We start from the raw sequence: 72089 nt of genomic DNA, 5'->3' as shown, positions 1-72089 counted from the left end.
ATTTATAATTGAACTTTATCCTAGAAATGTGGAAAAATTTATATTTTGTTATTATATTCTCGTTGTTGCAAAAACTGATGTTAAAAATCATCACCAAGCTTACCAGATTATTGTAAATTGGTGTGTTAGTATATTTTAGTAGTATTTTTGAATTATTTAAAATTTAAATTTTTATTTTAAACTTTTTGCAAATATTCCTTTGATACTGTTTTTATTGTTGTACATAATTTTTTTTATGTAATGTCATATCTTATATTAACAACATTTTTGATATGGAATAAGTTTGTTAATACACATTTAACAGTAGGAACAGAAAATCATTTGTTCTGAAAGCAGAAACAGAAAACCAAACGCATGAAAATTATAACAGAAAACAACTTAAATGACAATAAGAACAGAAGACTATGTAAATTCCGTATATTTTTATTACGAATATGTTGCCTTGCTACCACAGCACCTCTTCAAAAAAACCAAATATGTATGTGAACAGAATACGTGAAAACAGAAACAGAAACTCACTTAAATGCCAACAGACAAGAAAACAAGAAAAAAATTACTCCAATTTAAAGCATCGGAATATGTGGTAGCACCAACATTACCGCTATGTGTATGCGTCGCTCTAGAACAGCTGATTTTCAGCATTGTTTGGCGAAATACTTTGACACAAGTTTACAATTTACCGGTGCTCTTCTCTTACGGACAAATTATTTTAATTAATAAATATGGAAGTTGGTGGGGTAGCCCACAGTTTGGATGGCAAAGTACGGACAGAGGATGTTAAACTCAAAGAATTGGCGCCGTTTAGTAAAATGCTGTTATCGGATGCGGTGCGTAAAGGCTTGCAAAAAACGGGATTTGTATACCCAACAGGCATTCAGGCAACCTCCATACCCATGGGTAAATCGGGATTGGGTAAGTGAAAAAAAAAACGAAATTGTTGGTGTTTTTAGTAACGGTATTTTTCGTAGATTTACTTGTACAATCAAAGTCAGGCACGGGAAAAACACTTATATTTTGCACAATAATATTAGAGGCATACCGCATGGATCTCACAGAACCGCAATCGTTGATTGTAGCACCAACACGTGAGATTGCCGTACAAATCGAGTTAGTATTGAATCAAATTGGTAGTTGCTGTAACGGTTTTCGTGCTGTCAGTGTTATTGGTGGATTAGATGTAGCAGACGACAGAAAGCGTTTGCATGGTGCCAAAGCAGTTGTTGGTACGCCCGGTCGATTGCTACATTTAATACAGAACAACGTGCTAAATACATCGAAAATCCGTTTGCTCGTATTGGATGAAGCTGACAAAATGTATACACAATCATTCCGACAAGATTTGCGACGCATACAAAATGCTTTACCGGCAAAGCGTCAGACAATTGCTTGTAGTGCCACATTCTGTGATGGCTTAGACGAAGAGCTGGCAAAAATAATGCGCAATCCCTTGCTGATTTCTACAGAGGAGCGTGCCACCTTACTAGTTGGCATAAAACAGTTTGTCTATGAAGTGGCCGAACAAAAAACCAGCATACTTGAAATGCAAACCAAATTGGCGGCGCTGCGTGTCATATTCGGGCGTATAGCGTTCAAACAGTGTTTAATATTTGCTGGCTCACAGTCTCGCGCCAATTCGTATTGCAATTATTTGGAGAAAGAGGGTTGGCCCTGCGAACTTATATCTGGTGCGCAGGATCAGAAAACACGTCTCGAAATGTTTCACAAATTCCGTGAATTCAAAACGCGCATTATCATAACAACAGATCTAATGGCGCGTGGCGTTGACTCGGAACATGTAAACTTGGTTATAAATCTGGAATTACCAACCGACATGGTCACCTATTTGCATCGCATTGGACGCGCCGGACGCTTTGGTTCACATGGCATTGCCATCAATTTTGTTGCCAATGAAAAGGATCGTTGTACGCTAACACGCCTCATTACACGCATTGGCAATGGCATGAGCGTCTTAAAGTTTCCACAAAAGGAGTTGGCAGCAGAAGAGCAAGAACATGATTTTTGGGATTTCTCGAATTTCGAAAAGGATAAACAACGCTTTGGTCTATTTGGTTGTGAAGCCTTGGCGCCTTTAGCATCACTTGAGCATAGCTCATTTTCCGATACACAAGAGAACAAAGAGAATCTGAATGATAATCAGCTGAATACGAGTTCCTCGATTGACACAAACACATTTCAGGTAGATTCGAAAGACAGCGCCCTAAATATGCAGGATAACCTGCTAGAACGTCCCGAAAATAATAATCAGCACTACTCACCTTCACATAACCTAACAATTGACTCACGCCAAAACTCTTCACAGCAACTACCATCTTCAAATACTATAGACGACGCCAGTAGCATTGCTGCAGATAGTTTGCGTAGCAGTCAGCAAGATATTTCGCGTTACCAATCGGTTCTGATGCAAAAAGCCGCCATACCAACGCTCTTCGAATTCCTAGTCGATCCTAACAGCAGCGAGAGCAAAGCGGATGTTGATGGAGGCGAAACCAAAAAGAAGCCACAAATTGATTTGTTTGAAGACTACAAAAAAGCTGTGCTAACCAACTCGGACAATTCACTGAAAGAGGTAGGTATGAATGATTAGTCTGTCCGTCCGTCAGACTGTCTGTATACACGCACTAGTCCCTTAATTTTTTCTTGTTTGTTAAAATGTTGAGGTTATTAAACACAAACATGAACTTTTATGTAGACTGAAACTGCCTGCGTCCCAGACGCCGCACCCATATCTAAGAAAATTGCTGCTTATAAATCAATGCTAATCGATCAACCCGAGCAGAAGCAAGTAGTTGAATCCAAGCCTGATATATACTCCGACTATGCCAATTTCAACACCGATGAGAACTCCAGCAGCCTAAGTCAAGAGACACTCTCCAATGATATCGACAAGGCAACATTTATATTATCTGTGGCAACACCGCCAAAAATGCACGACTCCATCGAAGAGTACGTTAACACGACGAGCACGAGTGAGCTGAAAAATGGCGCCTCCACAAGTGAGAGTCGTGAAGTGTCGGAAGTGAAGCATTTCACTTCACCAGCGCATAATCAACCAAACAACAACATACCCGATGTCATACCGGCCAATCAGCGACTTCTGGGTTTGGCATACAATCAGCAACAACTACAAAACCTAACTGTTAATGTTGGTGCAAGGGTAAGTCTCTGCCAAAATAAGTGTCAAGCATAATCTTAATATTTACACTACTCCTTTAGATTGAAATACCGCCACAGCAGCCTGGGCAAGCCGATTCGCCAGCACCGAACGATTCCGTTTTAAATTCCCACGATGAAGATCACTCACCGACTATTAGCAATAGCGGCTCCTTACATTCGCATTCGAATTCGGAGCATGGCGGCAGCAGTGGCTTCAACGAGCGCAATACGACCAGCGCTTCGTCGGGCATCGTCACTTCCGACACAGAGGCTGAACGTTATGTAGAAAACGGTTATTACTCATCGTCATTGGAAAGCGGTACAGGCTCTATAAATGAAGGTAATGAGGAAGTAATGCAACCAAATCCGGAACAAGAAGCAGAAGTTGAGTCGTCAACGGATGACGACTTTGATGATGATGAAGAAGATTACTATGAAGATGAAGATGAGGAGGAATGCGCTGATTTTGAGGACGAAGAAGATGAAGATATCGAGGAGAATGATGAAGAGGATTGGTTCGAGGATAAAAGAGATGATGATGATGATGGTTTGGAGGTGGAGGTGGAGGAGGAGGACGCTCACGACTACAGCAACTCAAATGGCGTTCACAATGAATTCGAAAGCGATAATGAAAGTGGCTGCGGCGCACCATTTTATGCGAACTACGAGAGTGGCGCAGAACGTAAAAATGAATGTGAACCGAATGCTGCGGGGCCTGAGGATGAAAAAGTAGTGCTTGCAACTGAAGTTAAAGCAGAAATTGCAACCACATCGAAAGCTAACCTAAAACATGAATTCAATAAAACTAACCTAAAACACGAATTTGATAAAGCAGACTTAAAAGTCGACTCCGATAAGACTAAGCTACAACATGAATCCAACAAAACCAACCTAAATCACAAGTCCAATAAAACTAACCTAAAACATGAGAATGAGCCGATGGAAACCGCGAAAGCAACAAAAGCCCATAAGCGTGACAAGAAGCGTTCTACTCGCAAATCAGCTCCCTCGACACAATATGGCGTATATGCTTCGTATTATAACTGTTATGACAGCAATTATGTGACTGCGCATGCGCTGTGGATGGAAATGTATCGAAAGCAGGTGGAACAAATACAAGACTATGTGCGTTTGACACGTGAAGTTGCACGATCAGAAGACGAAAAGTGAATTTTATAAAGTTATTGAAGCAGTACATACACATACGAAGTCGAATACGATATTGACATACATAAGTATATGTACCCTCTGAATTACATTAAATTTATTACTTAACTTATTGAAGATAATTCCATGAAATGAATTGAACTCGCTAATATAAAATACTGAAATAAATAGAAGTAGTACACTAGTAGAGTATATTTCGTATTTATTTGATATAGTGGTCGGATCCGAAAATGTGGTCGGATCCGAAAATGTTTGGAAATTGTAGCCTTGACTTGGCTAATACTTTGTGTCAAATTTCGTGAAGATATCGTATCAAATAAAAAAGTTTTCATTCAAAAACTTGTTTTTGAACGGTCGGTTTGTATGACAGCTATATGGAATAATGGTCCGATCCGAACAAAATATTCGAAGATTGTAACTCTGCCTTGGATAATACTCTGTGTCAAATTTCGGGAAAATATCTTGTCAAATAAAAAAGTTTTTCATATAAGGACTTGTTTTTGAACGGTCAGTTTGTATGGTAGCTATATGCTGTATTGGACCGATCTGAACAATATGTTCGGATATTATAACTCTGCCTTGGCTAATACTCTGTGTCAAATTACGGGAAAATATCTTGTCAAATAAAAAAGTTTTTCATATAAGGACTTGTTTTTGAACGGTTAGTTTGTATGGCAGCTATATGCTATAGTGGACCGATCTGAACAATATGTTCGGATATTGTAGCCCTGCCTGGGATAATATTCTGAGTCAAATTTCGTGAAGATATCTTGTCGAATAAAAAAGTTTTTCATACAAAAACTTGTTTTTGAACGGTTAGTTTGTATGGTAGCTGTGTGTTATAGTGATCCGATCTGAACAATATGTTAGGAGATTTTAACTCTGTCTTGGATAATACTTTGTGTCAAATTTCGGGAAGATATCTTGTCAACTATAAAGTTTTCCATATAAGATCTTGTTTTTGAACGGTCTGTTTGTATGGCGGCTATATGCTATAGTAGACCGATAGCGGCGATTCCGACAAATGAGCAGCTTTTTGGGGAGAAAAAGACGTGTGCAAAATTTCAGACCGCTATCTCAAAAATGTAGTGTCTATTTCTCACATATACTTGGAAGGTTAACCGTCAAACTCTACTTACTATAAAAGCGGTTCTCACGGTAGTTAGGTATATGAAATTAAAAAAGATTTGACCAAGAATTGTCTACTCAGCAACGGTTCCGAAAAATGTGTGTTACAACTTTTCTGCCTCTACAACAATAACAACAACAACATCGTACAAAAACCGTTCTCATGACAAGTGGCTGAGTGAGTAACCGGAGCTTAACCGAATTTTTATCTAGTCAGGAACTGCCACCTCGGTAGCAGTCGCCAAAATTTATTTCCTACTACCTACAACAACAACGACAACGGCATCAACATTCATTTCTACTTGATTATCGCTGCTATGGACTTCAACTAGCCGCTAGCGCTTATCTCGTACATAAATTTGTATGCAAATTGCCGGCTAAAATCCTAATCAGAGATTTGCATCGATATGTTTCTATAATGTAGATTTAAATCGTTTCGTGATATTAGTGACACCACAAAAGCAACATCGGCTCAACAGCAACAAAAATCAAGCAAACAGAGCACATTAGCACATTAGGGTAGTACTTAATTGTGGTAGGTACAGTTTTATAATAGATTTCGAAAATATCAATCACTTCACCAATGCTGAAACAGTATAAACCGGGAACACTTGAAAACTTGAAGGCGTAGAAGCTTTATAAGGCAGTTGGAAGACTTTAAGACACGTCTTAAGATTCGTCTAACACCAAATTTTATAGCTATTAATACACTTTTCGTCTATTGCAGTCTATATTAATGGAAGATGGAATAATATTTGATATCTAAAAATTTTTAAGGTGCACCTTAATAGTCATTAGGTATTAGAGTATGCTCGTGTCTAGTCAAAACCGAATTTTTGCGACGAAATCGAAATTGGAGAATCAATAATTTTTCACATATAGTTGAAAAAACGGTTGTTGTTGTTGAGCAGAAACCATTTTTCTTCTTTATTAGCGTAGACAACGCTTACGCGGTTATAGAAGACCTTAAAAAGGCACCCCAGGCGTTATTCCTTTCCGCTGTTTGGCGCCAATTGGAGATTCTAAGTGTAGCCAGGTGCTTCTCCACCTGGTCTTTCCAACGGAGTGGAGTCTTGTGTATCAGTTCACGCAAGTGAGGAAAGTTCTTTGAGAGCCATTCATTTCGGAATGGTCAGAAACGATTCCTTTACATATGGCTTAGACCAAGTTTCTTCTGGGTAGCCAAAAAACATCCGTTTGAAGGCGAAACTTCATCGCTAGGGTTTTACGCTGGACTTGCGACCCGCCACCACCCAATGAAAGGTAGAAAACATTCCTGAAGTAATATAGAGGAATGATGCCGAGTTGGCAGTCCTTGTTTGGATAAAAGATCGTGTCCATCTGGACTTAGATCAGACTGATGTGGGGACGTTGAAAGACTATTTTTAGTCGGCTATAAAAACAACCTTCTGAATGATGCTTATAGTTTTTAAGCCTCTGGATCCTGTAAGCTGATAACTTGGTTTACCTGTAAGGACTTTCAAAGAGGTAGGTATTGTAAAATGCGCTAATGGATTTCATGGAAGTTAAGAAACTGGCATGAGCTGGATGTTCCCTTAAATAATCCGAGGCTGAGCTGGCAGTGTTTACTGCGAAAAGTGGTCAAAAAAGGATACTCATCCTCAGCCTCATCCCTCATAAATAAATCTTGTCTTCTGCAGACTCAAGAGGTTTTGTTCGTTTTGAAGTATCTGTTGCGATATCGGAGTTGCGACCCCTTACAGACTTTACAAGTAACCGGAAGAAGAAGCTTCGGATAGCATCAGTTAATTCTATTAAACGACGGAAATTGGAACCTATCGGCGAAGAGTGAAGCTTTCAGAGCTGTTTAAGATGTCTTGGGATTTTTAAGGCTTCCCGAGGAAAATCTTAATGTCTGGTAACCCCACTGTCAATATAAACTTCGGTGATTCTCATAAGTGGATCAGACTGCTTGAGCCCAGTTAATCCAATCGGTCCGCAAGGCTACATAAATTAGTACGAAGCTCGCATCGAACCCTAACATTCGGTCAGACACTATGGCGCACGCAATGCTAGCCGAGGCGACACTTTGCACCTGCTACACACGAGTGGCAAGACACAGTGCGAGTAATTAATTGGCGTTACTAACTCGTTTACTCGTTCATTATACATACTAGTAAATGTAAATAGATTGTCGGAGCTCGTATCGTGATGCCGATTGCCGAAATTTGTATTTGCATTTGCGCTCACACGCGAGCAGTTGGGACGCGTTGGCCGGTGAGCTCGAGGATGGTTATTAATTGTTCACGCTATACATGGTGAGGCAGTTGTCACAGTTAGTGAGATCCGAGTTGGCGATCTTGAAGTCTTGGTTTTAATGTGGGGAAGCTCATTGTATTGGAGGTGCGTAGGATTTGTCCTTTCTTGTGACCAAAAAACGTAGCGAATCATTACGGAGTTACTATGCAGAGAGTTGATTCGTCTCGAGTGTAGACTCGCTGACTAAGTGGTTATAGATTTTTAGTATTTTTGGTTTAAATCCGAGCAACCGCCAATCCAATATTTAGTAAGCGTTTCGCACTCCACCGTTAGGGATCTTGGGACTGTTCTTTGAAAATGTCACAGATGAGACATATTCACATTGGTTTCCTCCCTTTCAACTTACTGGCGACCTTATCGGTTTCTGGCTTAGGATTCTGGTGGGAAATCATCGACCTTTCTGACTTAACTTCAACCGTTCTGACGAGTTAATCAGCGACTTGCTATTCTCTGCAGCAGTAAGAAGCACTTCAAAGGCTGCATTAGAAAGGCTAGCTGCAAGATTGGCGGCCTTAGATGAATTCTCCACAAGGGACTTCGGGTATGACTCAATAAGCGAGGGACAGGTGGAAAAATTCGACTATATACCCTCACTCTTTGGGAGGAAAGGTTCCAGGTCAAACCAAAAGCTGGGGGATGGCGCAGAAGTATGCGACTCACGAGCAGTACATACAACATAGATACAGACGGTTCTAGAATGGCTAACGGAGTGGTAGCCGGATTGCGCGGATGCGGATCTCAGTCAACCCTTGAATCTTGGGAATACCATAGTAACTTTCAGACAGAAGTCTTTACAGTCAGGAAAGCGGCTAAGAGAGCTAACGACGAAAGTAATAGAATAAAGGGGATAAATACATTTATGAGATGATAGCCAGGCGGTATGCAAGGCAATAATTTCATATCGCATTACTTCAGCGAATGTTCTTAGGAACAGGAACTCGGTGGAAGTAGGAAGTCGGAAGTCGGTTGCATAGGTATTGGGATCCCGGCCACACAAGAATACCGGGAGAAGAAATAGTTGATGAGTTTGCCAAAATTTCCATTCGTTTGGTTACTGAACATGTCCGAACATGTACTGGAAATACGAAAGTTCCCCAAGCATACAATGAAATTTTCGAATAGTCTAACAGGTGGAGCAAAGATGAGTTAGAATGCCTTAAGTACATGCAGGATCGCTAAGATAATGTGCCAGAACCTCGAAGGAAAAGTCGCATGCTGTTTACTCAAACGATTTTGAAAGGACTGCAGGACGGTTGGCAGTCTCTTACCAGTTCAAAATATATGCGAGCCGGATGGACATAAGTAACGACGATACATGCAATAAGTTCAGAGAAGTAGTCATTAGAAAAACGCTGAAACACCTCCTATGCCTCTATTCAGCACTATCTAGAACTCTAATATCTTAATATCTAGGAGCTTCGCAGTTCAAAGTACTAGACGAAGTAACAAACTTCGGTATCAAGTCGAGCTTAAGGTTCACAAAAGCATTGATGTTCTGTATGTAGGACCAGTTGGTCTATGTATGGCGTGACAGCCGGCCTATATAACCTAATTGTTTTCTAGTCGGTTTTCTGGGTTCCTCTTCTTTAACTTGCCGCGGACATAATGGATTCCCTTTGATTTCATAGCAGCCGGCCGATACACTTACATGTTGGCTTTGATTAAAGTCGTCGGTCTTCGATACCACATAATTGTCGGTACTTTCATAAAGGGATGAGTAATGATTTTCTATGTTGGCTTAAGTCAAAAGACAAATGATGAAACGAAACTAAAAGAAGATGTCGGAGTTTGTTCGAAAAATATTAAAAATCCTACTGCGAAATTTGTCATGTTGGATTCAGTATCAGTTTGAGTCAGCACTGAGTTTCCTTAAGCTTCTGGCTTCCAACCAAAAAGGGAACGGAATTAAGCGCACTGATCTGATCTGGGAACTCCAGTGATAGGTACCATCTAAGCACTTTCTGGATAGTGCTTCTCCTTCCTCAACATCTTCATTTTCAAATTACTTCCCCACACAATAGCGCCTCTTGAGTTCGTCGAAACGCAGCGTGAATTTCCACAGACGCCGTGGCGATTTGTGCGACGCTGCCGATGGTCATGTGAGGCATCGCAGTGCAACATCTTACATAAGCAAATCGCGTGCACTCACCTAGCCGCGCCGTGTCGTGTACCGCATGCAGCAATGCGGAGCGTGAGAAAATCAATTGCCGCGCATGCGCACTTGCAACCGACCGAAGTAATAAACCAAACAACAGCACAATCCACACAATCCAACAAATGGCTGCAACATGCACGGCCAGCAAGTGGCTGGAAGACAGGCAAGTCGCCGAAAAACCGAAAGGTGCGCGCCAACCGAACACAGATGGTCCATTGTTTTGTGGCGCAGCCGGCGGATGTTAGAAGGCGACTTGTTGGCCATAAATGATGCGAACCAAGTTGCAGGTGTTAATTTTATAATAATATTACAAATTTGTGCACTTGTTATGCATTTCCATTGTTGTTGTTGTAGTTTTGCAATTTTTCTATTTTTGATTTTTTGTTGCTCGCCTGCTTGCCGCTGATAAGATCGCCGGGCGCCAACAAAGCTGAATGCCATGCTTGACAAGTGTGCGACGGAAAGACAGTTTTTTTTACTTAAGAGTTGTTGTTGTTGTATGATGGCGGTAGCAATAACTCCAAGTTAGGCATTTGACACTTTCATCTTGAAAGACCGCTGGCCGCGTCTGCCGTTATGAGCGGCATGTGTCGCCTACAGTTTAGATCGCCTGAGCTCGTTTCGGTTCGGTTCGTTTTTTCTTGCTCGCTTCGCTGGAGTTCACTTGGCGCAGTAACTGCAATTGACAGTTGTTGTCGCCGAAAATGTTCAAAATTTAATAAAACTTCACAAAATTGGTAGTCTTTATTGCCTCAAAGACAAGCGTCATTGGTGGGGTAATGAAGACGTTATTTGGTCGGCCACACAACTGCTTCGGTATAAATTATTGTTAACGAAGTACATAAATTTTATTCGATATGACTTGTGTACTATGGGAGCCAAGTGCATTAATCAAATAAGAGCTCAAGTGAAAGGGAAAATGAGATACTATGTGTTTGTAGGTTATGTCAGCGGCAAAAATGTTCCCGTTATTCACACATAAATCTTTTACTTAGTGGTGCTTGTAGTTCAGTCGAACTCTTAATGGCCACGGAAAGTTATTGATTTGAGTTTAACACGTTTGAGGTTATGTCGAGTTATGACAGGTAAAATTGAGATCTGTCTGATAATGTAATCAAATAAATATTGACTAAGTCATAGGGATCAAGTAGTCGTCCCATAATTCCGACCTTTTTTACGAATTGCTCAGAGAAAATGACGTATAACAGTCAAATAGTGTTCTTTTATGACAGTTTGGCCGGTCAGAAGGAATTCGTAGTGCACCTCAACTCGATAATCGAAGAAAACTGTCAACATAACCTTGATTTTTCATCTGCTTTGATGTGGTTTTGTCGGCTTCGTTCACCTTTGCCACGATATTCGGCCGATTGATCGTCTATATCCGGGTCTTAAGCTTAGATCCAAGACTCATCGCCTTTCACGATGACGTCCTTCTAGTACGAAAGCATTGTTTCACAGATAACCCGGTGCTGTTTTTTGAAAAGAGTATGTGATTTTGGAAACAATCTTATCCAAACTTCAAAATTATCTTTTAAAATGGTTTTCACTTATACTTTCAATATTCCAACGATATCAGTATCATGTTTGACGGTTACTAGTTCATTTTCCAATAGCGATTCTTCTATTTTATTGATGTGATTGATCATCAGTTGTTGTTGATGGCCGTTCTGGACGAGGTTCATCGTCAACACGCTCTCGACCCTCTTTGAATAATTTGCACCCTTCAAGAGAACTTGATCGCGAAAAAAAATTATTACTGAAGGCCTTTCCCAACATTTTGAACGTTTTGACACCAGAAATTTCTCTTACTATTTTTTGCCCCTAGTATATGAGCGCTTTGGAAGATGCAACCAACAAAAGACTTAAGCGACGAACTTTCATACTTTTAAACAGACTTCGAATAAGTTCCAAAGTGAATTTGGGAGGTAATTTAAAATTTTTATTATACATTTCATTATTCCAATATTGTTTATAACTACTGAAAAACTACTACCTTGTGTGTCCTTTTCAGTATACTCGTATGCCATTCATTTGAAGCGTAAATAATAATAATTATTTTCATGCAAAAAAATGTCATATTTTGTGCCTGTAAAGGTCTTTATACAGGGAGTTCTTCTTCATAACTCTAATATGAAGAAAAACGTGGCTGGAAGTCAGCGGATTTTGATGGAAGTTTATGATGGTGAATATGCTCCATCTAAGTGAACGCGCCAAAAGAGGTTTTCATGATTTAAAAGTCGTGATTTTGGTTTGTAGGACGTGGGACGTCTTGCGTGCCCAGAAAAGTTCGAAGATTTGGAACTGGAAGTATTACTCGATGAAGAATGTTGCCAAATACATAAAAAGAAGAGATAGAAAAAGTTGTGATAGTCGCTCAAGCAGCAATTTGAAAACGTTGAAAGCAGCCCGGTATATTCAAATCCAAAGAAAGCGAGCGCCAAGAGACGTTGAAAGACGATTCTGCATGCCAGAAATGCTGCTTACAAAAAGGAGTCAATTTTGCATCAAATTGGAACTGTTGATGAAAAATGGATCCATAGCGCCAATTTTAAATGCAAAACATCATATGTGCAACATGGGCAACCAACCAAATCAACGGCAAAGTTGAATATTCCTAACGCCTAGGTAATGCTCTGTATGTATTAGGTGTGATCAGAAGGAGGTGCTGTGTTATGAGATTGTAGAACAAGGTACACTTCCGACGAAAATTCATCAAATTTAGTTTAATTTTTTTTGTACTTATGATCTGAGTTAATTAATTAACCTATTTTTTTAAATTTATTATTTTTTAAGTTTTATTATTTTTTTTAGATTTTATAAATTTTTTTAATTTTATTAATTTCTTTAATTTCATTAATTTTTTAAGATTTATTAATTTTTTTAATTATTTAGTTTTACTTGTTTTTTTTTTTTAATTTTACTAACTTTTTTATTCTTATTAATTTTTTAATATCTTTACTTTTAAATTAATTTTACATGTTTTATTTAATTTCATTTTATTTCATGATGAATGCCGTTTTACTGCATTTTTTAAATTAATTTATTTACTTGTTTTGTCCTTTAATTTTATAATAGCAAAATAAAATTATTGAATGTAATTTGTTAAAATCTAATTAAATTTAATTTTTTAATCAAAATAAATTAATTTTTCATCTCAATTTAGTGTAGTTGTAGTATTAAAATAGTTAAATATTTTTTTTAATTTTTTTAATTTTATTAATTTTTTTTGGAATTATATTAATTGTTTTAATTTAAGGCATTTTTTTCCTAATTATTTAAATTTTTATTTTATTTAATTTTATCATGACTTTAATGCAGTTTTATTGATTTTTTATGAAGTAATTTAATTTTATAATAATAAAAGAAAAAATTAACAAATAAAATTTATTAACAAATTACGTAATTTGTTAAAAATTATTTTAATTAATTTTTCATCTCGGCTTAGTTCAGTTCTAATTTAAGTTAATTAATATATTTTTTTTTGTTTTATTAATTTTAATAATTTTTGAAATTATTTTGTAATTATTTTATTTTTTTAACATTATGCTTTTTTTGGTTTGATTATTTTCTTTTCTTTTATTTTTTTTAATTTTATAAATATTTTAAAAATTTTTAGTTTAATTTTTTTTTAATTTTTTTAATTCTTGAATTTCATTAATTTTTTTAGATTAATTATTATTTTTTATTTTATTAATTTTTTTTAGACTAATTAATTTTTTTAATTTAATTAATTTTTAATGTTTATTAATTTTTTTTAAATTTTGTTATATTATGTTTCACTCATTTTGATATTATTTTATCATGAACTCAGTGCCGTTTGTCAACATTTTTTAATTTAATTGCTCAATTTGGCTTAAAATTTTGTAATAATAAAATAAAAACAAAATTATTGAATGTAATTTGTAAAAATTTGGCTTAAATTAATTTTTTAATAAATTTCTCATCTCAGTTCAGTTTAGTTCTAGATTAAATAAGTTAATTAATATAATTAATATAATTTTTTTAATTTTCTTAAATTTTTTTAATACTACCACTTTTTTAATTTTATTAATTTTTTAGTTTTATTTGTGTTTTTTTTTCTAATTTTTCTAATTTCTTTAATTTTTTAATTTTATTAATTTTTTTTTAATTATTTTAATTATTTTTATTAATTTTTTGTAATTATTATTATATTTTAGCTTTATGGTATTACAAATTTGGTACCTTTCTTACAGCACTTTTAAATTATATAATTTATTTACTTATTCTGTCGTTTAATTTGCAAATACAAGTATTCCTTTCGCAATATTTCTTGGCCCGCGGCGATTCTCCTTCGTTAGTTAATTTTACAGTTTTACAATCACTTGCGAGTTACCGTCTAAATGCCACCGCAAAGCGCCAGCGGCATTAGTTATACAACTGTATATATAAAATATATGTGTGGGTACTTATCTATGTGTGTGTGTGCACCGTTTGGCGTATTTAATATGCCACCCACTTAAGTTGAGAGCATAAATTACGCGCAGCATTTTAATTTTACTCTTTCCATCCTGGCCAAAGACTAAAATATAGAAATAACATTAAATAATAACAATAATAATGGCGAAAGCAACAAAAACAACAGCAACAACAAATGCCAGCAACAGCTAAGCCAAACAATGCGGAGCGCATGAAGGCTTGCGATGGCAGTGGCGTGGACTAACAATGACACTCGCAGCAAGGCTTGCCAAAGCAGCAGCAGCAATAATAACAGCAACAACAATAACGCCAACCGTAACTAACCGCCAAACGCCAATTGCTAACTGCCGCCCGTTGACTGTCGACTGAAGCCAACAACAACAACAGCGGTGGCAGCAGCAAATGCAAATGACACCAACATGCTGCGAACGAAATTACCAACTTGCAACATTGTGACCACATTGCTCAATGTGGTAATTGCATTTTGTGAATTGTTGAAATTTTTATTCGAATTTCATTTTGACATTTTTATTCTAATTCCTCCATTATAACCAATAAATTTAACATAACTCATTCTATTCTATTTTTCAACACACACACACACACACGTAAATTATAGTAAATGTGGCAAGGCGCTGGCGCTGAGTCGGCTCACTAACCGCCGTTTTGTCTTACACCGAAATGCAAAAGCTTATAATTTGAGCCGAGAACAGCAAAAACAACAACAATTTTTGTGCTCAAATTTATGCCATTTTTCTTGCATTGGTGTAGTTGTAATAATAATTGCTCGCAGTTGTTGTCAACATTGGTGGGTGGTTGTCGCTGTGACTTTGAGCATTGCTTTGCATACATGCCCTGTAGGAAATTTTTTGGCAGTGGTGATAAAATTTTGTCGTTTTTGTTGTTTTTTCGTCCCACCTTTTCGTCGATTTTAAAGCAGTTTTTGACAACAGGAAAAGGAGCTGCCTTTATGCACAAATCTTAATTTCCAGTTGAGTTATACCAAAAGCTCCGTCAGGATCGGGAAGGACCTCTTCGAGCCATTCGATACCTAACGAAATTTAAAGACAGCGGCTACGCTGGCTAGGATAGGTGACGAAAACACTCCAGCTCTGAAACTATTCGATGCAGTACCCGTCGGGGTAAGCAGAGGAAAGGAAGGCCTCCATTCCGTTGGAAAGACCAGGTGGAGAAGGACCTGGCTAAACTTGAAATTTCCAATTGGCGCCATCTTTCGAAAAGAAGAAACGACTGGCGCGCTGTTGTTAACTCGGCTATAACCGCGTAAGAGGTTTCTATGCCAATAAAGAAGAAGAAATGATAAATGGTTTCAGAAGGATGAATTTCTGGGACGAAATCATGGGTACTGCGCCAAGGCAAGAAAATGGGCCTCTCATATGACCACCTAGGTCATGTGATCTGACTTTATTGGAATACTTTTTCAAAAGGCTTTTCAAGTGAATGGTCTATGCTGTTGAACCAATTACCTCGGACCTGTTGGAGACCAACCTTTTATGTGTTACGGAGAAGATAAACCAGCCTATGCAGAAAAAAATTTATAAAAATCGAGCCAATAGTTATTCGACAATGGAATTTTACCTGAAAAAAGTAGACGTTGGAACAGACTAAATTCGTCAAGTTTCTCTTGCGTTTTAGAACTTGAATTATTGATTTCAAGTGAGCTTAACAAACTTGGGCCGGTGATCAGCTTCTCTGCGACTGCGAGATCCTTCTCGCCTAAAATACATAGCAGGAGATCCACTGAGCTATTTGCTCTAAGCAAGGTTCATCGCGGCACAATCATATGAGGTCTTACTGGACATCAGACAATAGACCAGCGTTCTAAACTGTGAAAGTGAGTTTCCTGTTGTCACTTGTAACAGAATCGATTTTTAGCGTAACCTAACCAAGTTATCTAGAGCATAGATTATCAAACGGGATGATCTACTGATATATGTGAAACTCGGTAAATCTGCAACGAGATGTTTGATATGATAAAGCAGGCTTAACCAGATGTTGCTTTAGCAAAAGTGGTGTGTTTCGGTGGAGGGCCGGAAGAGGTCACTAATGAAGACCATGCTGGGAGACCTGCGCAAAGTTTTGAATTCGGACCGTCGACTAAATATTCGTAATTGTCCAGATGTTAAATTTATCCAAATCTGTGGTTCATAACATTGTGACAGAGCGGATAAGATATCGCAGCCGATTGGAAGTTGCAGCACGACAACGCCCTGGCTCACACCGCCTTTCTTGTGTACAGCTACCTAACCAAGGCCTCCATCCCAACGCTTCCGCAGCTGCCCAGATGCGGCCTCCGCACTTTTTTGTTTCCTTGCCTAAAAAGGCCGATGAAAGGCAAACATTTTGAGATGACAGAGGGGATCCAAGCACCATGCACCTAGGCTCTCAAGACTATTCTGGAGAATGCCTTCCGTGACGCCTTCAGTACCTGGAAATCGGACCGATTGGTTCAATAATTTTTTTTTAATCGACTCAGTTTTATTACTTTCCGGATAAACCTTGTATAATTATTTTTGCTCTATACCTATACTCTCCTCCCGCCTAACTGACGAGAGGTGCGCAATGCTCAAACAGGCGGTACTAGCCGAGACTTTTCTGACTTTTTAAAATAAATATCGGTTAGTGATAGTGATAGGAAGATTTGAGTACTGAATACATTCTTGAACCTTTTGACCGCACTATCGAAATTAGTCTGAATATTTGGCTCTGTTATCAGGCTTCATCAAGGGCGTTGTCTCCGACAAACTTTTTCTGACCACAGACTAGGACTACTATTATTTCATGAATTATAGTGGCTCTAGACTCTAACATGGAGTTCAGCAGATGCGATTCTCAAACGGACCTTGAGATAAAAATATTACATTGCCTAGAGGTTACTCTTATGTATATCCGAAGCTTGGTGTTTCATAATGCTATATCTCCCTGCTGGGTGTTTATATAAATATATTAATATTTGCTTAATTATACATAAATGTCCAAGTATATATGTACAACATATGTAAGTATGTATGTATATTTATGCGCCGAAGTTTTGTGTATTTTGCATGAAATGACAATAAATGGCATGTTGAAACAAATCCGAACGGTGAATGTTACATTTTGATTGATGTATTTTGACACGTCCACAGGCAGTCGCTAGCTGAGGTTTAATTCAAATCAATTCCATTTTAAAATGCATATAAATCACGAGGCAAATCAAGAGAACAAAGAACAAAAAGAAAAGCGCAGCTGGTGTTGGCACAGTTGGAGAGTTGGGCTTAAGCGTTGGCTGGCATTCCTTTCAAATCTATGCAAATAATTAAACAGAAATATTTCGTTTCAGAAAACTTAATTACCAAAGAACATGCACCAACTCACAAACATAGATGTAAGTATATACATTTATGGTATATGGAATTACTTGCATAACAATTTATATTGATGAATAATTACATTTTTATTGCTGGTTTGATTGAGCGATTACTCTTCTGGAGATCTTGTGTAATTCTAAAAGGTTCCAACAATTCGAAGAGTGATTTAGCAGAGGAAAACATCTTATAGAAAAACTGTTCTAGATCTTAGACAAAGATCTGGATAAGAACCAGTCAAAGCCTCACGTATATAACTACATGGAGACGAACTTTCCTGAGAGCAAGAAGTTCTAAATCACTATCCGGAATTATTAGATACGAGAAGTATCTCATATAACCCTAGCAGTATGGCAGTGCCGAAAGATTCTGTTAAGATCAGACAACCATAGAAGTCAAGAAATAGCTCAAAGCTATTGATAATGAGTTTGAGGAAGATCTTCTTGCTACTATTGAAATAAAAGAAGGTAAGGTTAATGTGTTATCGAGTTGAAAATTAGATTTCTGAAAGGGTCTTTTTTTTAGAACAAAAGTTCTCATCTGTTCAAAAAGGTGTGGAGAGATCTGATGCTTGAGACAACATCAATTTCATAACAATGGACTCAATGAAAAGGCTCAAAGGCATAGTAACATTAAATAAGGCTTGGCCATATGGTTTGAGTGACACACAATTTTATCGGATCATTTTTTCTATTCGAAACCGACTGATAGATTCTTCTATGAACACATTCTGCCGATCGAGTAGTGTTTAACTTATCTGTCAGGTAATCTGCCAAAGATTCTTATCGGCAAAAATAAGATAGCAAGACTTCCCATATCTTTTTAATTTTCGATGATGAATTATGGAAACCAATTTGTTATAAGACTAACTTCTACGAAACCTGGAACCTCAGAAGTTAGCCAAGTTCTAACGTACGGAAGCTGCTAAATCAAGAACAGATGCTATTCTTTGTAATGGTGGATGAAGTTTCGTCATATAAGGTCTATTACGAGGACTTTTTAATCAACTCTTTATAATAATAAAAGCATGCCCGACGGTGGGAACCGAAGTGTGCTCAATCTGCCCAATCAAAAAAAAAAAAAAATGGGACCCGGCAATCTGCGCCAACTACCGTGGGATAAGCCTTCTTAATATTGCGTATAAGGTCTTATCGAGCATAGTGTGTGAAAGACTGAAGCCCACTGTTAACATACTGATTGGACCTTTTCATTGTGGCCTTAGAACTAGAATAACTACTATCCACCAGATTTTCCCCATGTGTCAAATCTTGGAAAAGACCTGTGAAAGAAAGATCGACACATACCTCATCGTCGATTTTAAAGCCGCTTTTGACAGGACGAACAGGAACTGCCTCTATGCCGCTATGTCTGAACTTGGTATCCCCGCAAAGCTTATACGGCTTTATTAGCTCACTTTAAGCAACGCCAAAAGCTCCAACTGGATCGTGAAGGACCTATCCGTGCCGTTTGATACCAAGCGATGTTTCAAATAGGGACAACTTATTGCTGGAGAAAATAATACGAGCTGCAGAGCTAAATAGAGACTTAGTTTCAACGGCCGCGCCGGTAGTTCTGCTTTTCCAGACTGGATAAGTAAGCGAAAAAATGGGTCTGGTTGTAAACGAAGATAAGACGAAATATCTCTTGGCATCAGACAAACAATCATCGCATTCGCGACTTGGCAACCACGGCACTGTTGACAGTCATAACTTCGAAGTCGTGGATAACTTCGTCTAACCAGTCGAACCAGCATTCAACGCAGAATCACTCTTGCCAACAGGTGCTACTTTGAACTGAATAGGCAATTGAAAAATCTCCCGATGAACAAAGACCAAACTCTACAAGTCCCTCATCATTCCCGTCCTATATGGTGCATAGGTATGGACAATGACATTTGATGAGTCGGTCTTAGGAGTGTTCGAGAGGAAAGTTTTGCCGAAGATTTATGGTCTTTTGCGCGTAGGCCACGGCGAATATCGCATTCGATGGAACGATGAGCTATGAGAGATAAATGGCGACATTGACATTGTTCAACGAATCACTAGACAGCGGCTGAGCTAGCTTGGTCATGTTGTCCGGATGGAAGAGAGCACTCCATATCTGAAGGTTTTCTATTCAGTACCTGCCGATAGAAGTAGAGAAAGAGGAAGACCTCCACTCCGTTGTAAGCGATGTCTACGCCAGTAAAGAAGAAGAAGAAGAAGAATGGAAACGGTCCATGAATGACGATCAGGAAGGTTTTGTTATGGATTCAGTAAGGAATCGCGTATGGCCAAACTCTTCACTTGCACTTACAATGTCAAAAATTGAAGCGATTGGACCATCTAAAGTAAGCAATTGTGCAGAAGCGGCTGCTTCGAGCACTAGGTGAGGTATTGTGTTTCTTTAGGCCAACGAAAGGCTACATACGTCAATAATAACGCAACGGAAGCTTCGGTGTCGAGGTCTGGAAGTTATTATGCATCTTACTTATAGTTCGGACGGAACACAAACGAACGGACTAACTGTTCCTGTCCATGGCAAATGAATCTGTTGGTGAAAACTTCATCTCAAGAGAAACTTGTGAAAATTGTCCGTCTCAGTAAAAACCAGAGTTTCTATGGGAGTGTCTTAATCAAATTATCTACAAAATGGTAACAAGTTTTTGAACTAAACTGCGCTTATTTGTCCTTAGTCAAATCGTTTCAACTACGCTCAATAAAACCTTGAATTTAAAGCAAAAATAATTTGTTTTTTTTTATTAAACTTTACCTTTTAATGCAATCTTAAGCTTTTTTAACCTCTCTTATTTTCCCTATGACATTATCTACAAATGACTAATTATTAACAGTTATCTCGCTGAAGTAACTCAATAAATATTACAACCAAACAAAGACTTTCGGACGCCCTTTCTAATGGCCATTTAAACTACTTCCCTCAACATAATCTCCTTCTATATTTTTTTTTACTTCTAGCACGCTAACATTGCTTTAATATAACGGTTTTTCTCTCGGGCACTTGTCGTTTTTATAACACATTAATCAACTGTAAGATTTCTATCAAATCAATAACCGTTGAAATCATGAAAACGCTGAATATCCAGTAACGAGCGCGACTCTCGTTCATTTTTTATTCGTTACTTGTTTGGCGAGTGGAAAAATGTAGAAAAAAGTAATATAATATTAGTACTAATAAAATTGTTTAAAAAAGAAAATAAGCGACAAACACAAACACACGTGAGCACATATGCATGAGTGCTCCTAGGTAAGCGCTGCGGACCCAGCAGGGTAGGAAGCGCGCGCTCATTTGGAAAGGCGAAGACAAATGTTTTCATATTCTAGAGCTAAATAGAAACAAATTATAAACTGGTGCAGTGGAGGATTTATGGCCGACTTGGCAATCGCTTCGTGCACGACATAAGTTCTTGCAGCTTTCAAGGTGACACACAAGCGCACCACCGCAAGTATAGACACACACACACACACACACATGCGCGCATGCTAATGTAACAAGTTTGTTGTTGCTTTTCTTTTGTTGTTTTTTATATATTATTTTTTCTTTGTTGTTTTTGTCTTCCTATAACACGCTAGCGCTGAAGGCGAGCGCCACACTGCCACTCAGCTGCGTCTTGTGGACCGTCGCCGCCGGGCGGGGAGGTCTTCCGGCACGCCTCGAATGGCAGTGGCATGAACTGCAAAATGATTGATTTATATCGTCGTTGGCGATTGGCAGCGAAGTGCCATGCAATCAGCCCCGCGCCGGCTTTCATGAGCTGGCTGCTTGCTGCCGGCGGTTTGCAGCGCTCAAGTCCAACCGCCGTTGATTTCAGCTAAATTAGATTGGATAGCAGCGTCATTTGATCGAATGCAATTGTGCGGTAGAGAATTAAACAGAACAGTTAACACGAAATGCAAGTAAAGAAAAACTGTGTGTGATTTGCTAATTGCAACAGATCAGCGAACCTCTCTATCCACGGCGGCGGCGGCGACGACGGCGCTTGTCAACCCGGTCTAGAGTAAAGTTCGCCGACGGTGTTTCTCTGAGCTCTGTGCTGCTCTGTGAAGTGAATTCATTTGTATCATTAATTGTTATGCTTTTCAGCGCTGCAAGCAGAATATTGTTATAAATTAGAAGCGATTGCAAGAACACTTCATCATGACTACATACACTTGTATGTTTGTCACTTTTGGCTTTAGTAAACCCCACCCAAGGGGAGTAGATGTCGCAGTAGAGTTAAAGAAGAAGCTGTAAGAGGTTGGGATGGCCTAGGATGAAAAAAAATCGAATTTATTTGACTTAAATTTTACTTTGCTTACGCAGTTATAGCTGAGTTTGCAAAAGTCTTCCTCTTCCTCTACTTCCCATTGGGGATACTGTGCCGAAAACTCTCGGAGCTGTAGTGCTTTCACCCATTCGGACGACATGACCTAGCCAACTTAACCCCCTGTCTCTTAATTCGTTGATATATGTCAATGTCGTCGTATATCTCGTACCATGCAGATACCAGATCATCGTTCCATCGCCCTTTTCATTCACCTTCTTTCGTTAGCTCGCCTTAAAATGAATGTTTTTTGGCTATCGAAAGAATACTTGGTCTAAAACTGGTAGTCGTGAGCTGCTTGAGCCATATGTAAAATAATCGTTTCTGGTCACCTACAAGTGAATGGCACTCAAAGAACTTTCCTCACTTGCGTCAACTTCTACACATGGCTTCGTCATCGTTAATTTTATCGAGACAAGGTTTTACTATTTTGATCGTTTTCACCTTAAGTAAACGAGTTTGTCGACCGTCTAACCAAAGAGGATTTGGAACCCAAGGGAATACGAGGTACAACGGGAGGAGAAAAGTGTTTGTAAAAATCCTTACAAGCAGTAAGTGCCCAGGCTTTGACACGTGAAGCTGTTTCTGGCAGATTTCAATACCAAAAAGCTCCTTCCATTGGACACAATAGCAAAATAGCAGCAAGTTTTATACGGCTGTACACCGTGACGAGGGCAGTTCTCATAACTGAGCTCCAAATGCTCATAGAAAACATCTTTGGTCACATCGTCCTCTTTTCCGTCGGGGCGTGGGCACAAATCTGCGATATGCTGAAGAACTTCGCTTTGATGCGGGTTGTGGCTGGACGTTTATCCACCAGTGTGAATGTGAGTAATCGGCGACGGTGTCTCTTTTCCACCACGAATCCCACAGGTCCACAAGGACCTTCTTTCTTCAGTTTTTGTCCCGTCCATCAGATTTCTTGGACGGCGGTGCTGTCAGCCTTTACTCTTACAAGGATATCAAGCAGCTGGGCAATGGCTCCTTCCCAATTAACGGAACGGAAATTCTAAGTGCATGCTCTTAAATCGTAATCCTTAATACTTTTGCAGTGGTCGTCGTCAAAAGGATGTATCTCATCCCAAGGTGTTTCCTCACTTTCGTGAACTTTATTACATGGCTCCATTCCCTTGGAATTTCAGTACAAATTTTTCCAGGCGGGTTGTAGGATATATGAAAAGAAATTGTGAGTAATGGGTTCGTCGATTTACAGACCGTGCTTTTAAGAATGCCTCTCTCTCTCTCCATCTCTTACTTTTCTCATTCTCGGTATTCACCCGAAAAGGCTGGAAAGAACCCTTATTGCTTGTTGGATTGATTTTACGAATGAAATAATTAATTTTTGTTGATGAAAATGAGCTTTTATTCAGATTCGGTGATTCATTTTGAAAGAGAAACTTTGCTACCACTCATCTCATTTCATAATTTGAATAAAAATGCATTGTCGTGGAGTTCACATTTTACATTAACTTTAACTGCACCTTACTCAGGGTATAAATATACTCTATCATTTTCTATAAAAAAATATCACAAATAAATTGAAACCTTCATTAAAACCGCTACCCACATACATACGAGTATGTTAGAGACACTCGTCGAGCGACCTTAACTCTTCGTGCCCTCGCTGAGGACTTTCAGTTGCTGCAGCCATCAAATTATGGCATTTCATTTACTAACGTTTACGGCGTCACTATATATTTATATATACATCAGAATGTACATATACATAATTATATATATACACATACACATATGCAATGTGAGTACGTGTGTGGCAAATGTAGCACGTTGTAATTCAAAGCCGTCAAATGGCCTTGGCTACGTGTGGCTGTAATGTGCTTTTCATACCATTATTGCTGCTGCTGCTGTTGTTGTTGTGGTTGTTGTTGTTTCAAGTTGTGAGCGTACTGTTTCAATCTAATCGCCTGCTGATTTTGTTTGTTAAAATATTTTCTTATTCCCTTGACGGCTCCACAGCGCAGCGCCGAGTGAATGTGGCTGTTGGCGGTGTTGTTGTCAAGGTTACCCAATTAAAAGTGACATAATGCTTTTTGCGCAAAAATTATATATGACAAATGAACGAACTAAAGTTGAGCGCACAATAAATGCATGCAATCGCAAATTTATATAATATTTTTTACAAGTTTATTTGATTAGAAATCACAGTTTTGGGCAAAATTGGTCTCACCACCCACTAAACTGGAATGCAGGTTTGTTGCTGAAGTCTTTTGTTTGACTTAAATTGAAATTTTATTTTGGGTAGAGAAAAGTAAGAAGAATGAGTGAGTTAGTACTAATTAGACAAAGTACAAGTTCGTACTATTCTTTATGATTGGGGTTATAGAGTCTATAGTTAAAGGATAAAGGAATCAGGACTACCGATGCTAGCTTCCGAACTCGATTCAGTTCCATTGTAGTTCTGCAAATATACCTGAAATTTCTTCATTAAAATCTCGAAAATGGTGCTTAAAAAAGCACTTTACAACATCCACAACCACTTCCAGATCGTGAGACTTTCTTCGTTTTGAACGCTTCAACGCAGATTTCGAGTAATTACCATGCGACACTTCGTCTTACTGCTGTACTTTCGGCAGCCGAATGCACAATACATTCCGACATACTTCGTTGGAATTTTGGCGGCTGGTGAATGGTTGTGGTTGTTGCATGCAAACTATCCCAAATTGGCAAACGCGCCACAGGGGAACGCGACAAATGCCCATAGCCGAATGTTGGTGTCCAATGCCGGCGGTTTCCACTTACTGCGTGTATCGAAAGTACTCGAGTGCTTGGCTTTATGGTCAATTGCCACTATCGGCCGATCGGTAGCAGCGTAGCAATTACAACAACTTCATACATGGCTTACCGACGGCACTACCAGCGTCCGAGTGCAGAGATATGCGAATGTGCGGCAATGTATTAGCGAGCGCATAAATGGCCAACATAATCTTGAAAATTTATTAGCGCTGCTAATCCTTTAGTGATGCTTATCGAAGGCAAATGTAGTTGACTTTGGTTTAGTGGTCACATGCTTACGCGCATGCGCGAAAGATTCGTGTGCAAAGATGCCATCAAGGTTGCCTAAGATAGAATTTTTTCGGTCTCAATGCTACTTTGGATTCATAAAAACGTAAGTTGTTGTTGTTGTAGAGGCAAAAAATATTTCTTGATTATTTCATTTTGATTGCTGCAAAGTTTACAGTCCTTGGTCGGTTAAAAAAGCGGGTTCTTACTGTTTTCATTGAGCTAATTGTCGTTGCTACAGTTTGTATCACCTTCTTCTCACAAAATTAGAATCTTGACAGAGTTCACAATATCAAAATAACTCAACTGGAAAGCTTAAGCAGTTACTCTTGCCAGTTCCACCTATAGAATCACTAGAACTTATCTTGAAAACCGTCTGGTATCCAATAAAACGCTATGAACCCGTCAACATGACCAGAGAATTTGTTTTTTGCCCAAGTTTATATCGTAATAAAGATCGCACAGCTAGCTTTCCTTCGATTCTAAGCTCCGGTTTTAGTTCCTCAAACCATATTTAGAGAAACATGGGAGATTTTACTAAGAGGAAAGCGGAACTAGCTTGAAGAATTATGAATTTTGCTTCACAGACCACCTTTTAGTTTGATTTTCATAAGCCATGGTTTGCTCTCGGAGAGAGAAGTTTCTCAACAAGTTTTACACTAAAATTCAAGTAGGACTTTATGATTACACTGGCTCTAGTTTGGGTCTAGGCCATTACTAATAGTAATGGAAGTCTACCATGTTACTCTCATACAAAGGATCATGGCTCCATTTTTGTTTCAAGCTCTGCACAAAGAATCCTTTTATCCGAAACCTATCCACTTTGTGGAAAACAAGCCATAGAAAAGTTCGAATTTTGAAGCAATCCAATCAAACATCCCATTTTGGACTTCTGCGAAGGAATCGAAGTGCTGCTCAACCAAAGCGTGTTCCAACAATGAAAACAAATGGTAATCGGAAGTTTCTAAGTCTCGTGAATATGGCGGGTGGTATAGCAGATCCCAGCCACGTACTCTGATTGTATCTTGAACAGATTTTGCTTTGTGTGCAGGTGCATTGTTGTGTCGTTTTTCGAGCAATGCATGGTTCGAATCGATCATTCGTTGTCTGTAACGATTAATATTAACTGTCTTATTAGATTTTAGAAGCTTATGATATACTACAGCCTTCTGATTTCACCAAACCCAGTCGCTGTTGATGGTTGTCCCGGTTTAATCACGATTTTCTCTGTTTCTTCTTTCATCTTTATTGGCGTAGGAACCGCTTATGCGGCTATGATGAGTTTACAATCGTCCGTCCTTCCAATCGTTCATCCTTTTCCCTGTTTGGCGTCAAATGGAGATTCCAAGTGTAGTGAAGTCCTTCTCCACGTGGACTTTCCTAAGGAGTGGAGATCTTCCTCTTCCTTTGCTTCCCCCGGCGGGTAATGCGTCGAATACTCTCAGAGCTGGAGTGCTTTCATCCATTCGGACGACATGACTTAGCCAGCGTACCCGTTGTCTCTGAATTCGCTAAACTGTGTCAATGTCGTTCTATATCTCGTAAAGTTCGTCGTTCCATCGACTGCGATATTCGCCGTTGCCAATGCGCAAAGGACCATACATATTCCGCTGAACCTATCTCTCGAAAACTAACATCCCCGACACACCAGAAGTTGCCATCGTCTATGCCTCTGCACCATATAATTGGACCGAAATTATTAATGACTTATAGAATTTGGTCATTAGTCATCAAGAGAGGACTCTACATCTCAAATGCCTACTCCGACCGTAGCAGCACTTGTTGGAAAGGTGCTCAGGTGTTTGGAATGGGTTATTCTGCTTGAGATTTCAAGGCTGACTTTCTTGTTGGTGCTGATGCTGGTTCCACGATAGACGAAATTATCAAAGACTTCGAAGCTACAACTGTCAACATTGACTTGAAAGCCAAATCGCGATTGCGACGACAGTATTTTTAATGACAGGAGATATTTCGTCTTGCCCTCGTTCACTACTAGACCAATTTACTTCACTCCTATGGTTGTTTATATAGTAGAAACTTTTCAAAGGATTTCTTCGTACATTCAAGCTTCGGATTAAGAGAAAATTCAAGATTACAAAATATTAGAGATTATGTCAAGCACCTTCGGGTTTTCAATATTATTCTTTTCTCAAAGAAATCATTCGGTGAAGGTATATATCGCTACTGATTCGCATCAAAATCGATTCATTGCTGAATCGGACGGTAAAGCGAAAATGGTCGTAGTCGAGCTGCGGTTTCCTCGCGCTGGACAGTAATTGTGTAGCATCAGAATAATGTCAGACCACAGAATCGATAGCGAATCGCCAGAAGTGCCGGCAACTTGATTTGGATGTTTTGCATCAACCATATTGTCCAGATCTAGTACTAAGTGATTATTATCTGTTTGTGTCTATAGTGAATACTTTTGCTGGTGAAAAGCTCACTACAAAAGAATCTTGTGAAAATCGACTGTCGCATTTTTTTGTCAATATGGACAAAGTTCACTCTGAGAGTGGAATTATGAAATTACCTTCCAAATGGGAACAATATGGAATTTTCTAATCAGATCATATGGGCTATGCTAACTAATCTAATAATTAATGCTAAAATAATGAAAGTTTTACTGGATCCATTTTGCAGATGCTGTTTGCTTGTAGGAATCTCAGCTTTAATGTCAAATTATAAGATAGTATCGAGAACGTTAACACTAAAGCTTAGAGAAGTTGAGATAAGCAACTGTTAAAGATCCGCTGTCTAGTTATGTTGAGCCACGGCGACAGGGAATAGTTACAGGTTCTCAAAGCAGGAGGATAGGTTGGATCAGAGATGAATCTACTTTAAGTTTTTAACATTTCTTGAAGTAAGTTGGTTCTATAAGAGCCTCATCTTGCAATATGACATTAAGAATTGTATCTACAATTGAATGCACAAATGTGAAATAACAATTTCCATGGCAACCCTGATTTAGCAAGTTGAAATTGCGTACATTTGCATGCACACAATAATAGTTAAAACCCTTCGAGGTCGCACTTAAGCGTTTACTGCCGCCACATTTACGCTTTAACGCCCGACGTCTGACCGCTTGATCGCCTACGATAGCGGTAAATGCTTTTAATTTTTATACACCACTGAAAGCGTTGGCGCATGCGCTGTCACACGCACATAACGCGATAAATATTCATGTTTTTATATGTATTTGTGTGTGTTTATGACCAATTGGTGGTATGTGGCTAGAGTGTTAGCCTGGTGACGGCAATGAAATGCCGGCTATTTTTCACCAATTAAAACCGAATGTTACGCATTTGCAGTAGCCGCCGCTGCCATTGATGTTGCAATGAGGGAAAAATGCAATTTGCCGCTGCTTTTGGTGCCGCAATGCAACAAATAAAAATGAGAATGAAATACTAAAATATTTCGAATGCATTGCTGAATATACATATATACATATATATACCTTGAGCAGGGTATATGCAGTTTGCCACGAAGTTTGTAATACCCAGAAGCCCCGGAGACCTAGTATCAGTGTGACGAGCTTAGTCGATTTAAACATCTTTATAGTTGAGCTATCGATTTGAAATTTTGCATACGCCCTTTGCTTTGTAAGAAGCTGCTTATTTGTCGGAATCTCCGATATCGGACCACTTTAGCATATAGCTGTCATACAAATTGAACAATAAAAACAAGTTCTTATTTGGAAAACCTTTTTATTTGACGAGATATCTTCACGAAATTTGGTATGGGTTACTTTTCAGAGCTGTATCACCATCTCCGAAGAAATTATTTGGATCGCAGCTATATAGCACGTAGCTACCATACAAACGGACCGTTCAAAAACAAGTCCTTGTATGGAAATTTTTTTTATTTGGCGAGATATTTTTACAAAATTTTACATAGCTTACTCTTCAAAACAGTACTATAATCTGCGAAGAAAATGTTTGGATCGGACTTCTATAGCGTATAGCTGCCATACAAACGGACCGTTCAAAAACAAGTTTTTGTATGGAAAACTTTTTTATTTGACGAGATATCTTCACAAAATTTTGCATTGCTTACTCTTCAAGGCAGTACTTTCACTTTCCGACAAATTGTTTGGATCGGAGCTCTATAGCATATAGGTGCCATATAAACTGATCGATAAAAATCAAATCCTTGTATTGAAAACTTTTTTATTTGACAGAATAACTTCACGAAATTTGGCATCGACTATTTTCCAAGGCGGCTCTACAATATCTGAATAAATTGCTGAGATCGAATCACTATAGCATATAGCGGCCATATAAGCTTACCGCTAAAATACAAAACAAGCATGCTTTATATCCCTTCATGCCATAATAAGTGCACCTGTGAAGGGTATTATGGCTTCAGTGCAATTGAAGTTAACGGTTGTTCTTATTTTTGATATTTTTGGCAACGTCTTGTACTTGTTGCGGCCGACACTTGCTTTCAGTGATTTGCTACAGTTGGTGGCTCTTGGAATTTGGTGAACCAAGGAGGCGGCTAATGATTGCATTATAAGCTTGTAAGTATGTATGTGGCTGTGTGAATATGCAGCTCGTAAATTATCTGCAAACGGCTGTTTCAATGTAGTGTCAAAATCACATTCACACGCACGCACACACACACATACAAGTATATATAGAGTGCCTCGACCTGCATATCGGCTGCCAACAATGCTGCTTATTTATCATATTTAAATGGCAATAAAATGTACTTTATGTCGACAGCAACACCACATAAATTTCAGTTTTGAAACGGCCCCAACCTCATAAACGTTTCAAAAATACCAATAATTCATTATAATTGCACACACATCATTTGCTCTTTACCCATTCGCACTCATTTGCGTCACTTGCCGTTACACACCAGCCACACACATGTGTATATGAGCTTGTGTGCGTGTACTTAGCGTTCGCTCGGCTGTTGGTCGGTGAAATTATGCCTCAAATAGTGCAATTCTTCGGCTTGGCATTGTTGGTACTTGTAAGTGAGATAATTAATTAGAATTCCATATAAATTATTTATGTGTTTGGTGTCGTTAAAAGGAGGTCTCCTCGGGAAATATGAGGTGTTACCGGTTCTATTTGACGTGCGAGGGTAGTTGGATATATCTGTGATTATTTTAAATTAATAAACTGTAATTTTAAGCCCATATGGCTCTTGCTATTGTCAGTCACATAGGCTTTACGGGTTAATCTCTTGATTCTGACTATTACACTTTGTCACCATTAAAGGGATTTTCGACACATGACTACGTATATAAGGTGAATTCATCTTCACTATCAATTTAGGCTGCTTTAAAACTATTTAGACAGAAGCACTAACACGAATATTAACTCAGTTGAGGAGATCTCTGATGTAGCAGAGAACAAGTTGAGTTCTTTATCGATCTATCCAAAGAGCTATTGGTGCTTCCAAACGGTTCAACGAGCAGTCACTAATATTTATCTTTTTTATAAATTTTTTTACAATTTTTTTTATTATTCTGAAGTTATCCCTTTTTAAAAACTCTTCTGCAGTACTTTCCTGGGATATCTCAAAGAACTATGAAGATCAGCAGTATAGCTCATAAAGCTCCATATTCCAACCTAATACTGAGTGTGAAACATTTATTGACATCGAAATCCTTTAGATTATAAATAAGTTGGGTAACTTTGAAAGCAAGTGTGGTGAAGCTCTCAGAGATAGCAGGAATTCGTTGAGTAAAACTCTGCACTGGTTGATGAGCAATTGGTAGTAAATAGTCGTAACCAATAACCTCCTGAAAGTGAAAAATTTTTCGCCTGATCCTGTTTGGACTCAGTGGAACTTTGCATAGATCAATGAAAACACAAGGAAGTGATCATCCAAGGGTTAAACCGTCGATTTGAGAACTTAGAGAGTTTGACTAGTTGAGTTTGCTTTGATGTCACATAACTACGCGATGCTTGCTCGAGTCCCATGCCTTTCCTATTAACGTTTTTTCTAGAGAAGCTCTTTTGTGATGACGTCTTCCTGCCAAATCTTGTGAGACTTCTTGAACATAGGAAATTTGGTTCGCATCAAACGGCTATTACTTCAATAAAAATCTATTTTGATGGCATTAATACCTTTATAGAACATTGAAGCATGGAAAGGCTGCCCTGTCTTTCCTCTTCTCTTCGCTAATCGTCATAGGCGATGTCATGACCACGCTTACCGTCACATGGAAAAAAGGCTTCGTATAGAATCCAACATAAAACTCGAAGATTTGTGCTTTGCAGAAGACATTTGCTTACTACCGCACAGACTCTCCGACATAAAGCTCAAAAATCTACAAGCTGTCCGACGCGAGATAAATAGCGCAAAACCAAGGCCATTCTGCAGAAGCCAACTAAATTCGAAATCATGAAATCGACTACGTCAATAATCTAGGGAGTACTATACCAAACGACGGTGGAGTAGAAGTGGATGTCAATTATAGGACGAGCAAGTCAAGAAAGGCGTTTGAAAGGAAATATTCGGAGTGGGCAAGCTGGTAAAGCTCCAGAATGACAAAGATCAAAATATTCACAGCACGCGTGAAGTCAACGCTGTTGGCTGGTCTCGAACTCCATCATTCACAGAATCCAGGTATTCATCAACAAGTCTCTTCATATCATATGCAGAATATGCAGACTGAAAGCTGTAAGAAATCAAGTGGTATGCAGTCGAACAAAGGAGGAACCTATTCTGTACCAAATGGCACTGAGTAGGCTGACGAAAACTCCAGGTGTCATTAGAAGGTTGTTGCTTGACTGTAACTCGTAAGAACCAACCAAAACTAATAGAGAGAAGGTCGGTGCTACGCTAATAAGTTAATGAAAGTATTTCTTTAGGACGCCGCAAACACCATAGCCTTCAATGCGAGACGCCGTAATTTGTAGAGGCTTTATGCTTCAGGAGTGATAGGAAAAAACTTTTGTTTGATGTTGACGATGAGCTCTTTAGCTCTAAACTCGTGCCAAGGATCCAAATTCGTCATGTAGGGGTCACAAAAGGGATATTTTATAACGAACTTGCCTTTTCTTCAATCATCAAGATGACAATTCTCACAAGGATCTCCCGGGTGTAAGATTGCTGAAATGTTTCAACTTTGGTATTGCAAAGGCTGGAAAAGAAGAAAAAGTACTTGGATGTTTCCAGCTCACCCTCCTCCGTAAAACTTTAACAACATGCGTCCGTCAATAGGTTTACCGCATAAATACAATTTTAAGATAGTAAGAACCCCTGCAACAGCGGCAAGATCCACTTTGCTAAGATCTGTCTGTTCAGAAGATATCCTGAGTTCTACTTTAGGCCAAAATGATTATTTAGTCGCACAGGAGCGGGTCGTCGACTAGCGGCTGTTAAGTGTACGCGATGTCCATTGGTCCAGTAAAATGCCAATGGAAATTCAAGTCGGTACTATCGGTGTGAGCGAGGCAAAGGTGCCTCCTCTGCTTTGGTGCTATTTCTAGTGAAGACAGACTCTCCTTGACTAGCTTTCAGCCCACAGTTAACGACAGTTAATAACAACCACTGCCGCCTGAGAATCAACACATCGATCCGGTAGCCTAAAGTCAAGATTGACCGAGAACTACTCACAGAAAACACTCCAACCTTTTCTCGAAACTTCGATCTAATACGTGAAAAAGTTCACTCCGCCTATTCTACGGCGATTCCTCCCTTATACGCCATAGAATATTATTGACTTGACCACGGTTTTTTAAAACACCACTTTTGATGATAGTCCCCAACTTTTGCCAACCGAAGCCTTTTTTATTCTTTCTTTAATATTATATTTGGCCTCTATGAAAGTTTCGAGAGGTATATTTAGGAATATAAGTTGCCCAAAATGAGTCGAAACCGACTACAATATTATATGACAATCATATTTCAGCCTTGGTACTTAATAAAAATCCTATCTAAGCAACTTTGTTAGATCTCTGCCACATTTTTCTATACTTGCTACTCAACGAACCTCTCCGTAAATAAGCCATAAGTCCGTCATAAACATCAAAAAGAAGAAACTTAGTGCTTGGAAAGGTCTGACGGAACTAAGTGCTCGAACGATGCTGGCAAAAAAATCTTAAAAACTCGACGAACTCTGTTTGGTTTCTTTTGTGTCTTCAGAAACGTCTACAATGCGTATCAAGTGCTCGAAACTTTTGATAAAATCTTTCACAATTGGAAAAAAAAGTGTTAAGGGAAAACACAATAGGAGGAAGATTTTGTATTGACAAATGAAAACTAATCACGTGGTCAATGTTCATACTAACAGTTAAGTAAGGTTGTGATTAAGTTTGGCCACGCCTAATATCATGTGAGTGCGTTTAGAAGCATAAATTAGTCACTCACGAATGTGTATATATGTATGTTTGTATGGACATATGTATGATTAATGCAAGCAGGGTTGTAATTTGGTAATAAATAAGCACTTATATAATATGAAATTTAAGTAGGTAGATTGTCGATAGTCTTAAATGACACAATTATAACCGTAAATGTCGCAATAAATCACTGATTTATGAAATTCGGTTTTAAGGCGTTGATTACTCAATTACAATTGACATTTACCAAGTAAACGGTTATTTGATAGTGCCGTTACTTGAATAATATTAAGCGCGACGCCAAGGCGAACAGTTAGAGCTTGAGGCTTTGGACTAACGGTGGAAGTTTGCTATCAAATTTTTTCGGAAAAAATATATTGGAAATTTTGAAAAAAAATTATTGAAAATTAAAAAAAAAATTTAAATTGCGAAAAAAAATAATTAAATAAAAAAGAAAAATATACGTGAAAAATTGAATAAAAATATAAATAAATAATTTTTGGAATGAAAAAAAAAATTTTAAAAATTTTATAAAATTTAATAAAAGTTAAAAAAAAGCAAATTTTTTTCAAAATGAAAATTCAAAAAATATTTTTATTACTTTTTACAACACTGCAACTCTGCAAAATTGTGCGCGCTGCAACAGTTGCCGACCTCATTAATAACTTAAACTCAAATTTAAAACTGGAATTAAATATTTTTTTGAACATTAACGAAGCTTACGCCGATGAACTCTATCTGCGCTGCGCTGCGACACCGAAATTAATCGTTAACTACGAAAAAAAGGCCCAGCTAAGCTTGAAGGGCCGCATAACGGAAAATATATTAACCATCGCTTTTCTACGAGCAAATAACACGAATCGCACGATACATTTTTTGGTCGAACTATTGTGGAAACTGCACTACACGAATGTGCTGTTCGTGTATGACAAGTCAGAGGAAATTTCGACCATAACCACACTTTTCCAACTTTGTTGGCGTAATGGCTTCGTCAACGTGCTGGCTTTGGTCAATCAAACGCTCTACACATATCAACCCTTTCCACGCATTAAAGTGGTCGCTTTGCGCAAACTCAGTGAATATTATGACAAAACGCATTTAAAAAATTTTCAAGGTTATGCGCTACGCTCGAGCATTAGCAATAATGCGCCGCGGGTTTATCACTACACCGACGATAAAGGAAATCTCGCTAATGCTGGTTATTTGTATCGATTGATACTGTTATTCGCACAACATTATAACGGTAGATTTGAAGAGGTACGCATGCCCACCTATCAAATGAACTTAACGAATATTATTAAGGCGTTTGAGCGTAAGGAAATCGATATATTGGCCGATCTGCTCTTCATGTACCCCAATTATTCGCACAGCGCTGTAATTTGTAATTATCGCACATTTATGATGGCGCCCTACGCCGCACCGCTGCCACTCTATATGTACATTCTCAAGCCTCTGACGAGTCTACTCTGGTTGCTCATAATGTTGGCACTTTGCTATGCAATCCTGGCACAAATGCTGCTCTCCTGGCTGCGCGGTCGCCGAGTGAACTTTGGATTGGCTTTTTTGCGTAGCCTCAGCTCGGTACTCTACCTGCCGAGTTACTACTATAGTCGCTGTACGTGTGCGCAAAGGTTCTGCGTCCTTTTGTTGTTGGCTTGTAGCTTTCTTTTGACCAGTTTGTATCAGACGAGTATGGCTAGCATGTTTATATCGCGGCTTTATGAGCCTCAGGTCAACAGCATCGCTGATATCGCGCGCACTAAATTTTTACTGCCAATGGCGAAGGAGGACATCGCCTATATGAGTCGCTTATCGGGTATACCGCAAATCATTTACGATCGCTTGCTTGAGGTGAGCCCATCGGAGGACTATCAGTTGTTGCGCGATTTGAACACCTCGTACATACTCACCTACATCGAGGATAAAGTGAACTTTTTCATGTATCAGCAGAAATTTCTGCGTATACCGCGTTTTAAGCTGATCGCCGAGGAGCTCACGCAGGTGCCGCTGTTCATAAGTTTGCCGCATGGTTCGCCGTTTTTGCAGCTGTTTGATCGTTATTTGGGTAATGTTTTCGATTCGGGTATTTTTCAGAAAATGTTCATCGACAGCGCTGAGGAGGGCATTTTGAGCAATGAGATACGGTTCTTCCGCACTGTCTCCATTATTTTTCAACCGCTCAAAGTCGAACATTTTTCGCTGATATTTGTCGTCTGGGCATTTGGTATGTTTTGTGCTCTGATTTGTTTCCTCATCGAGTTGAAAATGGTCAGGTGGAGGCGGGTGAAGAACGGTAAAGTGAGGAGAAACATACAGATAAAAAATTGAATGAAATATTTTGAAAACAATCTAAGCGATGTTGTAGAAATAAATTATATAAAACACTTAATTTTTCCCTCAAAAATCCTCTTTTAATTACATTTAGAAGAATTCTCGAGGAAATAAATGAAATTCAAATCATTCTTAAACCAACACAAAAAAATATTAACACGATCAATAATCCCTAAAACACGTAATTTAGTAGCGGAGGTTTTAACTCCTTACGGAAAAAAAGTTGTTTTGAAGGAAATCGTTAAATTTCAGGTTGAAACTATCAAGGGGGGGCATGGTTGGCTTAAAAAATCTTAAGAATAACTCTAGTTATCCAGTGCTGCCAGAATTTCTCGTTTTGTTTTGCAAAAATAAGCCGGTTTACCCTAGAGTAAACGATAGTAAAAACTGATGTAGAACTGATCCCCCAAACATGTTACGGTGCTGTCCTATATATCAATTCTATAAAACAAACCGCGGGCAGCAAGACGTTGATAATATAAAGGGTGATTTTTTAAGAGCTTGATAACTTTTTTTTAAAAAAAAAACGCAAATAAAATTTGGCAAAATCTCATCGGTTTTCTTTATTTGAAAACGTTAGATTGGTTTCATGACATTGTACTTTTTGAAGGATAATTTCATTTAAATGTTGACCGCGGCTGCGTCTTAGGGTGGTCCATTCGGAAAGTCCAATTTTGGGCAACGTTTTCGAGCATTTCGGCCGGAGAGCCCGAATTTGCTTGTCGGGGGAATGTTTTGTCTTCCAAAGGCTGGAATATTTTGCTGGCTTATTTCCTGTAGACTTTAGACTTTGACGTAGCCCCACAATAAATAGTCTAAAGGAACGTTACATCGCCATGATCTTCGGTGGCCAACTTACGGGTCCATTTCGTAGAGATGAATTGTTGTCCGAAGTTTTCCCTCAAAATGGCCATAGAAATCCGCGAGCTGTGTGGCATGTAACGCCATCTTGTTGAAACCCATGTCAACCAAGGTTCAGTTCGTCCATTTTTGGAACAAAAGTTTTGTTAGCATCGAACGATATCGATCGCCATTCACAAACACGATAACGAATTACGATCAACAACAAAGCATACTTTGAACAAATACGTTCGCAATGGATGCCACCAGCGTAGAAACCACACCAAACAGTGCATTTTTCGGGATCATGGGCAGGTTCTTGAACGGCTTTCTGGTTGCTCTTCACCCCTAATGCGGCAAATTTTGCTTATTTAACGTAGCCATTCAACCCAGAAAATGAAGCCTCATCGCTGAACCAAAATTTTGTCCTCAAAAAGAAAAAACAAAACGCGAACACTGATTTTGTAATAAAAATTCAATGATTTGGCAAGTCGTTTGCTTACGTTAGTAGATCTATTTCATGATGAAATGTCAAAGCATACTGATCATCTTTCTCTTTGACACCATGTCTGAAATCCCACGTGATCTGTCAAAATACTAATGCAGAAAATCCTAACCTCAAAAAAATCACCCGTTACTTATCATTCCTTTTAACCAAATTTGGCAATCTTATGATAATTTTTAGCTCTCGGAAAATTTATCTTCACATTTATCCCTTTTTGGATAATTCGCAGCTGTATAAGCAGAAATGTCGGATGTAGAAATCTGGAATAACCTCTGCGAGTCTTTCAAGAACAAGTGAAAGTTTTCCAGATCGGTGAAGACTCTCTCTCCTGTGGACTTCTTTCAATTTATTGCTGGAGAGAAGATACAAATCTTCCATAAGAGTGTACGGCTTGCTAAGCAGTTTTAATACCCGCGCCGTTATGTCATCTGTCTCCACACGGGAGAAAAAAGCGAAAGCAAATGGATGTGGTAGGGGAACGAGGACAGTATTAAATTTCTCTTGGGAATCATCACATTCCTGACTAGGTTCGCACGTCCACTGGTTGGCGAAGGGGGCCTTGCCCCCGGCCGCAACGAACTAGGGGGCGGCTAAAACCAATTTTTCGCTGTTTTTTAATATTCAGAAAAATACTTCAACACAAAATTTTTTTATAAAAAATTTGTTTTGCAAAATTGTGTCAAAAGTGTAAAACGATATAGGGTGGAAAATGGTTTTTTTTTATGGCTTTTAATAAGAATGTCCTTGTCAATTTACCTGATCAATTTCCTCAAAAAACCGTATTGGTTAGAATTTTGGAACTTCAGGAATTTGCGTGGCTTCCAGTTCCTCGATTTATATACTTAATATCGAAGAATATTTTTGAAATAAAATACACTTTTTGTTTCGAACCACCTCATGAAACTTTGTAGGTATGTAGATAAAGGAGGCAGCAGAACATCATTGGCCCCCGGGGCGCCCGAAGTTGTAAGCTACGCCACTGGGAAAAATTATGGATGTTAGGTTACAGCAAGTAAGTCATATTTTTATGAAAGATCTCTGAAAATTCAGTTCAATAATTGTAGGTAAATAAGTAGACGGGAGGGGACTGTCCAACTCAAAGGGCTGTACAAGGAACTTTCCAAAGTAAAAACAGTAATTAAAAAAACCAGAAACAAATGTTTTTTGCGGCAAAAGAATAATAAATTAAAACTAGTCTTATTCTGCTTCAATACAGCTTTTTGCACGGTCCGAAAAGCATTGTCGAACGCGTGTTTTTAGCTCGTTGGCCGGTATGGCTTGCCATTCTGTCCGGATACAAGCCTTTAAATGGCCTCTACGTCGGGGGGGGGGTGTTCCTGGGGGTTGTTTTGGTGGGGTATGCATAACGCTTTCCTTTCATGGGCAAATGCATTTTTCAGAAAGGAAGAATACGCACGGTGCCATATCAGTTGAATACGGGGAGTGGTTAATGGTTGAAATGTGATTTTTGGTCAAATGATCGGTTAATGATATCCTTCGAATGTTGGATTCTGAGCAATTTTTGGTCGTCAGTCAATTTTTGTGGAACAAACCGTGCACACACCTTTCGTAAGCCCAAATGTTCGGTCAAAATGCGATTAAAATCGACGATGTTTGGAGATGTTCAATTCCATTTCCATGAATTTCAATGATGAATTCGGCTGATTTTTGATGAATTTACACGCACAGTCCCCTCGATGGGAAATTTACGGGTGATCACGGATTTGGATTGGTCTCACATTTTGATCGTCATTTTATGTCTCCATGACCTACTTCGTGGAAACTTTGAAAGCCACTCGTTGCACTCTTGCTACTGGCTATAGTCAATCATCGCCATAAAGACTTGTTTTCATCAATTGAAAACGTCCAGGTAAAAGTTTTACTCAATTTTAAAACAAAAATTAATCTTTGCCCCTTTTTTGGTTCGAAGCTCATTTACGCCAACCGATAACCACCAAATATGCTGACACTTAAAACGACATAAATTCACTTCCAAAACGTGAAATGTCATTCCTCATTGGACAATCGATTAGAGATAGCAAGCTTCTAAACGCACCAATCGCCATATAGATGCGCCACTAGTGGTTCTGTTTACTTTGGAAAGGCCCCTTGTATATTTACAGTTCTTGCATATTTGTTAAAGGGAAATTGAGCCCAACTGATGATGCTTTATAGGCCTTAAATTTCAATTTAGAAGCAGTTTTGGTGAAAGACAGAAGGAGATATGAGAGAGCTTTTCTTAGATTCGAAAGCTCGGACGAATAACCATAAAGTTAATTGGTATTAAAATTTCGATTTCATAAAAATTTAAAGAAAATCTGAAGAGTTATTGCGGCTACAAGCGTTATACCGTGTCAGGTTTCATGCCCGTTTCTTATTCCATCACGAATTCCGATTCAGTAGAAGTAGATCTGAAAAGAGGCGCAACAAGTCAGTGGAATTCATCTTCCAATTTTTCAAAAGTGGAAACGCCGGGTCAATAACCGACCATGAAAGTATTGTTTTTTACAAGTATGAAAAATATTTTCGGCTATTTGAGGAGTTTTTAATAAAAAAAAAACAACAAAATCTATTGCAAAAAACCTTCAAAGACGTCTAAAATTTTTTTAAGGGTTCAACGTGATCACCATCGCAGCTGCTGTAATGGTTTTGGCCATTACGTCTCTTCACTTATGCGAAAAGGGCTCAAAAACTGGTTACAGAAATTTACCACCAAGTAAGTAGTTCCTACATAACAAAGTCAAAGATTTTGGACTTTGCTTCAAAATAAGTCTGAGGTTTCGGCGGATCACCTCTTTCATTCGACAAAAATTTTGATTCCCCAGCTAGCATTCCCTTTGAGTACTGCTGAGCACAGAAAAGAGTCGCTGGGATAATAATGGTGGATGTGAGAAGCAATTCGATGCCCAAGGTCATGGATTTTTACCAGCGTTTTCAATAACTTTGTCTTGGTAAGACAAGCATTTTCTTTTTCTTCAAATACTCCGTGTTTTTCGAGCACTTTTCCGTCCTTTAAACGTGCTTACCCCTTTTCAAAATAGTTTTGGGTGTAAAAAATATTCTATGCGCATCCCAAAAATTACCCGAAACTATAACGTTTGCTAGCCGAATTGTTGCGGTTTTCCGAAAGAGAAAAAAGACACACGAACGCAATGTGGATTGGGTTTATCGGCTGAAAATCCACTCGTATAACTGTCGAATGGACTTTCGGATGTGAATTAATGCGAGCTTGCTTTCATCAATTGTCACATTATCGACGCAAAAAAACGCCGCATTTATTATACTTGATAATCTCCTCACTCTGCTCCGGATCCTCAATTCGTCGTAGTTTTATGATAAAAATGTGCCTTTGGATGGCTCCCACTTTTGCACGAATCATTTCCATTAATGATATGATATACACTTTTAAGTTGTTATGTTTGAGAATACCTATCTCAAACAACTTCGCTTAACGGTCATTCAAAATTGTTTTGAGGACGTTTTTGTTGTTTTTCGCCACAAACTCTTTGGGGCCATTGTGCTACTTTTCGCCTTGTTCCAACTTAGGAAACCCACTTTTCAACAGTTGATTTTCCATGATGCAGAGTCCAAATAATGAATTATAGTTTCAGGTACAGTCCGAAATTGTAATTTTTTCTAGTTTAATTCTTCGATCCACCAATAGTAAATTTTTTCTCTTTCCATCAATTTCGATTAAGTTGGTGATTTTTTTATGGTACATATGATTAGTGTTGTTGACTGTTCCAATATTAACTAGTCCTTCGTTTGCAATTCGCGAGTTTTTTTAATATACGTATAAATATAAGTGACGTGACAACCCAATCACACTAAATGCGCTGTGACATTAATTATTAGCTAAACAGCTTGCTTAATAACATTTTAGTTACTTTTGACGTGTTCTTTTGTGCACTCGCTAAACAAAACTGTAATTTGTGGTGAAAAGCATAACATATCTTAAGTGGACCAGCAACTTTTTTTGTGGTTCGCATAAATCTAAACGCGAATATTAAAATGAAATAAAAATTTAATGGATAGACCACACTTTGAGGCAAAACAAAATTGAAAATATTGTAATTTACTATTAAAAAGATTCGGTTCCCCAAAAAAAAGTAAGCAAACAATGGTTAAGCCAATCTTAACTGCTACCCGAACACTTAGCCACGAAATCTAGTAATCTGTTATAATATTACTAATCGAGCCCGGGGGCATAACGCGACTTTTGACTGACTGCTTTGACGGACAGCCGTAATGACGGCAATGGAAAGAACACGCTTAACAACAAATGCGATCAACAAATGAACCAAGTCAATTTTAATGAATGTAATTTTGGAAATAATGCTTTTTGTACGAATCGCGCCCGCGATAAAGCGGTTACATTTCCGCACTGAAAGTCACAGGCGGCGCGGCGTAAGCGACTCCGCCCGCGCTAGTAGCGAATTCCAGAACGGCGAGTCAGTAGCTAAGCAGCCGATATGGAGGCCGAGACTCACACATACAAATAATGTTATAGATAAACATATTCACAAATATATCAATTTAAAATTTTGTTCGCAAGTTTCGCATTTACTTCTGGTTTTGCGCCTTGACCACGCGCTTATGTCGGCCACAGCGAGGCGAGAGTTAATTTTATTTTTCCACCTACTGGCGAAATCAATTTACTTCGTGTGGCACGTGCTCTAAATGCGCTTAGAGTACAAAGTGGGCAACAAAAGCTACAACAAAAAACGCTTTAAACTCCAACAAACACACACACATACAGATAAGGAAATATTAACGGCAAAACAAAAAATGCAAATAGATAAATCGAAATTAGATAAAATGGCTTATAAAGTAATAATCTTTCCCTTTGGGGGCGATACCGCCGCCAAGCGTGCCAAGTTTAGCTTATTTGTCTGTCTGTCTGTCAGTCTAGCTGCCAGTTTTTGCCAGCTGGCATGTCGCTAGAGTCGTTGGTTGTTCTTTGAAATGCCAATTCACAAAGCATTGGCTATTTTGTTATTACAGTTAGGTTTAAATAAGTGTAGGCCGTTAGAGGTGTTGCCAGAGTGATTTTTGAAAATTGGATTTTTCGAAAGTGAGTAAGAAAAAAAAACTAGAAAAACCTCAGCTATAACCGCAGCTATACTATTTTTCGCAAATAAAGTAGTTTCCATAGAAGAACTTGATTTTGATCACACGGTTTGTATGACAGCTATATGCTATAGTGACTCGATCTGAACAATTTTTCCGGAGTTTGCATTGCAGCCATGTACAACAACCCATGCCTAATTTCGTGAAAATATCCTGTCAAATAAAAAAGTTTTTAAACAAGGATTTAATTTTAAACGATCAGTTTGTATTACAGCTATATGTTATAGTTGTCCGATATCGGTGGCTCCGACAAATGATCAGCTTCTTGGTGAAAAAAGGGTAGAATGAAAAATTTAAAATCGATATCTCAGATCGATAACTCAAAACTCTGGTAGAGTATACACAAATGGACGAAAATGGCTAAGTCAGCTCAATTCGACAAGCTTATAATTTGTATATGTAATTTATAAAGGGTGATCCATTTTGAGGTTCCCTGCCTTTTTAAAGAAAAAGCACAGAAACTTCGAATTAAATGGGGAATGTTTATTATCATTCGAAAGAACATTCTCTGGAATTTATTTTTTGAAGATTATCTCTTTCAAATATTGGCCGCGGCTACGTCTCAGATGGTCCATCCGTTGAGTCCAATTTTCGATGACTCGTTCGAGCATTTCGACTGGTAACTGGCGAATGACATGCGTGATGTTTTGCTCCAAGGCCTGAATCGAAGTGGGAATGTCCGTATAGTCTTGTTGAAACCAAATGTCGCCGAGATCACGAACTTCAATTTCAGAATGTCAAATAGACGGTTGTCATGGCGCTATAACGATCGCCACTGACGGTTACTTTCACCGGCACAATTTTTGAAGAATTCCACCGGCCACAAACCGTTCTTTTTTCTGTGTGAAATGAAGATTTTGAATCTTTTCAGGTTGCTATTCTTCCCAAATGCGAAAATATTGCCTGTTTACATATCTATTGAGCCAGAAATGGCTTCATCACTGAACAGAATTTGGCTCGAAAACGTCGGATCTTCTAGAAAGTTCTCCAGAGCCTATAGAGTGAAGTAGTGGCACTTGGGAAGGTCCAGCGGCTTCTGTTCTTGCACAAGCTGTATTTTGTATGCTTACAATTTAAGACCTCCACGAAAAATTTGCCATTTCGTTCCATACGTCAGTCCTAGTTGCTGTGAACGGCGCCGAATCGACTATCAACGGTCACGGAAAAAAGCGAAAATGTTAGTCTTGTGCTGAACGTGGGCAAGACAAAGTACCTGCGTTCCGTATACCGATATTATTCGCGTCTTGGAAACTACGACACTGTTGGCAGCTATGAATTTGAGAAAGAGAGGGACTCTGTATATCTTGGAACCAACATAAATACCATTAACAATCAAAGCCTTGGCCTCTAGGTCGAATAGCTCTTGCCAACAGGTACTACTTTAGGTTCGGTAGTAAACTGAAAGGCAAATCATGGCAGCAGATCACGGCCGATGACGAGAAAGCACTTGGAATATTCGAGGAAACTGTTCGCCGCAAGGTTTTTAGAGCCACACCCGGCAGCGATGGAACCACGAAACTGTATGAGCTGTACGGATCGTTAACCAGCGGCCTTTTTCATGGAGCGAAAAGCTTCTTAAATTCAAAGCATTCACTCGAACACGACCGCGGTTATTGCCAAAGTGCAGAGCCGCAACAAAATCACCAAGTCGCTAGCCGTCAGTACAAGACAATCGGCTGGCCAGTCCTTTCAATAATATGGTCGCCTGAATGCAGTGAAACGCAGACGCTTTAGACATGTCAGAACATTGCACTCCGGATTATAACGAAATGCCTCTTGAAGCCTCTTTTCGAACAACTGCGCAGTGAGACCCCTATGCTTCAAATTAAGGTGCATTATGGATTCCTCTCCAAGCATTTCTACTGGAGTGTTTTCATAGAAATCATTCCTACAATTACCTGCTTGAGTCGCCTTCTGGTAGCATCAAGAGGTCCTTCCTCAACTAAGTCGACGACATAAGACAACACGCCGACCAGACTTCGGACGCAACTAACTTCAGACTTGCCCTGACCGCCATTCATAGAGGAGTCATAAACACCTTCACCGACTCAATCTCACTTTGAGTCAAACCATCACTCATTGCAAATGACGAGTTCGAGTTGCCGCGATAATCGAGAGTGACCCTTGCCACCTGCCTTCTCGATACTCTAGCAAAATGAACTCTACTTATCCAGAATCGACCCAGACGTATCAAAAATATGTCCAGCATGCAACGTGTCCTCGCATGACTCTAACCACCTCCTTGCGTGCCCAGCTAACCCTGACACCTCTTTACCTACGGTCCGGCCCCGTTGAATCAGCACGTTTCCTGGGCCTACCGTTGGATGCCCTCGATGACAACTTATCCGAACCCTAACGGGGAGTAGATAACCGTTACAACAACAGCAACGCATACAATGAAAGGGTCTCTCTGAACGTGGGATGTACCACAGACATGACCTTGAAAAGTATAGAGGCCCATGCTTGTAGTGCCAAAGAAGAAGAAGACATCCTGTGGACGGTGTGGGCTTCGGTTTTTTGCGCTAATAAAAATCCAGAAAACATGTTGCTGGGCTAAACATCTAATATTTCTGCTTTCAACCCATTTTCGTAAATATCTGGCAACCTTATTTTCATGCCATTAAAAAAAATTACATTAAAATTCGTGTTTGTATTCGTAACGAATCGCTTTTCGACTGCCAATCAAAATTATATACTTCAACGGCACCAGCGGTCTTAAGCATTGCTTATTTTGGCTTCGCCTTACCACAAAATGTGGCATGCAACATAAGTAGCAATAAGCTACGCTTAAAAGCACTCACCCTCACACACATACGCATACATTTTGAGACTTATCCAAGGTGCTAACCAGGCATTGGGCGAGTCATCGTGTCTGTCTGTCCGTCGCTTTGCGCTGCCACCGACGTAGCGCACAAAGGAGCAGTAGCTGCTAAGGTAAAAACATGAAATAGGAGCGACCAGCCGCGAGCCTTTCGCAAGTCGAGCAATAAAACAAAACATAATGAAATGCATTCAATATCGCTAGGACATGTACAACAACAAGACCTTCGATTGCCCGCATTTGTTAGTCAGTTTTCACTCCCTTTTGCTCGTAAATTTATTCGTCTATATGTAAATTCGTCATTTGTCATGATCACTCCGCTCACCGCCGCTTATATTGCTGCTCCCGCTGTTTGCGCCTAGAAACATGAATATTGCGAGTCGTTGAAAATGCCCGCCGCACATTTTCGCAGACATTAAATAATTGAGCGATATCATTCATACAATCGCTTCATCCGCACCGCAAGCCCGAATCGAGCGCGTTCGTATGGCACATGTAATGCGACGGTGAGGTTTGCCCGACGCCTCTGGGTCAATTGATCGGTTATTCGGTTAGTTGGTTTATTGGTTGGGTGCTTGTTTATTGGTCTGCGGTGAGCGAAATTGCTCAATCGAAAATGTATCTGCGCTATATTCTTAACTATTGACCGCTTAACACATTAAAGTTTTCCATTACAATCGGACATGTAAGTGAGACTCGCATAGTTGAGAAGAGTAGTGGTGTGAATTGGTTCAATTTCAAAAGTACCAGTTACTTAACTAGTTAGAGAAGAATATTTGCGTTTTCAATTTAAGTTCTTACGGTCTCTTGGCAAGACACAGCCGCAGGTTGGGTCAAACAGGTCGAGAAGACTGCCGGAAATGTCTTGAGCAGAGCACCAGGTAAACAAAGGATCATCTCTTGTGCCCTTGTCCCGACTGTGCAGACTACTCGGTAAACATCTGCGGTCGCCACAGTATGGTACGTTGGAGGAGGTATCGAAGCGCAGGCATCTTAAAGGGTGACAACTACTCTTGGACCTAGCATCTGAACTCCATCCTTGCAAAGGACCAAACTGGTATATGCGGAGCTTGTTGGCCTTGTCCGATTAACCTAACCTAACTTAACTTTTTATGCAAGCAATGTTATTTACATTTTTCTTAAATTTCAAATAAAAATCCCGACGAGCCCGAGCTTCTGTGCTGTCAAGTGATTTTAAGTTTTGACGGTTGGATTCTGGCTGTATCACGGTTCCGTCTTTTGGAATTGTGGTTTTGCATAGTTTAACAATGGAGTGTACATATGTTAGGTGCTCAAAATGACACAAGGTAGAACCAAAGATTGGCCGCTGTTTTAATAGAATAAGTTCATATGAGTATAATTGAAATCAAAGGTTTTGATCCGACGACCTGATATTGAGATTGTTCAGACATTCAGTTTTCGTTCCGCCTTCTTTTCCATATTTCCGTTTTTCTGTGTGGCATTGTGAAAGATCACAGGATACTAAATTCTATGCTACTTCCTTTTTGCAACTCTGAGAAAACTTCCTTCGCATCTTCCGGAATTCTATTCTTCATTCAGCTTTTCAAAAACTAGCTGGATGAGCTACTTTTCAGCCCAACTATGAATTGATAGTTTCTTTCAGACAAAATCATGATCCTAGTCGATGTGGGATATGAATTCAATTTCTTTTCGTCTTATTTATTAGTTGACGATGATTCTGGTCGGTATAATGTTGAGTTGTTTTCAGTCGAAGAAACCGAAACCCATATCTTCGTCTTCCATGGACTCCATCTCCTGCCTTTCGACTTTAATGTTGAGCTGTTCAGTCGAAGAGACCGAAAACGATATTGTTGTCTTCCTCGGACTCGGACTCCAACTCCTCCTTTTCAACTTTGGAGTTGAGCTGTTTAGTCGAAGAGACCAAAACTCGTCTTACTCGGACTCCGATTCTCCTTTTTGGCTTCTTCCTTCTTTTCGACAGCAGCGCCAGCACCAGCAGCTGAAGCAGAGGCAGCGGCAGCAACAAATGAATCCGCCTATGCTGGAAACTTCTACTGCATTAACTCGTCTTCAGAACCGTTGATATGGATAAACATCAGTCCGTAACCGGAAATTTATTCATGAAAACTGGATTTTCAGTCCATGGAATTAAGGATTGGAGTCGGTTTCTCTATCCATCCATAAAGCCGACACAAGATACGTTCTCCTTTACTTCTGCCCTCATAGTAAATATTGCAGTTCCGATTTTCTGGTCCCTTTGTTCATAAGTGTCGTTGTCTTATGGATTCTTCTATGCTGAAAGCTGGAAACATCCGAAGTCGAAAGTTTTATGAAAGCAGAGAGATTGTTCGACCATGGTATTAAAAATTGTGACTCTCTATTCATCCGCAAATACGACATAAGATTTGTTCTCCTTTACTCCAATCGTCCAAATATCATTTGTCTCTTACAGTGGCGATATACTGAAAGGGTTTTCGTTCAAAAGTTATCCAGAAAACAAAGGTAAATCTGGACGAATGAGCCGAGATTAAGTCCGATCTGCAAGCTCTTATAACGCCGTAATATTATCACTATAGGTTGCAGGGTTCACCCTGGTCCAAGTTTTCCTGAAATCTTAGAACAGAGCGATAATTTGGGCCTAGTGGTTCCCCAACACAAAGAAGTTAATTGGAAAGTCCATTCTCTTCAAAGTATGCATGCAAAGCCATGATCGTCCCTCCACTGGGTTTACATATTCATATTAATTTTTTGCTTAATCACCAAACGACCTACCTCGGTTTCTGCGTTTACCATTTGCTACCGATTCTTAAGCCAAGCGATTTATGTACTTACATTTACACGCAGCAGCGCCTGACGGTTGATGGAATTCGGCTCCCTTGGCTCATAACTTGCATTTTGCCCATTTGTAGTTTTACATTCTTTCCAGAGGCATAAATATGCTGAACAAAGCATTCTTTATCAGCCCGTTGAAAGTCGCCGGGTCTGTGTGTGCGCACCTAATTGGAGCAAGTCCTGCGGCCAGGGGTGTTGCAGCTCATGGGTGGTCCTTCGTTTGGCTGCTGCCGTAAAATGTACCAGCATATCGATCTTATCTGAGTGTTAAATTAATAATTATGCCTTTCCGTGTAAGCAGCGAGCGGTAAATGCAGTCAAACTGAGTCTTAACGGCGTTTCGCGAAGTGAAAATAAAAGTAAAGGCATAAATTGCAAGTGGTAGCGACAGGCTATTTGAAAATAAAGGGTTATGTGATTGGAGTTTTTGAAGCGAAAGATGACTTTGCAAATCTTTAGGTATGTATAAATGTACATGTATGTACGGATGTGAAATAAGCTTGCAGGAAGAGAGGGAGAGAGTGATAGAGCTTTAAGGTTTCTATGAAGTTTAACTTTATTATTCTTCTACACGAAATGTCATATACAAAGTGGTTTTGTGGAATCTTCCCTTCTTCTATATTGGTGTAGACACCGCATATGCGACTATAGCCGAGTTTACAGCCGGCTCCTTCTCCACTTTGTCCTTCCAACGGAGTGGAGTTCTTCTGCTTCCTCTGCTTATCCCGGCGGTTACTGCGTCGAATAGATTCGGAGCTAGTGTGTTTTCGAATTCGATATACACCGTTGTCAATGCTCAAATGACCATTAATCTTCCGCATAACCTTTCTCTCGAAAATTCGTAATGCCGACCCAGCAGATGTTGTCTTTGTCCATGCCTCTGCACCATATAACAGGACGGGGATGTTGAATGACTTGTAGAAGTTGGTCTTTGTTCGTCGAGAGAGAGCTTTTCTCTACAACTTCGAAATTATGTCTGTCAACAGTGACGTGGGGTCAAGTCGCGATTGCGACGACTATTTGTTAGATGAAAGGAGATATTTCGTCTTGCCCTGGTTCACTATCAGGCTCATTTGCTTGGCTTCCTTATCCAGTCTGGAAAAAACCGAACTAACAGCGCGATTGTAATGGCCAATTGGCATACGATAGCAATTGTACACTCTTATAGGAGATGCTACCCTCTATATTTAGTTCTGCAGTTCGAATTATTTTCTCCAGTAGTTTATTTATGAAGTCGCGCGATAGGGAGTCACCTTGTATAAAACTTTGCTTAGTATCGAAATGGTTCGGAGAGGTCCTTCCCGATCCTGACGGAGCTTTTGGTATTGCGGAATGTTAGTTAATAGTGGCATAAGGCAAGCTCCTTTTCGTGAGAAGCGTTTTAGATGTTTCTACATCATCTTTCTCCCTACAACATGGAAAAGTTGCGTCCCTGAACATCTCTAGCCTCACCGATTGAGTGCCAATTGCACAGCGTCCAGTTAGGACACCTATCATTGCGATCATGTGAACCTTACTCCTTGACTAAGACTCACTGTTAGCGGCTCAGGTTGGTAAGCACTCTGCAATCAAATGGTTGCATACCTTTCTAAAAACAGATTCTTTAAATATAATAAAATAGCTGGTACTTCTGCTTGAAAGACACTATAGTGATCTGGAGTTCAGAAACAAGGGTTGATTGAGAGAACCCGATAGAAAATTCCCCCTCCAACCTTCCCCTTGAGCTTCCATTCACCCGTGAAAAAGCTCACAGCACCTCTTCTCCAGCGGCTCCGCGTCACCCAGATAGCCCTAGGAGAAAATACCGCTAGAAGTGGACTCCAGCAAGTGTATTTCTAAATATGGCATTGCTTGTCTGATCTGGCTAATTTTTGTGATTCCTAAGAATTGCATTTCTCATCACACTTAGCTCTTGTACTTGTTTATAAAACATAGATTTTGGTCTTATATGAGTGCAACTGGAAGTTTAAAAGGTTTGAAAATGCAACCCTGTGTGACCGTTTCATAAGCTAGAATCCATTTTTTTGTCACGGCTAAGTATCAATAAAAACGCCCTTGACCTTTGTACATGTTTGGATGTAATTTCACCTCCATTCATGGGCTTGTAAAAGGTGCTTTGGACATGTGGTTACTAAGAAGATATATAGACAATTTAATGTTATGGACAAGAAATTAGTTTTATTATAAAGATAAGGGTTTGCCATTATGTTGAGTGGTTCCGGTTAGGCGACCGTTGCAGCTGGGTTGAAAAACTTCCAAAGTGTCCATCTCCCCATTGGTGGTCCTGACTTCTTGACTACGTCGTTATATGACATCATTTTCAGTAGTAATTTACTTTGAATCCGAATTCGGAATATCGTCAAGCTCTGCGCTGAAAAATCTATCTAAGGTTTGACGGTAGATTCTGGCTGTACCACTCTTCTGTCTTTAGGAATTGAGTTTTTGAACAGTTACAGTTTAGAGTATGAGTAAGAGGCTCGAAATTACACTATTCCGGATCAAGACTTGAACCAAGAAGCCCACTTATCGACCACTTTTGCTTCTTGTTTGGGGCCGCAAGTCAGCAATAACGTGCTGAATAACCTCTTTCAGGACTTCAAACGTCTCGGGCTTATTTGCGTAGACAAGCAACGGACTCGAGAGACAACCATTGTGAGCCATTGTGAGCTGGGTGTATCACCATACACTCTTACAATTTTAGCGTACGTTTCCGCAGCTGTTTCGCCCAATCTGGCGCAAAATTTTATCGCGACGCGTTGCTTTTGATTTCGTTTTTCCCTTTTCGTGACGAGCACTATAAACACACGTCTACTCAACTTGATGCAGCAGGCGAATCAAACAAACTAGAGCTATATATATATATATATATATATCAGTGGAAAGGCGAGGGATGCCCGAAAAAAGAGAAAGGGAATTTCAAGGTCACAGGTTTACCACAAGCGCGGCAATAAAATCAGTCTCATTACTTAATTGTCAAATCTCGTATATATGATTCATGAGATAAAAATGCTCAAAATTCACTGTTCATTTATTCCCGCCAAAAAATTAACAAAAACCGTCTCCCAGAATTTGATTAACGAAAAGTTATGTTTTGCACATATTTAAATAAGAATCGAACAAAGAAACTGGTATAATATTAAAGTATAAATGGAATCACAAACTGTTATATCAGAGTTAATAAATTTATGTATTATATTTAAGTAAAGTCAGAGGGTCACAACTTCCGATTTTAGGTGTTTAACAGATGAATAAGGAAGAGGGAGAGAGTACCGAAGTTTTATCTCATGGAACTCTTAAAGCCAAGTATAAATCTTTAATCAGCTGAAGTGGGCATAAAGTTTACTCCAATGTTCATTGACATGTCTGGAGGTATTGTCTATATTTTCTCGAATGCAAACTGAATTGACCTTCGATCTTAGCTCGACTCACTTTTGTTTGGAATTAATTAATTGTGATTAGTTACTGGAGACAGTATATAATACGGATGCGACTGAGAAAGGACAGACTTTACGGAAGCTGTATGGATAGATTACTGCATCGAAGTCTACGATGGTCGGTTCGAGAACGGAATGAAGTGTATCTTAGAGGAAAGAGTTTTAAGAGTTTTGAGTTTTCTGACAGAAACTTTCTATCAACTCTTGTTTCAGGCTTTCAGACCACTGCAGTGCTTTTCAAGTGGAAGTAGCTTCTTTTTGGATAGGTTCAGCGAGGGTAGCATTTATCAAGTTTGACGCGAAATGATCCATGTTTCGCAGCCGCTACCACTCTCTTCATCCCGACTGGACAATCGCGAATTTCACCCTAATTTCCCAGCCGAAGCAGCTGTTTTAGCTAAAAAGCGCGACTCCTTACACCAATCCGATCCCCGCGCTCACCGAATAGGGAACCTCAATTTGGAGATTCGGTAAATGGTAAATCAACATGAACGTACAAAAAAGATAGAGCCCCTGAAGTCTTACAATCTCTTCACCGGCGTGAATAAGCTTTGGACTACTGTCAAGGCTTTTTCTAACTCCTTCTAGGGTTGAAGAGGTGGACTGTGAACTACCTGAGCAGTCGAAAATCATCTTTACTATTTCGAGGTAAAAACTTTAGATTTAGAATTAAACAGAAGTTTTCCCAGGGTGGCGTTCTTTCCCCGTTGCTGTTTAACTTCTACATCTTGAAATTCTCTCAACCTCCAGAAGAAATTTCTATCACCTCATACGATAATGACTAATGATACATGGCTATTTTCTGGACTTTTCTCGCTTCCTTCCACGGAACCTAACACTCTCCTCCATTAAATCCACAGCGATCATTTTCACAAACTGGACGAAGGACTTCGGACTTGACTTAATATTGCAGTCGATGGCGTTAAAACTCCGACTATCATTTACTCTAAAATTTTAGGTGTGAAATTAGACAGCCTGTGCTTCTTCACTCCTCACACGACCGCGATTATTGCCAAAGTACGGAGTCGCACCAAAATCTTCAAGTGGCTAGCCGGTAGCACATGGTGAAAAGAAAAAGAAACGATTGTGGCAACGTACAGGTCAATCGGCCGGCCGGTCCTTAACTACGACGCACCAATATCGTCGCCTGGATGCAGTGAAACGCAAACGAGGAAGCTTCCCACTTGCTGGAACACTGCACTTCGGATAACTAGATGCCTCTTGATGTCACCTATCGAACATCTACTGTGCAGATCCCAGTTAATCAGCACAATACACCTCTCCAAGCAGTTTCTGCTGCGGTGTTTTCGTATAAATCATCTGCATGACACTAATCACCTCTCTGCATGCCCAGCTAATCCTACAATTCGGACATCCCTCATCTCCACTCTGGTCCGACCCTATCGAAACAGCACATTTCCTGGATATACTCGTATCATTGCATGATCACGATGATAACTTATCGGAACCTTACCACCCTTACCGAGACTAGATAACCATTGAAACAACAACAAAAATTACGCTCTGTAGCAACATGTTGCAAGGGTATAGTCTATAATAAAGTCGAAGGGAAAGATTTATGATAAAGATGGCTTTATTATTTTAGCAAATTATATCACTTTCTTTCCTTTTAGTAAACATTATGTATGAAAATTCATAAAATATATAAAAAAAATTTCAATATATTACTAAAAAAATTATACCTATGTTTTTTTGAAAACAAACCTATGCTACTTTCCACTTATGATATTGCGAATATATTTTATTAAGCAAACTGACCAAAAAATGCTTATTTTTCTTATGTCAAAACACTTTTGTATAAAACACACATACATATATACTTTAATACAAGTATATACAGCTGCCTGTTCACACACGACCTACTCAGCGGGCACGTGTTCATTTCGCAGTATATTAAATCAATTCGTTTTCATAGACATTTTATGACGGCCAGCTTAGCTGTCACTTAGTGCTGCCTGCTCAAATGCCGGCATCAAGTTCTTTGCTTAAGTCTTTTGTATGCCATTGAACATTTGGACGTAGTAGCACAAATGCGAGCATGCTGCATAATTAAAACATACTTACAGTTACTTGTAGCATATACAAGTACATACTTGCCATTGTGCGCCTAATTTCATAATACAACAACACCAACAACAACAATAAAACAGCAATGAGTGCAAAAGTGATGGGAGCGACAGCGACAAATGACAGCAAACTAAATCACAATAACAATAACAAAAAAAAATTAAACAAAATGCAGTGAGTACGTTCATTTTTAGTTGTAAACGTAATTAATTTCAGCCATATAAAATCAACTGGCGATTTGAAAGCCGTCAATAGTATTTCCACTTGAGTGTCATTAAATCTGGTCCAATTATGCTTTACAAGAGCTCAGCAATTCCGCACCATAGCCATCAATAAACTCAAAACGATTGTTGCCGGCACATATGTATGTGTGTGTGCATCCATGTGTCGCATTTGTCGCTTTTATGTGCGCGCATGTTTATGTATGCGCGCCACTGCGCTTTGTTGCACCAACGTCACATGTGCTGTCACAATGCAACATTCAACGGCGCTCCACTTCGATTGGCCAATGGCGCAACAAAAGCAAAACGCTTGCAACGTAATGAAACTGGAGCATTTTCCGGATAGCCGTGTGACATGCTGGGTCGTTTGAACAGCCTTGCCGGTCGCCTGTGCGTCCCTGCCAGCCGCCTGCCCGCCAGCAGTTTGACAATTAATGCCAAAACGCTCGCAGTTGGTGTTTTGGTTGTGCTGTTTTGTTGTTGTTTTTGTGTGTTTGATAAAATTAAAAATATGTATATACAGTTATACATATCCATAAAATAGTTATGTCGGCGGCCTCCTCCAGATTTTCCCTCCTAAACGCTTACACTTCGCTCTGTTTGTCGTTTCCCGCCGTTGTCACACCAACGTTTTATTGCTATTGTTGTTGTTGTCTATTGCTGCTGTTCCATTTTGAAATATGAATTCTTGCGCTGTCATGGTTTATTTTTATTGTCTGCGTCCACATTTGTGAAGGCCGAGACGGATGTGCTTAAGAAGGCGTCTAACTGTGGTGCATTTTGGAATTCCGCTTTTGGAAAAGTTTTCAGTGTTGCAAGGAAAGGGAAAGGAAAACTGTGAAGAAAAGATTTAAAGGTAACTGCAAAAAACAGAGTCTTTCGGGACGAAATTTTAGGTGTAACCGCGCTAAGTCGAGGTCAAATAGGAACTAGTTCATTTTGGGTCTTACTGAACAATCAGCATGGACATTAGTTGAGTGTCATTGGCATCGAAAAATTTGAGAATTTCCCTGATCAAAAATTTGGATCTCTTTCTCTCTCTTTTGCTATCTCACTCAATATTTTATTTCCCTTTTTCTTACTCTTTTTTTTGTCTCAGTAAGTCTCTCCCTCTCTCCCTCTTACTTTCTCCCTTTTTTTTCTCATGATATCTATCTTTCTCTCTCTTCCTTTCCCAATGTGTTTGCTATAAGAGATTGCTCATAAAACCCATTATTTGTTAGGAGAGTTTTTGAAAAGCTTTTAATAGCCTCTCGATGCAGCTTAATTGGAAAGTTTACCCGAGCTTTCATGAAGACTTTTATAAATCAAAGGTAAAGAGAATATTATCGAATAGAAGGGAGGTTATGGGCTTAAAGAAGACGCCAGGTCTAGTTCTAATATGGTGCTGAATATTAGGGTGCGACCGATTAAGCGGCATCTGCGTTGCCCAAAAATTGAAAATCGGTCGGACACTAATGAGTATTAGCATCTCTCTCTAACTCTCTCCATGTGTGTATTCCTAGGTCTTCTATTACACATAAATTGCATATATATTCATAAGATCCTTAAAAGGATCACGCAATCAGGAAAATTTTACTTTATTCTCCTTTCTTTTCCCCTATACACCTATACGTCTTTTGAAGTAAGAATAGCAGTTCTAAGAAGACATCTGCTGAGCTTTTGTGAGAGCTTAAAAGCTTTGAAGAAAGTTGTTTCATACTGAACAAGAAGAGGGGCTTTCAAAAAATCCTCGGTGCAGGAAAGCTTACCCGAACTTTCATAAAAATTTCGAGACGCCAAAGCTTTGCAGGATCTTGACTGTGAGTACCTATCTCGAAAGCTTTTGCTTGAGCTTAAAAGCTTTTGAAAGCTCTTTTTTGCTATTCTGCAGGATAATAATTTTTCAGAAAACTTTTAAGCTCAAGTAAAAGCTTCCCAGATAAGTACTCACAGTTTAATCCGAAAGTTTACTCGAACTTTCTCAAACACGATTGGTTACATAAGCTCTAAAGGAACTTTATAACCTTTGAATGGAAAAATAGTAAGCTTTCCGTAACAATTATATTATAAATCAAACTATTCGGAATCGGTTCAGAATTTCGGAGTGTTAAATTTTTATAAAACAGTATAGCAAATATTTTTATGGAGAAGCTCCATTTCTTTCTGCAGTTTCTAAAGATGACAACAAAAATAGTTTTTCTTCATTAAATCTCCCAAATTCCTTAAGCTTACTCTTCTAAGAAAATAATCATTTAGTGACAGTTACGACAATCATATATTAAATTTGTAATTTTCTCCGCACTGCACCACTGTAGTGGCAACTGTGCAAATTGTCGTTGAATTGTTAGATTGCCTTTCGATTAAATTCACTTTTTATTTGTGCCACATTCCGTGGTTTTCATTTCATTTTATTATTTTAAAATATTTGTTTTTGTTTTTCAACGCTTTTTTTTAATTTTTGTAGGAATTCCATATTAATTATGTTATGCCATAGGAAATGTTTTGGCCAATTGGCAACTGGCACAGAACGAAATATTGCATTGACATGAGAACTATGCGACTCCACGTGTTCCGTATGCCATATGTGGGCATGTGCTGATTGGTTTTGGCCGCTGTGGCAAGGCTAAGTGGGCTGACATTTTTGAAATAACTCCATTTATCAATGACCCAATTATGCATTGAATGTAACGAATTGTTAATTCAATGAGTGATTATTATTCTTTCGGACTTTAGGAATTAATGCCAAGTAGTTCTGGGTGCAGAAGAATGATACGATTTTTAATAGCAAGAATTTTGTTATAATTTAGTAAAAAATGTATTGTATTTGGTTATGTTCTACTGCATAGAAAATAGTAAAATATTAAAAGGTTTCTGAAATTCTGAAATAACGAACTAATTTCCTTCCTCATCTGAAGTGACAGTTGTCAGAAAAATTTGTTGGTAATTTTCAAAACCCATGTAGCAGATGGATGTCGCAGCATATCTGTCAAACGGCTGGCATTATCACTTCTGTCAAACGGATATGTCAAATAAACGTGATATGGCACTGGTCAAACGGATTTGAGCTGTCTATCACTCCTGTCAAAAGGATGCATTAGTTGGATGACTGATATACACCTGTCAAACGAATGGCAGATATATGTCCCTGCCTACTTGTCAAACAGATGATAATTTGATGTGATTTTGCACAGGTCAAACGGATATGAAATGACATATCACACCTATAAAAAGGATATGACAAGTGGATGTCATGTGACACTTTTCAAACAGTTCCTGGATGGATGTCATATGACATCTGTCACTCCTGCCGAACAGCCACAGATGGATGGCATATGATACTTGCCAAACGGAAGACAGATTGATATCATATGAGACCAGCCAAATGGATGACAGATAGATGCCATATGACTCCTGTCGGACGGGGTCAAACGGATATGAAATGACATATCACTCTTGTCAAATGGATATGTCAGTTGGTAGTCATATAACACCTGTGGAACAAACTGTCAAACAGATGACAGATGGACACCTTTCAAACGAATGACAGATTTATGTGTTTTGTCACCTGTCAAACAGATAGCAGTTAGAGGTCAATTGACACTTGTCAAACTGATGACGTTGCATCTAAAAAAACCTGTCAAACGAGTGACAGATGTATGTCATTTGACACTTGTGAACGGATATGTTGGATGGATATCATATCGCGACTTTAAATGGATATTTTAGAACTGTCAAACTGATTAGCCAAATGGATGTTATATGACACATATCAGATCTGTAAAAAAAATTAGATTGAATAAGAATTTCCTTTCTTTTATTCCAAGATTCTCTCATCAGTATAGGTCATCACTTTTCCTTTCGTTCTCGACAAAAATCTTGGCTCGATGCAATTATAACAACAGACCTGTGAAGAGTAGTAAAAATGGGATTATGGAGATTCGAAAGAACCTCCTTTTCTTGATTCTAAAGTAAAACTGCAGCTGTAGCAGTTCTTTTGAAGAACCATTTTAAAATGGAGAAAAGGGAGGAAGAGAAAAGGAAGTAACGCGAACATTATCGACGGTATAAAGGGACCGTTATAGAAATATGTTCTAATTCAAATAGAGTTCCAGAGCATTAGGATTTTCGCTGGGGTTAAAACTGGCAGTATAAAGATAGTTGGTTAGGCAGGCAGTAAGTATTCCGGAAAGGTCGAAAGTACAGAGGATTCATGGTTTCATACCCATAATATCGTTAGGGAGCATGTTCTTGGAAAATAAATTGATTTAGAGGAGCGTTTGACTACTTAAGCCAGGATCGAGTGGGGAAAGAGCTGAAAAAGCTTGGTTGTCCGGAAATTACTCTTTGGTGGATTTATTTTTCGGACAGAAAGGTCTCTTTAGTCGGCACGAATGGGAGTGTGGAGATTGGAGTGACTCGTGGTTGCCCGCAAGGTTCCATCAGTGGTCCATATATTTTAAACCTTATGATGGATTCTTCGCTTAGGCAACTCGAGCCACTCTGTAAGTGTTATGCGCATGCTTACGACCATCTCCTTCTGGGCGAAGGTCACTTGCGGCCTGAGTTAGAACGGGCGGGAGGACAAATCTTAAAAATTGTAATAGTTGGGGTTTAGGTGAGTGGTTGGACCTATAGATAGAAAAAACAGTAACAATGTTGCTTAGGAGTCGGAGTCAGAAGAAGATTACACTATGGGCTACCAACTCTTCGTCTCAACAGTCTCCCACAGCAGTCTGTTCTTCGTAGTACCAGAAAGGTACCAGATATTATAAATATTCTACAACTACTACAACAACCACCGTCTGAAAAATTATGAAACAAAAAAATCATGAAAAATTGTTATTCGAAATAAAATAACATTTATTACTTCAACATTGCAGTGCAACATGTGGCGCCGCCCAAGCGGCTCCCTGCTTGATTCACACAGTAGTGTCTTCATTTTATGTAGAATATAGCAGATACGATGAAAATTAGCATAAATTACCACACACAACAACCAACAACCAACAACCGTTTGACGAGCCCCGTTCGCAGTGCGCAGCTATTGGCGTAACGGCCGCATTACGGCGCCGCATGCGCCCACGCGGCTAATTGCTCGCAGCAACAATAATGTTAACGGCTGTTAGAGAGCAGCAACAACGCTGACGCAACTGGTGTGCATGCGCGAACAAACGCTTGCCACACGGTTGCAGCCATCAGCCGTCCGTCCACAGACTGTAGCAGTCGCACTGCAGCTGGCTGACTCTGTCTGCATGTATGAATATGTGGCTGTGGCTGAGGCTGAGGCGCAGGCGCGCGAACCGACACACGTTTTCACGTTGCAATGCCGCGTTGTTGCAACACCGCGACCAGCGCGCCAACACTTGTACACTTTCGCACACTTTGTGTGGCGCAATGCAAAGAAAAAACAACAAACGACCGAAAGACAACACAGCACAACAATATCACAATTCATTGTGCGGCCTCCGTCCGGCTGTTGTACGGGTGTACGGGTGCGCGGCAATGTCGTGTTGCAGCAATGACAACTGCTCGTTAAATTTGTGAGTATTCGGCCATTTGGCAGGAGGGTTTTAGGCTATTTGCCTTGTCAATGCGACAACGTAGGCAAACGCGCAACAGCAGCAACAACAACAATAGTAGCAACACTCATGTGCTGGCGATTGCCATTGATTCCATTTCATTGCGTCGCATGCGACGGCAATCGATGGCGGCAGTCATTTGCGCCGAAGTGTCACCTTCCCGCGCGCCACGAACACTGGCACTGGCACTTCGCTGGCGGAATTCGGTTGGCGAATCGGCTGCCGGGTTGGCGGCTGGACCTTATTGCCTGCGTTAGGTGCTGCGGTTGTCCGGGCTTTGTCGCAGTTGTTGTTGTTGCCGCGTAACGCTGTCAGTGTTGTATAATTTATTGCCAACATTAATGTTTAAGCAACAAAGTAAAAACAATTCAATTATACAAATGCAAATGGGTGCATAAAACAATGGGTTGCCCGCGACTGGGGTGAGCGGCAGGGGAGGCGGCGGTGTGTGCCTTGCGGTATCGGACAGAAATTGCAGATAAGCTGTGGGCAATTTACATGACAGCGCGATTTTATATGATTTGAACTCGAAAACGGTGAAACGGTGATTGTGGCGGATGCAGCGGATATGCTCGGTGGCAGCTTGGCTGCTTTGCATGTGTGTGTTTAATGTGTGTATGTGCGTTTTGCTGTACGCAAAGCCAGCTAAATCAGCTTGTTAAGAGAAATAACGATATTTTGTCGTGGCAAGCGCGCTAATGGGCGGCACAATTATAAGTACAAAACCGTTAAATTATGTGTGTGCCCGAGTTGTTCTTTATGTGAGTGATTTAGTTATTAATATTTTCTTGAAACAATATTTTTAGGGCAGCATACGAAATGATTTAAGAAACTGTCGAACATTACATGGGTTGAATTTTATATTTCGGGATTTGGTAATCGTAGTGTTGCAATTCGGCAACTCACATATTTTTCGTAAATTTTGACTTTTTTGATGTTATACTTACTCAGCACATTTTGACATGTTTACAGTAACTTAAAATATTCACCTCAAGTGCTATTTCTGTTGTTTACAGTGTTTTAAAATGTTCATCCCGGTAAAAAAATGCAATTAAATGACGAATATTTTCGCAACTTTCAACGTGGATTCACTCAGCATTAGTGCATGAACATAATTGAATTTTTGACGATAAACCTTCATCAGGCACCAGTATTTACCGATAATATGTTGAATTCAATCGAGGACGTAGACCACTCAAAGATGAATATCATGAAGGTCGTCCAAAACAAGTTGTTATTCCGGAAACTATTTATGCAGTGCGCAAACCGATATTGCAAGATCGTCATGCGATCCACCGTGAGTTTGAGACAACTATAGGCATTAGTGGACCAGTATACTTTTATATTGCATAAAAATTTAATTGTAGACGTTGGTTCCCATACAATTTGTCGATCGCTAAATAAGGCTTATGTCGGTTGTCGAGAGAAATGTTGAAGAGACGGTTGATGCATTTAGACCACATGTTTCAGAGCGGAAAAATTGCTTCGATAATTGTTTCAAACGCATACAAGAGTGTATAGATCTCAATGAAAAATATTTTAAAAACCGATGTTCTATGATTAATATTTGTTTTGGTTCTCTAATCGCGAAATATAAAGTGTAAACTGATTTACTACGTTTCTGGCGACACTCTAAGCCTGATGACCTTGTTAGCACAGGTACTTCAGTCTCAATAATTGTGGAATAAGAGCTCCGTTGGCTACCAGCAGTTGTGCAGTCGCACGGCCCTTCTAGCCCAGGATATATCGTGAGAGTCTAGTGAACTCTTTGTTTTCAACAAGATCCATCTTTCAATGATTGTAAGAGATCTAACTGACAGTGTCCGGGATTCATGCGGTTGTATTGTGCATCTTATCAAATGCCGTATGCAGCGGTTTGCAAGAAGATGAGATAGAAGCATCTCAGCAGATTTGACACAGGTTCAGAGCGTTTTTGTTGATAGCTGATTACAAGAGTGTTTTCTACTGGCTTCACAAATGGCTATACACAAGTGTGTTAGTGGGATTCCCCGCCATGCTGACGGATTAGCCGTCTTATCTAATCTAACCTAGTTTTGCTCTTATAACTTTTTAGCAATTATACGCTTTTGTCGAAAGTGAAAGTGGCTAAGCGAAACTGCCAAAAGTAGTTTCCACGATTTAAAAAAGATTTTGATTTGAAAGACGAAGGTTGCCCTAACCGGTCAATAATGTTTAAATATGAGGAACTGTAAGCACGATGAAGATTGTTGCTTCATATAATAAGAACTAGGAGAATCTTTGTCTACGGAGCATTAGTTAGCCGGATACATACTTAATTCACAGTATTTGCTGAGGTCAAAAGGATGTGGTGTGTTAAGATTCTAAAATCAGATGAATCCATTAGTGGGAACTTCTACCGAACACAACTAATCAAATAGGAGCCAGAGTCTTGTTGAAAACCACCAAGAATCTGTGTGTAGTCACTAGACAACAATTTTCTGTCAAGACATCGATCGGCTTTAAATTGCAAGACCAGATAAAAACTATTTGGGAAACAGAGGGTGGGTAAATAAATTCCATAAGCCATTATTTGATAGCGTTTTGGCCGGTCGATTGGCTACCAAGATCATGAGATACGTATTACACCGTTATACTTTTTTCTGTGGGAATATGTAAAATCTAAAGTCTATGCGCACACAATCCCGTTTCGATTCAGGACGTGGAGCAAAACATTAGGTGTGTCATTGGTGCCAGTCGAAATGCTCGAACGAGTAACGAAAATTGGACTCAACGGATGAACCATCTGAGATGGGCCGCGGCCATCATTTGAAGGAGGTAATCTTCGAAAAATAAATAAAAATAATGTTCGTTCGAATGATAATAAACATTCCCCTTTAAATGTGAAATTTCTGTGATTTTACGTGGAAGCTCTTTTAAAGCTACAAATCTTTTTTAAATAAAGCACAAAAAATTTAATAAAATAGTCCATCCAAGATATTTATTATATTCGGAGTTGTGACATTGCCTACTTAAAAGCCAGCGGGATTTCAAACTAGAACTAAACACTCAGTGGTAGCGCAACAATTAGGTACCTCAGGAGCAACAGTGACCTAGTTTATAATCCCCGTATTGACGATACATAAATTTGCTGTAATTCAGGCAGGCGCTTCAGTGTTAAATAAGCAAATACTTGCCACTGCCACAGATTTCTGAGTAAAAAATCAGTTATTTGCTTGGCCTTCTAAGCCGCAATCTCTATTTTAAGCGACAGGTGACATTAAATTTATCACCTTGTCTTCATTTTCTACTCGCAGCTCCGTTCAATAAGGCCGAAGGAGGGACGCACACAAACACACACAACCAAAGTGCTTTCTAGTATGTGTGAGCATCCGCTATTTGGCCATAATATTAGCATACGAGTGTCTACTCCACCAAACTTGATGGTTATGCAAATTAACTGCGCTGCCGTAAAACATATTTATGTCTGCATTTAAGCACACACACACATACACACATGCACACAAATAAACATGTATGGGGAAGCGCGCAGAAATGCAGATGCACGTTCGGCGATTAGGCGAGTGAGCAAAGTTTTGTCAGTTAGTGGCGATGATTTGTTTGTATGGACTTTTCGAAGCACCTACTAAGCAGTGACTAGGAGATAGGTGGTAACTGGTGGTCCAATGCTGCTGCTGTTGTTAGTGATGATGCTGCAATTGAGTTGCTGTTGTTGGCGTTTAAGTGGCCTCAAAAAGGTCACCACGCAGCCGCCGCCGCATCAGGCAGGAAAGCTGGAAGATGATGCAGCAAACTGAGGAGGTCGACGCCGCTGCGGCAGCGCTATCAGCTGAGCGCATATGACCATTAGAATAATCAAACATAACTCAAATTTGATAATGAGGCACCTCTTTAGTGAACCCTATTTATAACTGACGTGTTAGTGTGTGTGGAAAATTTATGCAAAAGCAGCCGCTGTTGAGCTTCATGTGGCCAGCCTTAAACAAATCATGCGAGTGCGTGTGTATTTGTGTTAGGAGAGTTCCGCGTACCTACATATGGTTGGAGGCGAGCATGTGTGCCAAAGTGGGTACGTGGGCTTAACTACCTCATTTTTTGCTGTGGGACCATAAAAATGTGACAAATGAGCATAGAGTGTGTGAGGCTTTTCGCATACACTGCAAGAAAGAGCGGAAGACTTTCGAAAAAAATAAATTTTGGTTAAGTTGGCGCCAAAAATCTGTGGATTTTGGGACAAATAATTGACATGTCTCTAAACAATTTAGCAGTTCTTCAATATGTAGCCGGAATGAATACTATCAAAGTTGCCTCCTTAGGCGATATTTGTAACTAGTTAGGAACTACATGAGAGTTGCTGAAAATTTTCGAACAAATAAGATCCAGTTAGTTTTGGCAACCGACTGAGGAAAAAGGTAGGGAAGGACCTCCCGGAGCAGTGCTTAGAAAACAGAGTCGAACATATGGCTCTGGCGGTGAACGAGGACAAACCGAAAGAGCTCCTGTCAGCAATTAAGGAATCTCAACGATAGCGGTCCACAAAACTGTGGACAATGTAGTGAAAGACTTCGTCCATCTAGAATCTAGCATACCTAAATCGACGTCAGTCATGAAATCGGGGAATCACTCTTGAAACAGCTGCTAACATGGGCTCAGTAGATAATTTAAAAGTAAAGCTCTCTCTCGCAAAACTCATAATACCCGATCTGCTGTACTTGTATAGTGTAGAGGCACAGATGACGACGAATAGTCGGGTCTTCGCCATTCCCCCACCAGTCGGGTCCACGTAACCGGAACGGATCCGGATTTTTATTTGGCCAAGGACTCAGCAGATTTTTGCCGCTACAACAGCAACTACGATTAGTGAGGAGTATTTATTAGAAGCGTTCGAGACAAAAGTTCTCCGAAGGATTTTTTGATCCCTATGCATGGGAGAAAGTTGAGTCGATGAATTGATGAGCTGTATGAGCTTTCCGGCGATATGGACATAATAGGGCGCCTAAAATACAGTGATACCGCTGGTTTGGACATGTTACCCCAAAATATGGAACATGAACATGAACACCACTTCGCAAAATGTACGATTTGATGCTCTCTATCAGCCCGACGACGAAAAGGACGAAACCAACTGAAGCGAAAGAATTAAGTGGATGCAGACTTGGCGAATTTTGAAGTGGATAACTGGCGTCGTCGTGTAAAATGAAGAGACGGCTGCCGAAGGCTTATCGACACAACGAACAGTGCAAGAAAGATAGTGACAATAATACAGATAGGGCCAACCGGATGATGATTGAGAAGCAAGCTTCGGGGTCCAATCATGATATAGATTCCTACTCATCTCGTTGCTTGGATATCATTAAGATTCTTACGAACTAATTTGGAAGGAAGTATGTGGCATATAATGGCATGAGTTCATGAAAGTCTATTTTTGGTATACTGAATTAATAGGATTTAAGGTTAGGGTAACATGAACTGAGCCTATCATCTTCTATGCGAACGACATGGTCTTAACCAGCGCATTCGTTGGATTTTTATGCGTTTAACTATATACATGTCGCCATAGCTCGTACAGTTCGTGGTTCCATCTTCTTCGATACTGATTGCTCACGCGGACGGCTGCAAAGATCTTGCGAAGAACAATTCCCTCGAATGGTTCAAGTACTTTCTAATCTCGGTTCGTCCATGTTTCCGGCACATGTAAGCACATAATTTTTCCCAGTGTATCGTTAACAACAGCTTGTGTTTGCATGCCAACAGCAATGTCGTCAAACAGCGGGACAGCGGAATGTTTATGTGGCAGCGTGTTATTTTCTGTGTCGACCTGACCCGGACTTAAGTGAAATCACACGTGCAGCGTGAATTATGAATTTGACAAATTGCGCAGAAATCAGCGATGACCCGGCGTTGATGAACCACTTTCAAATGCTACAAGAATTACTACACATGCATGCAATTGCTGAAATTTCGCGCGGCAATGTCGCAATAGTAACACACATGTATACACACCTACATACATGTGGAAGACTTGGTGAGCAGTGGGAACTAAGTGGCTGGCGAATAGCTGAATGCCATCCAAATACCGGCGGAGGTGCAAGGAAAATCGAATTGTGAGCAGCGAATATCCATAACCTCCATAATTTCAAAAATATTTCGTATTTGTTTTGCGCATGTGTAACTTTTTCATGTGTGTAAATTGCGGTAAATAGAAGAGGTGGTAGATTGGTGTGGAAGTGAACCATTTGGATGTGACACTAGTTCGTTTTACTGTACTTGATACCTCCAACAAATCAGTTAAAACTGAGCTTGGTTTTTACGGCTGGCATCCGGCAATGTATTCAAGCGTACTGCATGAATCCCTTTCGGACGGTAGCCAGTCAGAACTCCTACGAACATTGAAAGGGGGAACGTTGCTGAGAGGACTTAAACCCTGGACCTCTTGCGATTACCAGAGATTGCCGATGTGTTCTGTGACCCAGCCACAGCAAGCTTAAGTAGCTCCTACCCGTTCTCATTCCGCTGTTACTGAGACTGAACTGCCTGTTCCACTAAGCTCATAAGCTTTATAGTTTCTTGCAATACCGCTGTGGCCAAACATCCAAGCCGTCTAATCATGAAATAATCCGATGATAGAGATAATGAGTCTAGATATCCTTTCACAAGTTTTAAGCGCACGGTCAGCGAAATCCTGACTAATATTACTGCCCTGATATTGGAATGGATAGTCACCACTCTCCGGAGCAGTAGATCCACTGCTACTTTTGTGAGAGCCACCTCCGCTTGGAAGACGCTGCTGTGGTCAGGAAGCCTAAAACCGGAGCTGATGGCAAGTTTCAGTGATGCCTTTCCTACCATGACTCTCTTGAAGGTATGTGAACAGAGCCAGGGCTAGGTTCAGCGTGGATTTCAGAGTACCCAGGCTCGCATTCATCGAGAAGTACTCAGATTCTCTGACGGCTTTTGCGGCTGGGATGAGCCCTAGGTACTTAACTTTGCCAGCAGGTCATTCCCCCATTGATGGTAGATGCGCCTCCGGTATTCTGTGCTTCCTAGTGAACAAAACCAGTTCGAACTTGCTGGAATTTATGAAGAGGCTGAAAATATTTGAAAAAACCTTTCCAATCTTCGTGTTGATTCAAAAAAGGATAGCAGAACATCGACTCAACACGTTCAAGTCAATAAAGTGGATATGGAGCGTGTCAATGCTGCCAAAAAATACCTGAATCTTTTGCAAAAACGACGTCGAGTGATGTCGCAATAGAGATGGTTGATATCATAGTTTAGTACCCCACATTCTTCAAATGTATCATTACTGGCAACTAGACTAGGGTTTATGAATATGATGTCCAAACTGTTCAACAATTTAACGAATGACACGACAAAAATGAGCCGCAACCGAGAAATGTCATGATGCTCATAGTTTACTTTACATAATAGCAGAGATGTGGTTTGCCATGAACTCGTTCCACAGGGTCAAATGATCAATAAAATAATCAGATTTGCGGGCAGAAAATTAATTGATTTTCCTCACGACAATGCTCAGTCTCATTCTAATAGGATGTAATTTACTTTTTGGCCAAACTCGAGCCCTAGCTCAGTTACCAATTTTGCCTGATTTGGTTCCCTGTGACTTTTTACATGCTAGTATTAGCTCAAAAGGAACCTATTTTAAAGACAATAATAAAGTTTGTATGAAAGTACATAACAATGTTGTTCCTTTTTGTCAGTCCAGCTGAAATCTGTTGTACTTTTTTGTGTTCGACCTAATAGAGCGGTTATAGTTACAGAAAATTAAAGCAAGAAGCTCAATAATTATTCGAGAAAAATATATGATAAAAAAAAGTAAGTATTATGGATAAACAGTTTTATAGAAAGTTGATATTAAGCTGAAGATTAGAAACAAAATCTAATATCGCCTCTTTCAGAGAGACGATATGTAAGTAACCGATAGGGACAGCAAACGATATATTTTTCGCCGTTTTTATGACATGTCTCTACAGTAAGGTTTGCCTTTTCATCATGAAAGAATATACCATCCAACAACGAGACAAAATTCGCAGTCAGTGGCCTCAACTTTAAGAGCGCTACGTCCAATTTATGGTACTCATAATCGTCCTGCCAAACCAACAATTGAGCGCCGGATGGGAAAATTGTATTCACAGGCATAGTACAAAATGTTACCCACTAGTGCAACAATTGAGGAAGACCGAAATCGTCTCTCACACCACATTCTCAAGCATCTCCATGACGTCGATGTTGCGAATTTTGCGAAAAGATCTTAGCCTACATGCTTACAAGATCAAATAGACGTAAGAACTGAACCCGCTTGACCATCAAAATCGTCGTATGTTCGTGAATTGGGCTGAGCAGCAACTTGAAAATGATCAGAATTTTCATGGAAAAATCATCTTCAGCGAGGAGGCTCATCTCTGCCTGAATGCTTCGTCAATATGCAAAATATGCGTTATTGGTCAGGCAGCAATCCACACGTACTCTACCTACTTTACTCACCATTTCATCCTGAAAAATTTACGGTTTGGTGGGGTTTATGGGCCGGCAGCGTCATTTGGCCGTTTTTCTTCCCTGATGATCAAGACCAGTACGTTACTGTGAATGGGAATCGCTACTGCTCAATGATAACCGAATATTTTTGGTCCGTATAGGATAATATGGACTTGGACAATATGTCGATTGAAAACCAAGTTTGGTGAATGTGTTATCATCACGAAATGGCCCCAGTCAATTGGCTGCCTCGGTTCGTGCGATTTGATGCCGTTAGACTATATCTTTTGGGGCTACGTCAAGTCTATGGTCCATACCAACAAGCCAGTAACGATTGATGAACTTCGTACGAATATCGAACGTGAAATTGCTGCAGTATTGGCCGATTTCTGTTTGAAAACCGTCGAAAATTTGGTTCAGCGTGTGGACTTCTGCAAGCGTGGTCGTGGCGGCCTTGCAAAAGTAATCGAGTTCCATACATAATGTCAACGAATGTACTTTCACGGGAATGAAGAATTTTTCTTTGATATGAAGACACCGTTTTTATTTAAAGCGCTCTTTATTGGAAAACCTTTTAACGCACATTTTTAAAAAGTATTTAAACAAATTGTTGAAGACGATTCCATAGAATTATGAACTATTGGTATATTATTTGTGAAATTTGAAGAATATTGAACTAACTTTTGTTGAAATAACGGTAAAAGTAGAAGGCGCATCGCTTTCGCTTATTGAAACCATTCTTTTCAACACTGGGTATACTGCGCTGTTAGCTCTGTATCTGTTGTTGCATGTAAAAGGGTGATTTTTTTTAAGAGCTTGATAACTTTTTTTTAAAAATTTCCAAAATCTCATCGGTTCACTTTATTTGAAACGTTAGATTGGTTCATGACATTTACTTTTTGAAGATAATTTCATTTAAATGTTGACCGCGGCTGCGTCTTAGGTGGTCCATTCGGAAAGTCCAATTTTGGGCAACTTTTTCGAGCATTTCGGGCCGGAATAGCCCGAATTTCTCGGAAATGTTGTCTTCCAAAGCTGGAATAGTTGCTGGCTTATTCTGTAGACTTTAGACTTGACGTAGCCCCACAAAAAATAGTCTAAAGGCGTTAAATCGAGATGATCTTGGTGGCCAACTTACGGGTCCATTTCTTGAGATGATATTGTTGTCCGAAGTTTTCCCTCAAAATGGCCATAGAATCGCGAGCTGTGTGGCATGTAGCGCCATCTTGTTGAAACCACATGTCAACCAAGTTCAGTTCTTCCATTTTTTTGGCAACAAAAAGTTTGTTAGCATCGAACGATAGCGATCGCCATTCACCGTAACGTTGCGTCAACAGCATCTTTGAAAAAATACGGTCCAATGATTCCACCAGCGTACAAACCACACCAACAGTGCATTTTTTCGGATGCATGCAGGTTCTTGAATGGCTTCTGGTTGCTCTTCACCCCAAATGCGGCAATTTTGCTTATTTACGTAGCCATTCAACCAGAATGAGCCTCATCGCTGAACAAAATTTTGTCGATAAACACATTTCGAACCGAACACTGATTTTGGTAATAAAAATTCAATGATTTGCAAGCGTTGCTCGTTAGTAAGTCTATTCATGATGAAATGTCAAAGCATACTGAGCATCTTTCTCTTTGACACCATGTCTGAAATCCCACGTGATCTGTCAAATACTAATGCATGAAAATCCTAACCTCAAAAAAATCACCCGTTACCTGCATGACATTTCCGCATGTGGGGCAAATAGTAGGCACTCTGGTCACTGCCGAACAATCACGGTTTGGCAATCACCAAGGAAATTCCTACCAAAAAACTATTTCACTTTAAGAGGGTTTTTCTCTGTGGTACTTTATTTATTACTTTTGTTAACATTTTTTTAAGAAATAGAAAAAAAGTGTAGAAAACCACAACAACAGCGAAACAGCGAAATAAAGTGAAGCAGTTAATTTGAAATGCAGGTCGCTAGGGAATGTGACCGAATGTAGTTCGTGAGAAACTAACCTTAGCTGAAACGCGGTATCGGGAATTAGCTGAAATACATCGTGGATGAAATATGTAAATTGAGTGAATTTGTAACAGTGCAACGAATCGTATTGACTAGGGTTAATGTGTTTACCGGCTGTGGTAGCAATGCAACCATGCACACACACACACATGCATACACATATTTATTTACGTATGTAGCTTAATGCAGGTTGTTTTTGTTGTTGTTGTTGCTGTTGCCGTTGTTTGGATGTTGTAAACGATAATCGGTTTGAGGTTTTGAGTTTATTTTACCTCCGCTGCAACAACAACCATAAATGGTCATTGCTGCACTAAAACACTGCCAGTAGCTGACTAACTGTCTGTCCGTCCAACCGCCTGGATGACTAAGGGCATGTGCGCGCGTAGATTAACTCACTGGCCTCAATTGCTTATGCTTTTGTTTTTGTTGTTGTTTTTGTATGCCCCGCTCTATTGAAGACTTCTTGTCACTAATGACTGCTGACATTTTGTCGAGAATTAATTGTATTATTGAATTTATATGAAAGGTTTCTCGTATTTTAATTATTTTATGGCAATTGTTTGTTGTTATTATAATCACAAATGTTGGAGAGGTTTATGGCTTGCAGCTACTTGAGGAATTTTTAATTCGTTTGTGGATTGCAAGCATAATTCGAATTTTATTTTCTCTTTTTATACCCTCAACGAGGTAGATTAAGTGTGCTATGAAGTTTGCAACAGCCAGAAGAAAAAGTCGTAGACGCTATACATACATACATATGTATAGTTATAACAGATCCGCGTGATGAACTGAGCGCGCTCGATCGATGTCCATCTGCCTGTATATATGCAAACTAGCCCTTTAGTTTTGAGCTAGCGTTCTGAAATTTCTCACACGTTCTTTTCTCTCCCATGAGTTGCTTATTTATCGGAATCGGCGTTATCGGATCAATATAACATATAGCTGCCATACAAACTGACCGATCAATTTCGAGTTCTTGTATGGAAAACTATTTCGTTTGACAAGATATCTTCACAAAATTTGGTACAGATAATTCTCCTAAGCAACTCTACAATCTCTGTAGAAATTGTTCAGATCGGACCATAATAACATATAGCTGCCATACAAAGTAACCGATCAAACTCAAAATAAATTTATTTTTATATCCTTTTATGCCTTAAGAATTTCCCCTGTACAGGGCATATGGCTTCGGTTTAGCCCAAGTTAACATTTTTTCTTGTTGTTTGAGAAATTTGGCATAAATTAGCGATTATAGGCGCACTTAAAGTGTCTGCGCTGCAGAGTTTTAATCTTCAATGCTTATATATCTGCAAGGCTTCATAAATAATTCACAAAGGGAGTCTCCCAGGAATGTTAAATCCTTACTTTTGATGGATTTATACGCCATAAAAGTAATCAAAATTATTCGAATTATAAAAAAAGTTGTATAAATTATTTTAATTGCTGGTTAAGCCAGATATTTATGCGATGAAAATGCTTGATTATGAGAAATCCAATGCTGAGTCCAAATTGGATTGCAGTTAAATGAACATATAATACATAAAATTAAATTAATAATAAATTAAAGATGCAGCTTGAAATTGCTAGCTTCGGGCGGAGCTTTACATATATATCAGAAAAAACAAGCAAGTTAATATTGACAGTATTAAATAAATGCCTAATGAGATTTTTCTACACCATTTTTGGCTTTAAGAGTCATTATAAAAAGGAGAACCGACATACATTGTAACAAAAAAGAACGCAGAAATTGATTTAAAAAAAAAATTTTAAGTTGGTAGTACTGTTCTTAATAACTACGCCAAATATGAGCGCGATCTGTTAACCAGTTTGTTCAAAGATGCTTTAGAGATCGTTGTTGACATGCCTCGTTCTGGGCATCCTTCTACCTCTTCAACTCATGAAAATATTAAAAAGTGAAGGATACCCAGAAAATCGTCAGGCAAGTGTTAGAGAGACAGCAAGCCAGCTCGACATTTCTCTTGAGTTCGATGGAATGATTTTGGTGGATATTTTGTGTATGAAACACGCTTATGCTCGACTCGTCCCGATAAAACAGAATTTTTTCAAAAAGAGTACCATAAATAGGTCTCTTTGGGCATGTTGGATCGTAAGAATTTCAATTCCACATTGAAGGGGAAAAAGAGCCGAAACATTAAAAAAACTACCCCAAAATCACACAAAAATCAAGGAGATGCTGATTGTTTCTTTTGAAATTCGTGGTTTGGTGCATCATGAGTTTGTTCCAGGGGTACAGATGGTCAATAAGGAGTTCTATTTGGTCCCAGTGAGGCGTTTGCCTGAGAACATCCGTCGAAAACGTCCGGAATTGTGGAAGAACAATTCATGGATTTCACATGACGCTAAAGCACCGCAACGAGCCCTGATTGTGACGAAATTTAAAGCCAAAAACGCCATGAATACCTTCAATGAACCACCGTATTCATCAGATTTGGCTCCGTGAGATTTTTTCTTGTTATCCAAACTGAACTGTGGAACCCTTTAATTTAATTTTTCAACCCCA

General features: G+C 39.4%; 3 protein-coding genes across 3 annotated transcripts in view; 2 read left to right on the top strand and 1 right to left on the bottom strand.

Moving 5' to 3' along the window:
- The window catches only part of LOC105230038 (UBX domain-containing protein 1), a 1398-nt gene extending 1302 nt beyond the window's left edge, over positions 1-96 (bottom strand). Inside the window, exon 1 of the mRNA XM_011210606.4 lies at positions 1-96. This exon is cut by the window's left edge and continues 63 nt beyond it. The gene's annotated coding sequence lies outside the window, so the exon portion shown is untranslated.
- Positions 97-628: 532 nt separating this feature from the next.
- On the top strand, positions 629-4492 carry LOC105230037 (uncharacterized). The gene is made up of 4 exons (XM_011210605.4): positions 629-912; positions 969-2587; positions 2711-3175; positions 3235-4492. Exons 1-4 carry the CDS (start codon positions 723-725, stop codon positions 4342-4344), a joined length of 3384 nt encoding a protein of 1127 aa, XP_011208907.2. The 5' UTR covers positions 629-722; the 3' UTR covers positions 4345-4492.
- Positions 4493-31536: 27044 nt separating this feature from the next.
- Positions 31537-47051, top strand: LOC105230118 (uncharacterized). Its single transcript, XM_049457789.1, has 3 exons — positions 31537-31672; positions 34055-35560; positions 46927-47051. Exons 1-3 carry the CDS (start codon positions 31537-31539, stop codon positions 47049-47051), a joined length of 1767 nt encoding a protein of 588 aa, XP_049313746.1.
- The last annotated feature ends 25038 nt before the right edge of the window (positions 47052-72089 follow it).

This window comes from Bactrocera dorsalis, chromosome 5, assembly GCF_023373825.1.
Source record: "Bactrocera dorsalis isolate Fly_Bdor chromosome 5, ASM2337382v1, whole genome shotgun sequence".
Lineage (NCBI taxonomy): Eukaryota > Metazoa > Arthropoda > Insecta > Diptera > Tephritidae > Bactrocera > Bactrocera dorsalis.
This window is presented reverse-complemented; position numbering and strand designations above follow the sequence as displayed.

Excerpts from the sequence above, each read along its gene's own strand:
- LOC105230118 (XM_049457789.1), top strand. The coding sequence starts at position 31,537 with ATGACAAAGATCAAAATATTCACAGCACGCGTGAAGTCAACGCTGTTG. Across the intron at positions 31,673-34,054 it reads GAATATGCAGACTGAAAGCT|CTTACGCCGATGAACTCTAT; the intron begins GTAAGAAATCAA and ends ACATTAACGAAG. Across the intron at positions 35,561-46,926 it reads ATTTGTCGTCTGGGCATTTG|CAGCGCCAGCACCAGCAGCT; the intron begins GTATGTTTTGTG and ends TCTTTTCGACAG.
- LOC105230037 (XM_011210605.4), top strand. The coding sequence starts at position 723 with ATGGAAGTTGGTGGGGTAGCCCACAGTTTGGATGGCAAAGTACGGACA. Across the intron at positions 913-968 it reads CATGGGTAAATCGGGATTGG|ATTTACTTGTACAATCAAAG; the intron begins GTAAGTGAAAAA and ends TATTTTTCGTAG. Across the intron at positions 3,176-3,234 it reads CTGTTAATGTTGGTGCAAGG|ATTGAAATACCGCCACAGCA; the intron begins GTAAGTCTCTGC and ends CTACTCCTTTAG.